The sequence below is a fragment of the Sarcophilus harrisii genome, chromosome 6, assembly GCF_902635505.1.
Source record: "Sarcophilus harrisii chromosome 6, mSarHar1.11, whole genome shotgun sequence".
NCBI lineage: Eukaryota > Metazoa > Chordata > Mammalia > Dasyuromorphia > Dasyuridae > Sarcophilus > Sarcophilus harrisii.
In genome coordinates, this window is record NC_045431.1 from 248,911,399 (window position 1) to 248,980,382 (window position 68,984).

At 48.3% G+C, this 68,984-nt stretch overlaps 3 protein-coding genes across 7 annotated transcripts; 2 read left to right on the forward strand and 1 right to left on the reverse strand.

Moving 5' to 3' along the window:
• The first annotated feature begins 7,775 nt into the window (after window positions 1-7,775).
• On the forward strand, window positions 7,776-11,568 carry TIMM10 (translocase of inner mitochondrial membrane 10). Of its 3 annotated transcripts, none has more exons than XM_012552698.3 (4): window positions 7,777-7,927; window positions 8,266-8,435; window positions 10,425-10,541; window positions 11,279-11,568. In XM_012552698.3, the coding sequence occupies exons 3-4, from the start codon at window positions 10,471-10,473 to the stop codon at window positions 11,478-11,480; spliced, it is 273 nt and encodes a 90-aa protein (XP_012408152.1). In that variant the 5' UTR covers window positions 7,777-7,927; window positions 8,266-8,435; window positions 10,425-10,470; the 3' UTR covers window positions 11,481-11,568. The 3 variants fall into 3 exon arrangements, with proteins under 3 accessions (XP_012408153.1, XP_012408152.1, XP_031799765.1); XM_031943905.1 differs by lacking the exon at window positions 7,777-7,927 and adding an exon at window positions 7,948-8,057; XM_012552699.3 differs by lacking the exon at window positions 8,266-8,435 and having other exon boundaries at window positions 7,776-7,927.
• A 1,543-nt stretch (window positions 11,569-13,111) lies between these two features.
• Window positions 13,112-39,940, forward strand: SLC43A1 (solute carrier family 43 member 1). Of its 3 annotated transcripts, none has more exons than XM_012552719.3 (15): window positions 13,112-13,326; window positions 14,688-14,953; window positions 20,977-21,163; window positions 23,989-24,044; window positions 24,281-24,357; window positions 28,638-28,730; window positions 29,153-29,286; window positions 30,945-31,123; window positions 31,871-32,017; window positions 32,152-32,187; window positions 32,810-32,948; window positions 33,468-33,609; window positions 35,294-35,367; window positions 36,479-36,602; window positions 37,087-39,940. In XM_012552719.3, exons 2-15 carry the CDS (start codon window positions 14,722-14,724, stop codon window positions 37,225-37,227), a joined length of 1,761 nt encoding a protein of 586 aa, XP_012408173.1. In that variant the 5' UTR covers window positions 13,112-13,326; window positions 14,688-14,721; the 3' UTR covers window positions 37,228-39,940. The 3 variants fall into 3 exon arrangements, with proteins under 3 accessions (XP_012408173.1, XP_012408174.1, XP_031799764.1); XM_012552720.3 differs by having other exon boundaries at window positions 14,787-14,953; XM_031943904.1 differs by lacking the exon at window positions 13,112-13,326 and adding an exon at window positions 13,755-13,987 and having other exon boundaries at window positions 14,787-14,953.
• Window positions 39,941-50,733: 10,793 nt separating this feature from the next.
• RTN4RL2 (reticulon 4 receptor like 2) lies at window positions 50,734-67,680 on the reverse strand. The gene is made up of 3 exons (XM_031941700.1): window positions 67,032-67,680; window positions 60,435-60,916; window positions 50,734-52,194 (listed from the first exon to the last, which is right to left on the reverse strand). The coding sequence occupies exons 1-3, from the start codon at window positions 67,060-67,062 to the stop codon at window positions 51,442-51,444; spliced, it is 1,266 nt and encodes a 421-aa protein (XP_031797560.1). The 5' UTR covers window positions 67,063-67,680; the 3' UTR covers window positions 50,734-51,441.
• Between the last annotated feature and the right edge of the window lie 1,304 nt (window positions 67,681-68,984).

A 68,984-nucleotide genomic window follows, 5' to 3' on the forward strand; every position in this document is an offset into this window, starting at 1 on the left:
AGTCCTTTAGATGGCTAGCCCCTCGGGAACACCATTGTCTCTGTCTAGACCACTGAATCTAGAATCTGTGTTTGCCACATTTCCCTATCCATCAAATGAGCTGGAGAAGGCAATGATAAAGCACTCCAGTTTCTTTGCCAAGAAAACCCCAGATTGGGTCACGAAGAGGCAGACAGGACTGAAATGACCCAACAACAATAAAAGCAACATTTAGAGAGGGAGGGACTCTGTAGGGATATTTATTGATAGTCCCAACCTTGTCAATGATTAGGCACTTGACTCTGGGACATTAACTTCCTCTCCCTAGACTTCCTCTACTGTAAAACGGAAAACTTAGACTAGATAATACTCTTCTTGACTGACCCACAGTTGAGTTCTACTCAAGGATTTTCAATGGGCAGTCAAGTGCGACTTAGGGGGCTCTCTGCTTAAGTGCTAAGTCATCTAAAGCCCAAGGGGCTATGGGAACACCATTGTCTGAAAGACCACTGAATCTAGAATCTGAAAGATGGGATATTGATAGTCCTAGCTTGTCACTGATTAGACACTTGGCTCTGGGACATTAACTTCCTCTTTATAGACTCAATTTTCCCTACTGTAAAATGGAAGGTTCCTTCCATGAATCTTCTCAGAGGTCCCTTCCATGAATATATGATCAAGCCTGTTCTGTTTGCATATTGAACCTCTGGTCCTTGGGAGGTGACAGGAGTTGGGGGAAGCAGGAAGAGAAGGATAAAGTTAGGGGGGGAAGGATGGGGCTGGTGTGTCTCCTACCTGCTGCTGCCCTAGTATGTGCCTCTGTCTGTGTCTTCCTTCCTCCAGCTGTACTGTCTCACTCCCTTCTCTTTAAGCCCATAATGTCTCTTGCCCTTAACTCTGGCAGAGGAGTCCACCTTCTGCCTCCTCTGTCATCCTCCCCCCAGGACTCTAGCCAGCCAGGGCTCATTGTTTATGGCCCCGGTTGGTACAACACCCGTCTGGACTTAGAGGCTCATATTTCCAACAAGAGACTGACAGGTGGCATCTCTCAATTTCCCCTCCCCCTCCTTTAGGCAGCCTCGTCTCCCCTCATTCCACTCTACCCCCTGGGATGCCAAGCCCGGAACCACCTCTCCAGGAGGTAAAGAACCAGAGGAGCAACTTCTTCTGATTCTGCAGGAAAGCCCCCCCTATTTTCCAATCAGTCTGTAGCCCTTCTATAGGATCCTGCCCATCCTGAAAGACTCTTGGCTTCTTTTTCCTTCTCAGACATTTCCCAAGTTTCCCCTTTCAATCCCTTTCTCCTCCCCAGAGAGAGGCAGCTGCACTAGGGTAGATTAGGGAAGGAAGTTAGAAGCAGAAAGATTGCTGCCAGCTTCAGGGGATCACATCCTGGGAAATGATGGACGATATTAATAATAGTAACTGACATTTACATAGTGCTTTGTGGTTTATGAAATTTTTTATATAGATATTCCCTCATTTAATCCTCACAACCATCCTGTCAGGTAGGTTTTACAAATGGAGAAACTAAGGCTCAGGAAGAGATAAATAACTTCATAGAACCGAAGAAACCCAGATTGAAAGGGTCATTAAGAGACTTTCTCATCCAATCCGTATCCCATAGTCCCATTATCACTGGGGCAAGGGTTCCTAATTTCTTAATAATTCTCTGTTTGGCCTCCAAAGTTCTTTACAAAATGGGTCCACAGTTCCAATGGTCTTGTGACGTAGCATTCTCACTCTTTTTGTTGTTTGCTTGCATTTTATTTTCTTCATCATTTTCTTTTCTGGTTTGATTTGATTTTTCTTGTACAGCAACATAATTATATAAATATGTATACATATGTTGAATTTAAGATATATTTCTACCATCTTTAACATATATTGGACTACTTGCCATTTAGGGGAGGGGATAGGAGAAGGGGGAAGAAACCGGAACATAAGTTTTTGCAAGGGCTAATGTTGCAGAATTATCTATGTATATGTTTTGAAAAATAAAAAGTTTTATTTAATTTAAAAAAGAGAAAAAAACCCAAAATGGGTCTAGTCCCTTCAGAATTATTACATATTATCTTCCTTCATATATTCTATACTCTAGCCAGAGCTTTAATGTCGATCTCTCACCTTTGTGCCTCTGTATTCCTGCCTGAAATGCTTCTTCCCTTCGTTTTCATCTCTTGGAACTCTAGCTCCCTTCAGGACTCAGATCAATGTTAATCTTTTTAAGGCTGAGGGATTATTTTCATTTGTGCCTCTCACAATGCCTGCCTGGCACATAGTAGGTGCGGAAGAAATTATCGATTGATTGACAGTATGAAAGTCCCTATCCCTAATAATTGCTCATCTGGTCTCTTCTTGACTATCTCCAGTAAGGAGGAACTCACTATTTCATAAGTCATACCAATCCATTTCTGGACAAATCTTTTATTAGAAAGTTTTTCTTTACTTTGAGCTAAAACTTTTTCACCTTCAACTCTTCTTCCTGGCACTACCCTCTGGGAGTTAATAAGAACAAATCTAATCTGTATGTAGTCATTCAATACACTTCAAAAACGCTGTTGTGGTTTTAGTTGTTTTTCAGTCATGCCCTATTCTTCATAACCTCATTTGGGGTTTTCTTGGTCAATACTGGAGTTGGTTTGCCATTTCCTTCTCCAGTTCATTTTCAGATGAGGAACGGAGGTTAACAAGGCTAAATGATTTGTCCAGAGTCACACAGCTAGTAATTGTCTGGATATATGGGTCTTCCTGACTTTAAATCCCACCTTCTATCACATCACCACCTAGTTGTTCTAACTAACCTAATTTCTTCAGGCTAAATATCCCAATTCTTCTTCTCCTCCTCCTCCTCATCATCTTCCTCCTCCTTCTCACCTAAACAGCATGCAATCCAATATAGGTTAAACAGGTGCAGTTCTTCTAAACATATTTCCATATCCATCATGCTGGGCAAGAAAAATGAGATCAAAAAGGAAAAAAACAAAACATGAGAAAGAAAAAAAAAAAAAAACAAGCGAACAAACAACAATTACAACAAAAAGGTGAAAAGAATATGCTTTGATCTACATTCAGTCTCCTTAGTTCTCTCTCTAGCTGCAGATGGATCTTTTCATCACAAGTTTATCCAGTTTTCTTGATGGACACATTTTATGCCTCTAGTAGTACTCTTCCAGAGTACAGTCGGCTTTTTGTTTATATTGCTGTATCTGCCTTGACTAGCACAGTGTCTTGCTCACAGTATGTTTTTCAAAATTTCTGAGAAATTTCAGTTGAATTGTTGAAAGCCATCTCATTATCCTAATCATATTCCCAACTAGGAAAAAAAATTCTTCCTAAAATGGAACCTTCCCAAGGCTACATAGTGAGGGAGTGATGGAGCCAAGATCTGAGTTCAGGTCTTTTTTATGAGGAAATGTGGACTCCCTCTACTGCATCAGAGAGGGCAAAAGGGAAGGTTTGGGAGGGTGAGGGGAGAGGAAAAGCAAGTTGTTGGCTTGTAAGTTGAGTTCTTGTGCGTCTTGCCAACTCTGCTGCTGGCCAGCTCCAACGAACAGAAGACCAGAATCCACTTCAAGAAGACTAAACATTTATCCCTGTCTTTGTCCCCGGTAGAAAGATTATCATTTGCATTTTATAGATGAGGAAGAGAAGAGTATGTGATGTGCTGAACTAGGAGTCAAAACCCTGGTTCAGGTCCTACTTTTGACATTTATTAGCTAGATGACCAGAGGGACGCCATTCCAGCTCTCAATCTCAAGTGAACTCTCTAAAATGATGAATTACAGATGTAATGATGAATTGTGATCTCACAGGTCTGAGGTGTATTGACAGTTGAAGAAACTGAGGCTTCAAGAGGTTGTGATTTGAGTAGAGACACACAATCGATAAGTACCTAAAGCCTCCTGCTCCCTAGTCCTGTTGTCTCCATGCTGCTGTGCTCCCAGACAGAAAACTCTTCCATCTGTCCCAAACTCGCCTGCTGTCATTTGATCACATCCCCTCTTGTTCTGCCCTCATTGGAGATGGAAAGCAGCTGGTCACCATCTTCCCTTCTAAAATCCAATGATATCCCCTTTTTAAACCTACCACCTGCTTTCTCATCTAAATACAATAGCTCCTTTTGAGTCTGATTCCTCAGTCTTTTCATCACCTTAGTAGGGACTTTTTCTAGGTCTTCTTCAATTCCTCCCTTTACTCTTTAAAATACAGGGAGCCCATGGAGGCTGGAGAAATGTCCAGGGGGAGGGAGCTTGACTGTGTTTCTTTGATTTTTGTTACTGTGTCAAGCTCCTTTTCTCATCTTGAGCCTGGTTTTTTCCATCTAGGAGAGAACAATACTGACCCCTGGTGAAATACAATGATAAAACTTCCTTCCATGAAAGGAGAGAAGATGGAAGCATCTTTGGTAATGTCAGGTTGGGAAAATGAATCTGGACAAAATACGGGAGCAAGTGACTTTTAGAGGGAGGGTCTGGGCTAGCAAATGATGGAGATTGAGGAGAGAAGAATATTGGGTTCATAACTGGAGGACATTAGTTTTTTGACTTCTGGCTGGTAAGTCTCCTACTCTTTTTGAGCATAAAATTAGGGAGTTGAGCTAAATCATTTCCTCTAGATCTATGTATTCCATAAGAAATAAGAGCTGAGGAGAAACAATATAGTCTATAGAAAAGAGGGGAGAGAGATGGAAGGAACGGGATTGGGGAAAACATATCAATTCCTCTCTGAACCTTTCAGAAGCAAGGTGGTAGGAGAAAGTCAGCTGGCCTAGCTCAACCCTGTGAATTCGTAGGCAGTCTTGTGAAACATCTAAACTATCAGCCCACTGGAACTTGAATTTTAAGCTTGAAGGAGCCTGAAGTGATTGGTCCAGTCTTTGATTTTACATATGAGGGAACTGAGACTTAAAGAGGTGAAATGATTTGTCCGTGATCACACTACAGATTGATGGCAGAATTAGAATGAGAACTCAAGTGTCGCCTTGTGGCTGAGACTCAAGAGAAAGCCATGATGGGGAGGAAGTAATAGTTTAAAAATCCTCCCTTTCCTTCCTTCCCCTTCATTTCCTTTCTCTTCTCTTCCTTCCATTCATCCCTCCACCAAGTATTTATAAAGGACCTACTATGTGCAAGAACTGTGCTAAGTCCTAGAATTATAAAGATTAAAAAGAAATAGTTCCTGTGCTCGAGGAACTTACACAGTATCAGGATAAACATTTGTCCCATGTACACATACAAGTATTCACACAAAAGTATATAAAGTAAAAACAAGGTGATTTTAGGTAGGAGTTTCCTAATTCTTTATGGTTTAGATAACTGTTTAACACAATGCCTGTTACATAGTAGGAGCTTAACAAATGTTTGTTGACTTCCTCTCAGTGAATCAAAGGCAGTCATTTCTTTAACTGTAACAAAGGAATCAGACTGTTACTTTTTAGCCCACATTGCTGCCCTCTCTATGTCTCCTTTTCCCCATCCATTAAATCCATCCATTAGTTAGTAAAAATCCATCCATTAGAATGCTAGATTTAGAGCTGGAAGTGACTTTAATCTGGTCAGGCCTCTTCATTTTATAGAGGAGGGAATTGAAGCCCAGAGAGTGACTTTGACAAATTCAAAAGCTGGTTAAAAAGTGGCAGAGGCGGGCTTCTAATAACCACATGCCTCAGTTTCCTCATTTGTAAAATGAGAGGGTTGAACTATATGATCTATAAATTTCCAGCTCTTTGGGTTCATGTCATAAAAGTTTCCTTCCAGGGCTAAAGTTCCATGGGTCTGAAAGCAGGGTATTAAGAGTCAAAGGAAGGAAGGAATGGCTGGGATCAAGTCTAGATTCGAACTCTAGCCAGAAATTAGGTAGTAAGTAAGAACGTACACTGCTATTACTATCAGCGCTTTGTGGCCAAGATCTCCCAATTGGTTCAGAGTCAGTAAACTATGTGGAGGCAGTAAAATGATGATAAAGTAGTATATTGTGGTCAGAGCAATGACTTTTGTCACAGGATCTGGGTTCGAATCCTAGCTGAGAAGTAACCCAATTACAGATACTCAAGAGGAGGAAGTGATAATCCAACGGGACCCAGAATCCTTTGGACAACCTCTCTGACAAGTGGTCATTCAGCCATTGTTTTTTGTTTGAAGGCCTGGTGAGGAGAATCCTGCCACTTCAATTGGTTGATAAGCACATATATTATGTTGTTATATTATATACATATATGTGCATATATAATTATATATTATAATATATATTATAATTGTATATATATGTGTGTATACATATACATATAAAAAAAAATAAAATAAAATTCTAAAAAAAAAACTGGCTGATACTCAATTAAATTTACTATTTATTTATAAGCACCTACTATACCAGGCTAAATGACTCAGAGGATGGAGTACTGGGACTGGAGTCAAGAAGCCCCGAGTTCAAACTCCACTTCAAATACTCACTAGCTCTGAGACCCTACACATATCATTTAATCCATTGAAGAAGGAAATAGCAAACCACTATCTTTGCCAAGGAAACCTCCTAGGAGTCAGGAAGGATCAGACGGGACTGAAGAAACAAACATAAAAAACGTGCCAGGTACCGCCATTTATTCCTCCGTTGGCTGGCTGGAATCCACGCTAAATGTTTATTTACAATTAAGTCTAGATTGGCTTCTGCAACTTGGGTTTTTGCCCCTTGTTTTATGTTCTGGGGACAAACAAGCCCAATTCCTTGGATCTCGGTTTCTTATGGGTAACATGAGGAGAAGATGCTCTTGGGCGCGTTCTTTCTCTTTTCCAAAGCTTCAAGGTACAAGGTGGCCAAGCGTCTGTTTTTCTCGTGGTCCAGTCCCTTCCGGCTGGATGGGATCTTCGCCTTAAAGCTGGGAGGGACCTAGAGAACATCCAGTCTGGGACCCCTCCCCATTTTAGAGATGGGGAAACTGGGATCCAGAGAGAAGTGACTGGTCCAAAGCGACCCAGGGGGGTAAACCACAGCGCTGGGATTTGACCCCTAATTCATCGGAATAAGCTGCCTTTTCAGTAAAGACAGTTGGGGTCACAAAGCTGCAAAATTATGCAAAAATGATGCCCAATGTGGACACGTGCCCCTTCTAGATGGTCTATTGGGCAATCTCACCGGGAAAGGGAACGTCTGGTGGGTGGGGGGCTGGCCTTTTCTTTGGGGAGTTATGTTAGGTCAGGTCGCTATGGAAGAAAAGCTAACAGGGTGGGGAGGAAGCAAGAGAGTTGGAACTCAGAATTTTACCCCCAAAATTACATTTTTGTAAATGTAACGGGGAAAATTAAACACTCCTGAGAATAAATAGTAAATTTAATTGAGTATCAGCCAGTTTTTTTTTTAGAATTTTATTTTATTTTTTTTAATAATTATTAATGAGAATTTTTAAGAATTATATTTTTGTGGGGCGGGAAAGAGGCAGAGAAGAAAGAGTCTCGCATTGGAGTCGGGAGATGGGCGTTCCAGGCTTTGCCCGTGATCCGTGGGAAGACTGCGCTCCCTCAACTTTCTGTATCTGTAAAATGGGTATTAGGAGGTGGGGCGGGGAAGAGGAGAGCAGCTCCCCTAGGACTACGCTTTGCATCCGCAGCGCTTCGCCCCGGACCCGGGAGAAAATGAATAAATGCTTGTGCGGCAGCCCGGGCCGGCAGCTTCTGGGCCCGCGCCCTCCAGCCCACGTGGAGTGCAGCAGCAGCCCGAAGCCCCGCCCCTGTCCGGCGTCTGTGACGTCACAAAGGCTCGGTCACTCGCATCTCGCGCCTCCAGCCCCCGGCTTCCTCTCCTTCCGCCCGCCGCCTTTCCCCTCTATGGTCGCGGCGCCCGTCTTCCTAGAGCGGACTCGGATCTCTCCCCCCATCCTACTCAGGGGCGGGACTTCCTGCTTCCCCGGAAGTGACCCAAGACTTTGGCTGCCAAGGTCCCACGCTTCACCTAGGTGAGTCCGAGTTGTTGCCGGGGGCGCCTGTTGGTCCTGGGCCGGTAGTAAGGGGATTCCGGACGTCTGGGTCTCCCGTGTGTCCTTCGTCACCCGCACGGGGGGAGAGAGCCGAGGACGGGAGGAGACAGTAATATCCCGCCTCTAGCCGTGACCCACGACCCAGACCCTTACCGTGACACTTTGACCCTCCCTCCTTCTCTACCTTGACCAGCTGACTGGCCCTCTCCCGGGGCGCCTCCACTCCCTAGCCAACCCCTGATCAGCACCCCTGACCTTCGCCCCCCACTGACCCCTGCCAGCTTTAGAAGTTGCTCGATTTCCCGGTCTGTCCTTAGGGTCGCGAGTCTTCGGCCGGAAGCGACCCAGAGGCTGTCGGGTACGGATGAGGAAGCTCGGGCCCGCCGCGGCCCAGTGACTTGTCCGAGAAGGCGCAGCATCGGAGCCCGGGTCATCGGTCTGCAGACGCGGCCCCTGGGGCCCGGACAGCCGCCGAGGGTCGGAGCGGGTAGGGCTTTCCGGGGGCCTCGCGGGCGGCCTTTCACAAAGGGGAAACTGAGGCCCGCGGCGCCCGCCTGTGCCGGCGCTGGTCCCCCGAGCGCCTCGGGACAGCCCAGGGCCCTGGATGCCTTGATGTTGATCTCCCTCGTGGGCCTGGGCTTATCTCACCGGCGTTGGCGCAGGGATCTATGGGATCCGGGTCGGAGGGCCTCACTTAAGCGCTCCGCGCTGCGACGGGCTCGGCAAGCCGCGGGTTAATGGCACTGCGCGCTGCTCTAGAAGGTTCTCTGAGTATAAATCGCGGGGAACACGCCCCTGGGCTGGGGCCGGGGGTGATGGGGGAGGTCCTGGCGCCGGATTTCCCCGTGGCGGTGAAATCTGATGGTATCAGCTCTCTGATCGCGCTCGGGAGGCTGGACCGGCCGAGCCTAGTGAGTGTTTCTTACGCTCCCGCTGTATGCTGGGCTCGGCAGTACCAAACGAAGTGGAGCACGGGGACCTGGCCCTTAAAGCTAAGCTTCGCCGCCGTGGGCGCCACTGTTGGTAAGGTCACGGAGTCGTGAATGTGAGAGACAGGTTGCAGTCAGTGATCCAGCACAGTGGGTGCTGCCCCTTCCATTTTATACGGGGAAAACCCACGGCTTGTAGAGGGGGAACGAGGCTGACCGCTCCATTCGGGAGCTCTGATCCTCCTACCATCTGCACTTGTGCTACTCCCGTCTTAGTCCTGCTGTTCCTTGTTCACAGCACGCCGGCCACCTCCCATTTCTGTGCCTCCTAGCTGGCTGCTCCCGATGTTTAAGGCCTCCTACCGCCATCCCCGCCTCCGTCTCCATTCTTTGGTTTCCCAGCTTTCTGTGGCAGGCCTGCCATGGTGCCCCTCGCGCTCCAGCCGCTGCCCTCTACGTTTATCTCATCTTCGTATAATTGTTTGCGTTAGATTGTACGGTCCTCAAGGAAATGGACCGGTCCCTTCTTTTTCTCTGAGCACTTAGCATGTAGGAGGTGCTTAATAAGTGTTTGGTGACTTAACCCGTTAGCACTTACAGAAACGTAAGGGAATAGAGCAGTAGAGTAGTAGAGCTTGTACTCTACTAACTCTCTGAAAATCTTGTTGCCCATTGGCATTGGAGAAAGACTCACCGTCTTCAAGAAATCATTCACCGAGTTGTAGTGGAAGCCCAGTGACAGACGGTCCACCAGAGGGTTCACACACAGACCAGTCTTGCTAAATGAGAATGGCTCATCCTTTTCTTGGCCATGGAATCATCGATGAGCTTTTCGTTCTCAGCTGAAGATCATCTCCTGTGACATAAAGGGTTACAGTAGAGTTGGTGGTGGGAATCCATCGATGAACTGTCAAAGCTCCCTTCTGCTGGTGTCAGTTATATTTTAATATGGTTCCTGGTTTGCCCCTCACTTCTCACAGATGGTGCTTGGGAATGGTCAGTGCTGGGTAGATCCTTCCAGTTTGGAAAGATAGGCTTATGACAAACTGTTTGTTGATTGATTAACTTGTTAGAAGGCCAGACTAATTAGGTCAATGGACAATCATCACAGGAGGTAGGCCATGTGGCAGCTTGTGAAGCCATCTCCTTAGGGCAAGAGGTCACTGAGATTTCGCTGGTTAGGGTAGTAGCCATAGGGATGAAATTATGACTCATTTACTAAGAGTAATAATTACACCATAGTTCTGTCTATTTGTAAAGACATTTTCTTCTTTGAGGCCTGTTGTCCCCCTTATATAAGCAAGACCTGAAAAAGTGTATACATGCCTGAAATGGCCCAGGATTGTGACTAGACCCCAGTGCCTCTGACTGAGTTCACTATACTTTTTATGTTACAGCAATTCCTAGTCGGCTTTAAACTGGGATAGAAGATGGAGGGAAATGGGTCACTAAAGATGGGGAACAAAGGAGGGCACTCTGATCTTGGGGTGAGAGCCTCTAAAGGGTGAATGGGTGCTGATAAGTTATGTCTGCCTTCCTTCCACCAGCCCAGGACCAAAGAAGCTGGGAACCACGGTGGCGTGAGAGACTGTGATGGATCCAGTTAGAGCCCAGCAGCTGGCAGCTGAGCTGGAGGTGGAGATGATGGCCGACATGTACAACAGGTACTGACGGAGATGCTTCTCTCTGATACACCAGGCTTGCCTGGCTCCCGCTAGTATTTGCTAGACAAACCATGAAATTCCCTTATGTTTCTGGAAGAAAGAAGAAACGTGTCTGATCAGATGCAAATTGTTCATTGTGTGTCGGTGACCTGGTCCGTAGAGAGGGGATCCTTCTCCCTTCCACTTCTATATCTGTTGACAGGCTTGTTTTAACTTAAATGCAAACAAAGCCAATTCTAGTTAGAATAAACTCACAAAACCTAAATTGAATCCTCCAAAATTCAACTGGAAATATATTCAGAATAACAACTTTGCAAATCACAAGTATACACATTTTGGTATCTATGCAGATGTTAATATTTTTTAAAAAGTCACAGTTGGCAAGATGACATCTTTGCTTGAAAACATTTTCTAGAGTATGAGGTAGTGAGACAGCATTGGGTTAGCGCAAAAGAGAAAGAAAGAAAGAATGGGATAGAATTCAGGGTGTGTGTGGCCATGGGTGAGAGGGACGGGGATGGGTAAGGAGGGAATGGCTGCTGTTTTTTGTTTGGGGAAAAGGGCAGAGAGGGAGTTCAGGGTTGAAACTTTGCACAACTGAATGGTATATGCTTACTGTGAGCTCAGTTCTGTGTCCCCGCCGGAGTCTATGAACAAGTTGTCGATGGGCCCTCCACCGAGTGGATAAGGGGCTCTTCAAGTATTGCAGATATTGAATGGCCTCTGGCTTTCCCCAGGATGACCAGTGCCTGCCACCGCAAGTGTGTCCCTCCCCATTATAAGGAAGCAGAACTTTCCAAGGGTGAATCTGTGTGTCTGGATCGATGTGTCTCCAAATACTTGGACATCCATGAGCGAATGGGCAAAAAACTGACAGAACTGTCCATGCAAGATGAAGAGCTGATGAAGAGGATGCAGCAAGGCTCGGGGCCAGTGTGAAGGCCCCCAGAGACAGCACCCACCCAGCCCTGGACTGCAGCCGGAACCTTTTTGCACTTATCAATAAAAATATTGGTGATTGTATGAATTGATTGTGAGGAATGGGTTATTTCTGCTGTCCTCAGAGAGCCTGGGCTCATTGGGAATGTGCAATCTATCAGACTGTAACAGTCCCTTAAAAATATTGGCCAGGAGATGCTGTTTGACAGCCTGGATGGGCCTCAGTGTCCATCTCTGTACTACTATCTTAAGGCATCTGGGAAGAGCAAAGTGGCTCTGGATTGTGACCACCAGGTAACTGGATTCCATTTCTTTTCCCTCTGTAATGGGTGAGATGAGCATTGTTCTGCCAAGTCCATCCAGACGCTGGGTGCAGGTTTCTGTCAGCAGATGGCGCTCTCAGCTCACTGAGAGCTTTGGCTTATTTACATCTGGGACAAGTGGCAGAACGGTTATATTTCTCCCAGATGGTTGGAGTTTTAAAACTCAAACTAGCTTCTCTTCCTAGTCTGCTGGTGACATGATGTGTCTCTTTGCCTGGTTGCTTTCTCATGTGATCTCTCTTGGGCAATTGATACATTGAAATGTACCAATTATCCATTTTGCCCCAAATTCTGGGCTGTGAATGCAAAAATTAATAAGGTTCATAGGCTTTTGTACTGCTAAGGGACTGCCAATCTATTCAAACTACAGTTCTGTATACACCAATGTACAGATACAGTACCTCTCCACAAAGGAGATGTGATCGTCCGAGTTACATAGGAAGTGAGTGGCCAAGAACCAGGATGAAAATCTATAAATCTTTTAACCCCAAATGGATTCCACCAGTTATCCCTGAAAGCCTTGTCCTCAGGGAGCTTACAGTCTGGTAGAGGAGAAAAAACTAAGAAACAGTTATTCTGAGATAGTCTGGGAACACTGACCTTTTGAATGACAAGCAAAATGTTACCAGGATGTAGAAAGTGAGCCATTTTCCATATATGTTTCTCCCTGATAGCAGCCCAAGTTGGCCCTCAACACTGTTTTTGATGGGGTGTTTTGGAATATGACCCACCTGAAAGAGCAGAAGAGTAATAATTATAGCTCAGGTCATTCATTCACGTGTTGAGATAAGAGAGAAGGGCTGTTTGCCTTATACAAGAAACCCTAAACCCTAAGCACCTAGCCAAGATCTTTCCAATATTAATTATATTGCAAAGTTTAAGGGATGATGGGAAGAGAAGAGATTCAGGAGCTGTAAATGATGTTTCCTTAGTTCATGGAAGTAGAAAAGTCTTAATCAGCTGAGTGCCTTCATGGTCTCGTCAACAGTTCCTGCAGGACCTTCCCCCATCTGAGGTCATTTTATTTTGCAAAGGAGTGGAACGGCCTGTTGACTTTTTTCTTGGGGGCCCAGATTGAGACTCCTTTCTGGGGTGTGCTCTGAATGGGTAACTGATTTGGAGCTCCAGAGATCACGTGTCGTTGAAAGTGAACTGAGGGCGGAGAAGCCTGTGAATAATGAGCTCCTGGCCTCTGGGGCAGGCTGGGAGGGGTGTGTGTGTACCCACTATCAATTCTCTGAGGTCCGATTGGTCAAATGGGGAGGATTGGGGCCGGGCCGGCTTCCTGACATCATTGTCAGAGGTGGGCTTAGCGCTCCCCGTCCGCGTGTTTGCCTACTTCCCAGCCCGGCGTGGACGGGATCTTGGGGTGCCTTTAAAGGTGGGAAGGGGAGCTGCTCGGCCGGACTCTCTGATTGAGGGAGGGACAGCCTGGCTGGGGAACTGAGGCAGAGCGCAGGCAGAGTGACAGGGGGCGTTGCAGGCGAGCCCCCAACCGTGAGACAGCCCGAGTGAAAGCCCAGGTGAGTGCGGGGAGTCGGGGTGGGCCACGGGCTGCCAGACGGGGCTGCCAGGGCCGGCTGTGCTGGCTCCGATCCCCACCCACCCGGCTCTCTGACCTCCTCTCTGTGCCCCGGTGATCGCTCCCCTCACAGCAGAAAGTCCGGAGATCTGGATTCAAATCCCATTTCGTCTGCTGGCTCAGCGCTGTGGAGGACTTGGGGCATCCCCCGGCCCTCTCTGGCTCTGGCTGCCCCCTGTGCCGGGAAAGCGGGGAGCTTGGGGTGGGGGTGGGGGCGCCAAGAAGGTCACTTCCAGCTTGAAGTGCCAGGACCCGCTGCTGCCTCCCTTCTCCCCTCTTTCCACCCTCCTGCTCTTTAGCTCTCGCTCGGCCGCCCTCCCCGGCCCATCCCGAGCCGGCCTCCGGCTGCCCCCCCCCGTCCCCGCCCCCGCCCGCCCCACACCGTCCCGGCCCTCCGCCCCGCACCGCTGACCCAAGCTCGGGGAGCCCCGCTCTGCTCGATTTCTCTGCCTTGCACACACACGCGCGCGCACACGCGCACACACTCACTTTATCTGCGCCTCTCACTAGTCCCGACACCCTTATAAAGTCAGCGGCTGACAGACTTCCTGCCCCAGCCCCAAACCCCCTCTCCGGCCCGGCCCAGGCGGCTAGCACACCAGGCAGGTCGGGGTGAGGGGGGTGGGGGAGGGGGAAGAGACCTGGAGGGGGGGAGGAGGAGAAGCCAACTCGGGTCTTCATCCACGTGGCAACTGCAGCCTTAGCCAGGGGAACCTTCACTGTGGGGACCCGGGTCTGAGGGGCAGCAGCCAGGAAGAGCCTCATGGGTGGAGTGGGGGCTGCTGGGGGCAGGAAGGCGCTGGGAGGAGGGGGAGGGGGGGCACTGGGTGGGGAGAGCCGACCTGGACAGGAGGGAACACACTTGGAGGAAGGTGCTGCAGCCTAGGGACAACAGGAAGAGGGGGCTGGGACCCTCCCAGACTTCCCTTTCCTTTTTGTATTTGCCTTTAGGGGTGCTTTAGGGGAGTCCAAAGGCAGGGACATGAATGGCCCAGCCTTCTCTCTGTCCCCTGTTGACCCTTCTGGACTGTTCACCCCCGAGGAGGGCCTGTGGTTTTCAAGAAGTTGGGGGGACAACCCCATTCTTACGGGGAGGAGGGTGGCACGTTTCCAGGGTCCTGGGAAGACCCCCATCGTTCCTGGGGGGAAGGGGATGGCAGAGTGCCAGAAACAGGCACACAGTGCTGCCTTTATCTCGGAAGGAGTCCCGGAGAGGTCCCTGTGCAGCCCTGTTCTGGCACTGGCCCTGTCTGGGAGTCCCAGGCTCCTGAGAGCGGAATAAAAGCTCGATTTCTCTATCAGAAAGAAGCAGGCAGGATTAGCCAGCCGGGCCGCTATGATCCGGGGACACTCCCAGGCTGCTCTTCGAGGCCCCGCACTCACTGCCCTGTTCCTTGGCAGCCTAGAAGCCAGCATGGCTCCGACGCTAGCCCAGGCCTACCGGCGGCGATGGTGGATGGCCTCCACGGCCTTGGTGGAGAACCTGTTCTTCTCCGCCGTCCTTTTTGGCTGGGGCTCCCTGCTCATCATGCTACAGAACGAAGGCTTCTACTCCCACCTTTGTCCAGGTGAGTGGTAAAATCACAACTGGTGGGTCTCGCTCTTACCACGGTGACTTCCTGTACCTGGAAGAGAAGGATGAAGGTACGGTGGAAGGATGGTTGGATTTGGAGTCAAGGGTCCTGGGTTCAAATTCCGACTCTCCGACTTATTTCCTGTGTGTAACTTGGACAAGTCATTTATCTAGATAGCTTCTAAAGTTCTTTTCCACTCACAAGCTCCTTTAATCTTCATAAGATGATGTTTCCTAGGAGCTGAGGGCAGAGAGGCTGAAGAAAGATGATAGAGAGAAGGAACACGATGGAGTGAGAAAGTACTGTCCTTGGAATCCTGATGAGCAATTGAGCAAATGTGTGACCCTGAGCAGGTCACTTAACCTCTCGGGATCCAGTTCCCTCTTGGGTAACCTTGAGGAGGTTGGACTTTATGAACTCTTAAAGTCCCTTTTGGTTCTAAATCCATGATCCAATGAGGGGATCAGGAAGGAGGGTGTTGCAGTGCTCAGGGGGCTGGGAGCTCTAGTGCTATTCTGGGCTTTGCTGGTGTTATTTATCCAATGAACAGTAAAGAAAGTAAAATGTCACAGTGGATAGAGTGGCCATCTGTGGAGTCGGAAGGACCGGAGTTCAAATCTGGCCTCAGACACTTAGTAACTGCTTAATCCTGGGCCGGTCACTTAATCCTGTGTGCCTCAGTTTCCTCATCTGTCAAGTTTACTGGAGAAAACGACAAATTGCTCTATTATCTTTGCCAAGAAAACCCCAGATGAGGGCGAAAAGACTAAGACATTAGTAGAATCGGCTAAACGATAACAATATCCTACCAGCATACCCTTATGAGATTGTTGTGAGTGCTTTTGAAAAGCTTGATTCCAATATTAAGCCACCAGAAATAATCCCTCTTAGAGAAATAGGTTTTCTGTTTCTGCGAGATATATTCAAAACAAAACAAGACAGCCTCATTCCTCTTCCCACCCCCGCCTTCCAACTACCACCTTCACTTTCTAGCTATGTGACCTTGTCCAAGTGACTTTTAGCTTTCTGAGATACCACGGCCTCATGAAAAATGCAGCTAATAATACCGTACTGGCTACCTCTTCCAATGCTGGAGTGGAGAATGCACTGCCTGGTTTAAGGATTTCATAAATATCAATTGTTATTCTCTGTGCTTTTGGATTTGGTGCCCAAATATAAGCTCCGAGGACCTCCCTGTAGCTTCAGAAGCCGGGCAAAGGCTCAGCATAAACACTGTATTTCAGTTGAGAAGCTCAGTTAGGGACTGTGAATTCCAACATTTGTTAACATAGGGAATTTTGGGACATCTGTGTTTTCAGATGGACTCAGAGGACAAGGACTGGGCTAGGCGCTAGCTGGGAGAGGGACCTGATACCTGATATTCTAATCCGGGGATCCTCAAACTTTTTAAATAGGGGGCCAGTTCATTGTCCCTCAGACTGTTGGAGGGCCGGACTATAGTAAAAACAAAGACTTTGTGTTGTGGGCCTTTAAATAAAGAAACTTCATAGCCCTGGGTGAGGGGGATAAACGTCCTCAGCTGCTGCATGTGGCCCACAGGCGTAGTTTGAAGACCCCTATGTAATTCTAGGAAGGAGAAGTGAATCTTCTGTGAAGGAGGAACTTTATATGGCAGCTGTGTTTTGGAAATCAAGATGGACCAGCTCGGCTTGTTGGGACTGGCCCAGCCATCTCCTTCTCCTTTGTTCCTTCCCAGGCTGGGACCACTCTCCGAGATACAGGAAAATGGGCTTGATATCAGAAAACCTTGGTTCCCTTTCTAACTCTAAAATTTACAAACTATGTGATCCAGAATAGGTTGCTTTCCCTCTCTGGATCTCAGTTGCATCTATCGGATGATAGTGTTATGCTAGGTGATCTCCAAAGTCCCATATTCTCTAATAGTCTTTGTTCTAAAGGCCCTTTAAATTCTAAATCCTATTTCATTTCCACACGCACCTTTTAGCCAGCTCTTCAGTGATGCAGCTCTAGGTTTAGAGCTGGAAGGAAAGAACCTCAGAGACCATCTAGTTCACTCCCTCTCATTTCACATATGAGGAAACAGATCTAGAGTCTTTAATGGGCTTGCCTTGGATCATGTAAGTAATAATCATCCGAGATGGGATTTTGTTATGGGCCAGAACTCTGAACTTGAAACAAAGGATTCTTACAAGGTATTAAATGGAATTGAGGAGACAGTGGTTATCTAGTTAGCATGGTTCAGTGGGATCGATCTGATCCTACAAGGAGATGTTATGGGCCAGAACTTGATACAGGGTACTAAGTGGAATTGAGGAGACAATGGTTAATTCTAGTTTAATCCTACAACAAATAATGATTTTCTAGTGATATAATGACTGGTTTATACTCGGTGTAGAGCATATAAACTGGTAGCCTTAGCCAAGATTAATTCAGGGGAGATTCGGAAGCTAGAGAAGAAAGGCGGGAGTTCAAGTTCACGGAACCAAGGAGAGAGAGAGGCCTTTAAGAAAGCTAACTGGGCCCCAGGGAAGGAGAGGAGACTTTGAAAGAGATAATAAGGGATTTGGACTTTAACCCCTGGCTACTCATGTAGTGATTACTCTGACCGAAAGGAAGGCTGCCCTCAAAGACCCCCAAGAAACCGAACCAGAGAACATTATAGGATTTGAATCCAGATCCTCTGAGATAAGTCACATTCAGTCCAGGTCCACTATTATAGGGACTCTGTCTCTTGTTCGTTGGGAAAAAAAAAATACCTCCCTCTTCTCCCCCTGTCTCAAAGCCTCTTGAGAGAGGTATGTGTGAGAGAGATAATCTTAACCTTCCTCTTCTAAAACCTCAACAGCTCCCATCCCACGCTGGGGGGTCTGATCTTGTTGCCCAACCACTTACTGGGGTTACACGAGGAAAGAGCAGGTGGAGAAGGGGTGGAGACTCTGACTCCTGGCACTAATTGCAGGGTGATAGGGGGAGAAGGAGGGATCGAGATTAACACTGGCTGCCTGCCTGCAGTGTTATTGCCAACTAAGGCCAGTGAAAGAGGGCAGTTTGGGCAGGGAGAGGTTAGGTCTGGATGGCAGAGATAGGAGCCTAGGGAAAAATTAGGGCGGCTCTGAGTCTCTGGGTGTTTGTGTTGTGTGTGTTTGTCTGTTAGGGAGAAGGTTAGTGGGAGAGTTTAGGAGAAGGAAGGGTCAGGGACCTGTTCCCACATGAAAGCGTATTCCCATGTCCTTGGTCCAAAGGGCTCTTCCCACCTGATGCCTGATGTTCCCTTGGGCTGTCCAGATTTCAGAGCTGGCCTCTGGACCAGCTCTCCTATTGCTTCTCTTCTTCATTCTTAAGACATCTGAGGATCCCCAGAAGTGGGAAGGAGGACAGAGCTACGCTGCTGTGAGGGGTGGCACATGGTGGTGATAGGAAAAGTAGCACGTCTTCTTGCCATGGCCTGCTACTAAGAGTATTCTTCCAAGTGCCAAGAGTTGTCACTTTCCAGCTTCCCTTGTGTGCCCTCAGGCAAATTCATTCTCCTCTCCAAATCCGCTTCTTTATGTGTAAAATAGAGGAGTACCATTTTATCCTAACTCACACCGAGGGAATAAAAGGAGATATGAAAATACTTTGGTTAAAAAGTGGAAAGTAGCACCTGAGAGTCACAGTCTCTCATTTTACAGATAAGGAAATGAAGGCCCCAATAAGGGAAGTGGCTTGTCCAAGATCACAAGACATTGAGGAGTGAGATTGAAACCCTGGTCCTCTGCCTTGGAACCTAGGATTTTTCATTACATCTTACTGTTTCCTCAAATATACCATATGATGTTAGGTATCATTATTATAATCCCTTTAGCTCTCTTTCTTTAAATATATATCTAGATATCTACATATAGATATCTAGATATAGATATAATGGCTAGCTGTATGACCCTAAGCAAGTCACTTAACCCCAATTGCCTCATTGTATATGTATAGACAGATAGACTGATTGACTGGAGGAAATCTAGTCTTATTGTCTATGACTGGAATATACCCCATGGAGTTTGCTTAGCAGGGTTCATGGGTGTTCTCTAATCTGAATTGATGGGGTGATTATATTAGATACATAAATATATATTTAAAAACCTTATTATTTTCCAATGATACCTTCCCCCCAGCTTCCCCAATTGTGTCCTTCTTTGTTACTATCCCTCCCTTTCTTGGCCATTTTCATTTTGGAGGGATGGATGTTTTCTTCCTGGTGCAATACCATCACTCCACAACTGGGGTCCAAGGCAGAAGGTGACTCTGTTCTCAGAGTTTGGGGAAGAATGGATATCATAAGGTTCAAAATATAATTCACCAGTCCTTTCTTAAGTTCATGTGTGCCCAGTACAGTATGAGGTGGCAGAACAACATAGAAAAGGTTAGACTAGTGTTCCTTAAGCACAGAGCAGCTAGGTGGCACTGTAGTGCATAGAGCATTGGACCAGGAGTTAGCAAGACTCATTTTCATGAGTTCAAATCCAGCCTCAGAATCTTAGCAACTGTGCGACCCTGGCCAAGTCACTTAATCTTCTTTTTCTCAGTTCCTCGTCTATAAAATAAACTGGAAGGGCAGCTAGATAGTGCACGAAGGGTCAGACCCAACTATAGTGACTCAGCAACAACAAAATGAGCTGGAGAAGGAAATGGCAAACCACTCCAGTATCTTTGCCAAGAAAACCCCAAATGGGGTCACGAAGAGTCAAACGTGACTAAAAATGACTAAACAACAAACTTGACCTCAGCAGGCAAAAGTTGAAGAACAGTGAGCGGAAGTCCAAAGCTACAGATTTCAGCTTGATGGATGAAAGGTAAAAACAGCCAAAAAATTAGAACTGGCCCAAAGTAGAATGGTTTCCCCCGGAAGTCTCCCTTCACTAGAGTTCTTTAGTCTCAGGCTTGTTGAAGCAGGGATCTCTTCTTCCGGTGGGGCTCGTGGAAATTGTGCTCCGTGTTCTGAAGTTCCTTTTCAGCTCAAGATTCTGAAGTTCTGAGTTTAGAGTCTAGGGGAGCGGGGAAGATAAGGCTGGTAGCCACTCAAAGGGAAAAATATACTTGAGGACATTTATAAAGCAATTTTTGTCAGTGTACCTGTATGTGTGTGTGTGTGTGTGTGTGTGTGTGTGTGTCTGAGTGAATGCTTACCAGGTACATGTGGTGCATAAATATGGAGGGAAGGAATAGTTGGCTCTGGCAGCAAGTTACCTGGCTGGGAGATAGGAGATTTAGGTCAAAATCCCTGCTCTTTCTGAACCTTACATGTAGTTTTTCAGTCATGTCTGTGATCCCCTTTGGTTTTTTTTTTTTTTTCGCTAAGATACTGCAGTGGTTTACTATTTCTTTCTCTAGCTCATTTTTACAGATGAGGAAACTGAGGCAAATAGAATTAAGTGACGTGTCCCGAGTCACACAGCTAGGAAGTGGCTGAAGGTAGATTTGAATTCAGAAAAATGAGTCTTCCTGACTCCAAGCCTGGCATTCTATCCACTTTGATACCTAGGGGTGGGTGGGGGCTGGGGGACCAGATCTGAATGTTCTCTTTGGTTGCATTGACCATGGGCAGAAAGTGGTTTCTAATCCTCTTGATTTGGTTGCAACTTGGTTTGCTTGGCAGCAGTTAAGTTCAGGAACCTTGCTCCTTAATCTGTGTCCCTTTGGGGTGGGGTAGCAGAGTGGAAGGGGGAGATATGGAATTGTCTAAAGTAGGTTCATAAGAATCTGACTAATAAACCAAAGGACAGACATTGAAGTTAATGCTGAAAAATCTATGTGTTGTTCGAATAGGAGAATACTCATATCTGCTGGTCAGAGCATCTTCTGTCCCGGAGCAATGGCAAGCCAAACTGACATTAGAGAAAAAGAAATCCGGTTGTCTTGTTCTTCCCTATTCTGTGTACACAGAGAATGTCGGCTATGGGGGTGCAGGGACTCTTTTCCTTTTTATCTTTGCTCCCTGGGTGCCAAACATTGCTTGTCAGTGTTTCTTGAAGTCTTTGAATGGTTCTTTTTGTCCTTCCCAGAGAGGAACAGCACCAACAGTAGTGAGCTCCAGCTTCTGACTGAGCTGGAGTGGCCCACCTGTGAAAAGCAGGAGGAAATGTTGAACTTGGGCTTCACCATCGGCTCCTTTGTTCTGAGCGCTACCACCCTGCCCCTGGGCATCCTCATGGACCGTTTCGGGCCCCGCCCCCTTCGCCTGGTTGGCAGGTAAAGAAAGGGAAAGGGAAGCACAGTTGGAGGGGGGAGGAAGGGGAGGCTGGGAACAGAAAAGACAATGAGCCTTGACTTGAGCTTTTGCTCCCAAGACTTGGATTTGAGCCTTTTCTCAGTTATAAGGTGTGTGATGGTGAACAAATCACTCACTCTAGGACCATTGTGTAGGCCATTTTTTCCTTTAGAATTCAGTTAACTTAGCTGCAAAATGAGGTTAGAAAAACCCATGTCTAACGTATGGATTTCAGATTTGGGTAGAGCGGTAGTGTGTGAGTTGAAGACCATGTATTTCAGGGAGCTATTAGTAGAAGGCTGGCTACCAGATGATTCCATTCAATCCAGTAAATCATTAGTCTGTTATTGTCCTTAAGGATGTTATCACTTCTTAGATAGGATGACGCTTATATATAGATAGTCCATAAGTTGGAAAATGCATAAAGGCAAAGGAAAAGTCGAAGAGAATTATCAGACTGACACAAACAGGGAGGGAGCAATGAATTTTTGGCTTCTGCACTTCTGAAGGCATGAAAGAGTTCTAGCTGCAACAGGGACACGATGAAATCGGTCATTTTAAAAATTTTTGTTTGAATTTTCTTAAATGAACAATTAAAGATTTACCAAACCCTACTCTGTGGAAGACCCTATTCTAGTTGCTAGAGATGTAAAGAAGCTGGGGAAGCTTCTTAGTCTCAAGTTACCTACATTTTAATAGGAGAAACACAAGCTATTCGTATTATAAATGCAATCTGAGGAAGGGAGTTAGGTGAAATGGATAGTGTTGGGCCTGGAGACAGGTTTGAATCCTCCCTCAGTTATTTACGAGCTGGGTAACTTTAGGCAAGTCACATAACCTTTCTATAAAATTGAGATAATAAAATCACAGGGTTATTGTGAGGATCAAATGAGATAATATTGTAAAATACATTGTAAAGCTTAAAGAGATACATAAATACTATCCAATGATATGATAAGGAGGAGGAGAATATTATATACATATGTGTATACATATATAATACATTGTAAAACTTAAAGAGATACATAAATGCTACCTAATGAGGAGGATGAGAATATTAGTGATATATAATATATATAAAATACATTGTAAAACTTAAAGAGATACATAAATGCTATCTAATGATGAGGAAGAGGATAATGAAAATGACTACAATGATTAAATGTTCCATTTGAAGAGGGAGAGAACCCTTCCAATCTCCTCCTCCTTAACCTCCAATTTCCTCATTTATAAAATGAGCTGGAGAAGGAAACAGCAAACCATTCCAGACTTTTGCTAGGAAAACTCCAAATGGGATCATGAAGAGGTGAACATGACTGGACAAAAACAACAGGCAGAAGACTAGAGTCCAAGTTCTGATTGTATCATTTACCACCTGCTAAATGACTAAATAAGTTAATTTAGCCTCCTGGGGTCTCAGTTTTCTCATCTGGTAACTGAAAGGGTTGGACCAGATCTATGATCTGATCTCTCTAGCCCTCAGTTTCTTCATTTGTAAAATGGGAGGAAAGTAGAAATCTGGATGATCTCTACTCTCCCTTACAACTCTAAAAAGTATGATCAAATCATTGATGAACAAGCATTTATTAAGCACCTATTGTAAGGCACCATGCTTGCTACTAGAGATACTAAGACAAAAAAGAAATGCTTCCTGCCTTCATAGAGCTTACGTTGTACTGATGGGAAGGAGAAAAAAAAAACCTCAACAACACAGATAAATCTATCCAAAGTGATTTCAGGGGAGAGCACTAGCAATTGGGTGAAGGGGAATCAGAGACAGCATCTGAGCTCAACCTTAAAGAGAACAGGGGATTCCTAAGAAAAAGAAATAAGGAGAGAAAGCATTTCAGACATTGGGGAGAGTTTCTACCAAGTCACAGAGTGGGATATGGAATGCCATGTATAGGGAAGAACAAACAGGTGAGCTGCAATGTAGAATTCCTGAGGGAAATGTACAGTAAGTGACCTGTAACAGATGGGCTTTAAATGCCAAATAGAGAAGGTTGTATTTTATCCTAGGAGTAAAAGGGAGACACTGGAGGTTCTTAAATGGGAGGAAGGAAATGACATGGTCAGACCTTTAGGAAAATCACTTTGGACAGATGAAGGATGCATCTGAATAAAGATGAGGCTTGATTTTGATAGATGGGAACAATTAGAAAACTAATTCTTTCTAATGTCACAGGGAGAAGTAACGAGAACTTTAGGGACTCAATTTCATATAAGTAACATGTGAGAGATATATATGAAGATAGACTCAACTAGACTTGGCGACTGATTGGCTGTGTGATGTGATGGAGGGCGGAAGAGGAGGCTATGAAGTGTCCAAGGTTTTTGAGGAATGTTATACTCAACAGAAATATACAAGTTAAAAAACTACTTGGGGGTGAAGAGTTCCTTGTAGTTGTGATTGTTTTTAACGGATGGGAATGAACTAGTGGGAGCTTTTCTTTGAAAAGAAGCCATTTTATTGATGGTATTTGTCTTTACATCATTTGCATTTCTAAATATTCTGTCCTATCTGCCTCCATCCAGAGAACCATCCCTTGTAAGGATAAAAAAGGAAGAGAAAATAGATAACTAACTGTTTTGGATAGCTAATGATGGGGATGACCAGTAAGTAGGTGGAAATTTGGAACTAGATGAGAAGAAGGACTATGGGTCTAGTTTGATCAGCTAAAGTGACAGAGTTGTATTGAGGAAAGTTTTTTTACAAACGGTAAAGCATAATAGAAGGATGAGGTTATCATCGGTCCAGCATTATTATCCTTCTCCATCATCTCTTATCATCCCGTGGTCTCCACAGCTCCAGTTTCGCAGCTTCCTGTGCCCTGATGGCTCTGGCTGCTCAGAATCGCTTAGGTGAGAGACAGCGCTCTGTGGTCTGTTCCCTCCATCTTCCCTCTCTGTTCCCCGGGTCACAGTCCCACTCTCTCCCTTGCTGCAGCCCCCCACCTGGGACCCCACTATTGCAGATTTCTGGAGGGAAAGAAGCCTAGGGCTGTCAGGGGTGGGATGGGAAGTGCCAGTTGTCCCTCCCCTTCCATATGCTGCTCAGACTTTGCTCTCACACCTGGCTCTCTATATCCGGCCTCTAGTTTTGTCCCCACTCATCTTTCTGGCCTTGTCTCTGAATGGCTTCGGTGGCATCTGTCTGACCTTCACTTCGCTCACTGTGAGTTCTGGGCCCTTGCCGGGAGCTGCCTGGTGGTGGTGGGGTATGGCCTAGAAGGGAAGCCCGGGGCAGAAGGTAGCTGCCTCCAGGAATGGTGGTGGCTGGGGGTTTCGTGTGTGTATGTGAGTGTGAGCATGTGTGCGTGGGGGGATGGGAGGAGTGGTGCTGGTAGTGGGCTGCAGGCGTGTGTGTGAGCATGTGTGTATCTCTGTGTATGAGTGTACATGGTAGGAGGAGTGGTGGTGGTTGTGGGCTACAGGTGTGTGTAAGCATGTGTGTATGTGTGTATATGGTGGAAGGAGTGGTGCTGCTTATGGGGCTGCATGTGTGTATGTGTGTATGTATGTACATGGTGGGAGGAGTGGTGCTACTTGTGGCGTGTATGAGCATATGTGTATATGTGTATGTGTGTACATGGTGGGATGAGTGTTACTGCTTGTGGCGTGTGTGAGCATGTGTGTATGTGTGTGTGCACAGTGAGGGACGGGAGGAGTGGTGGTGGTTGTGGCGTGTATGAGCATGTGTGTATGTGTGTGTATGTATGTGTGTACATGGTGGGAGGAGTGGTGCTGCTTGTGGGGCTGTATGTGTATATCTGTGTGTATGTGTGTACATGGAGGAGTGGTGCTGCTTGTGGGGCTGTATGTGTATATCTGTGTGTATGTGTGTACATGGTGGGAGGAGTGGTGCTGCTTGTGGCGTGTGTGAGCATGTGTGTATGTGTGTATGTGTGTACATGGTGGGATGAGTGTTACTGCTTGTGGCGTGTGTGAGCATGTGTGTATGTGTGTGTGCACAGTGAGGGACGGGAGGAGTGGTGGTGGTTGTGGCGTGTATGAGCATGTGTGTATGTGTGTGTATGTATGTGTGTACATGGTGGGAGGAGTGGTGCTGCTTGTGGGGCTGTATGTGTATATCTGTGTGTATGTGTGTACATGGTGGGAGGAGTGGTGCTGCTTGTGGCGTGTGTGTGAGCATGTGTGTATGTGTGTGTGCACAGTGAGGGACGGGAGGAGTGGTGGTGGTTGTGGGCGTAAGCATGTGTGTATGTGTGTGTGTGTATGTGTGTATATGGTGGAAGGAGTGGTGCTGCTTATGGGGCTGCATGTGTGTATGTGTGTATGTATGTACATGGTGGGAGGAGTGGTGCTACTTGTGGCGTGTATGAGCATATGTGTATATGTGTATGTGTGTACATGGTGGGATGAGTGTTACTGCTTGTGGCGTGTGTGAGCATGTGTGTATGTGTGTGTGCACAGTGAGGGACGGGAGGAGTGGTGGTGGTTGTGGCGTGTATGAGCATGTGTGTATGTGTGTGTATGTATGTGTGTACATGGTGGGAGGAGTGGTGCTGCTTGTGGGGCTGTATGTGTATATCTGTGTGTATGTGTGTACATGGAGGAGTGGTGCTGCTTGTGGGGCTGTATGTGTATATCTGTGTGTATGTGTGTACATGGTGGGAGGAGTGGTGCTGCTTGTGGCGTGTGTGAGCATGTGTGTATGTGTGTGTGCACAGTGAGGGACGGGAGGAGTGGTGGTGGTTGTGGGCTGCAGGCGCGTTGTATGTGCGTGGGTGGGCACGTGTGTGTGGGCACGGGTGCGTGTGTGCGCGGTGGGGGGCGGGAGGAGTGGTGGTGGTCCCGCGTGTGGGGTTGGGAGAGGTGTGCCTGCGCTCAGCCAAGGCCATGTTTATCTGTGGCTTTGACTCATCCGGGCGCTTTGGGCTGACTTTCCCCCGCCCCGAGGGGTAGCATTTCACTCCTGCCCGGGGACATTGCACAATTCTCGGGAATGAGGACTGCCGCCTGCCTCCAGCTCCCTCGTTGCGGGGGGGCATGAAGCCAAGGGCGCCGAGATTAGCCTTCGTGGGCCTGCGTCTTCGTCCCTTCTTAGCTCCAGGGCACAGGAGTGGGTGCTTTTCTTTTCCTTCTTCCCACTTTTCTTCCTTCCCTTTTTCTTTCCTTTTTCACCCTCCTCCCCTATTTCCTTTCTCTCCCCCTTTTCTCCCCCCTCCCCCCCCTTACTACTCTCTGGCTCCTTCCTCTCCCAATCCACATCCTTTCCCCTCCCCCTTTCTCTCTTCATTCCCGGCTCCTTCCCCCAGGTCTGGACTCTAGGGGTCGAGCGCAATCCCGGTATCCTCCCCTGGGGGCAGGAGGAGGAGGCCCCCTATCCCCGGCCAGGAAACTGCCTGATAACTGGCTCCAGCATCGGGCCCCCTCGGGCACACCCCCGCTTCCCACCCCCCGCGGGGAGTCGCTGACCAATGGAGGGCCTGAACCGCCCGCCCCACCCCTCCAAGGCCCCGCCCCCGTCTCCCCTCCCACCTCCAGCACTCCTCCCAGTCTCTCCCCTGCACCGGCAGCGGTTTCGGGCTGTGTTGGGACAGCTTGTGCCTCCCGACCCACTGTTTGCTAAAGCCCAGTTAGCCGACTGGAAGTCAGAGCTGGCTCTCCCTCCCCCTCCTGGGGAAACCGCGAGCTGGCCGTCCCCTCCTGCTGGGGGAGAGGAGTCCTGCCTGCAAAGAGCCTCCTTTTGGGGACCTTGGCACCCTTCTTTGATTCCCTTGGCAGCTGGCCTCTCAGACACAGGAAAGCAGGGAAACATCTGCCCCAGTGTGGGTGGCCAGCTTACCGCCATTTCCTTTCTCAAGACCCGGGAGCATTTAGGCTAGACCACCTTTTCCCCTTTTCTAGGAAAGGCCCTCGGGGCCTGAGATCTGGGGGTAGAAGGGGAGGGAGAACAGGTTGAAAGGACACCATGACTTTGCTCTCCCCTTCCTCCAGGGCCTGGCTGCACCGGGCTTGAGCAAAACATGCCATTAATTATTTCTCTGGTGGCCAACCTGCTCTGAGGTCCTTCTTCCATTCATTGCCTCTTGGTGGCTTGGAGGTAACCCTGAGTCCTTTTAGGTTGTACCCCTCTCTCTCCCACAGGGTGAGAGCTGACAGGGGAGAGGAAAGGTGGTGCGATCTGCACGAGTAGAGGGAGTATCATCACAAGTCCCTAAAACCTCTGGTTAAGTTTCCAACGGAGCGCCTCCATCACAGTCCTAGCCTCCTTTGCTGGCACTGTTAGGGGACCCAATCCCTAAGATCATACTTGGAGCCATGTGGCTAGAAGTGTGTAAGCAGCAGGTTTTAAACTCCATGTCAGGACAGGCTTCCTAATAAACAAAGCTATAAAAAAGTCGGGAATGCTCTCTGTGGAGCTCACACTAAATGCCCCCCAGTAGAGAAGACTGTCATTCAAATATGGGTTGTTCCCTGTGGTCTCCCACGCCCCTTCCGTCTTTGAGACTGAGATTCTGTGAGTTTTTCACCTTTTTTCCTAGACTTTATGAAGACCACCCCTTCCTTCTTCATTATAGAATAAACTTGTTTTTAATAATATCACCGATGCAACTTTATTTACATTTAGATTCATGGCTCCCTGATAAGGTTTGGGAAATGACCTAAACTCCTTAGCATTTGGGGGAGTTGGCCCATCTTTCTCGCCAAGCTATTGGGAAGAATCCCCGGTCCTGATCATGTGTGCATTCTTGTTAGTCTGGTCATCCTGACCCGGGCCGGGCTGGCAGAGTCCACCATCTGAGACCAGCAGCACTTCCCTCTTCTGCCCCCTCTGTCTCTTAGGGCTATGATTCTATAAATTCCCCTTCTTGCCATCCTGTCTCTCCTGGGCCCTTTCACTGTTCCTTCTGTCAAGTTTGTGCAGGTTTGGCAGGTGGGAGACTTCCCCTCCAGGTTGGGCTCCCGGTAGCAGCAGGTGGGATTGCTGGTGTGTGTGTGTGTGCGCGTGTGGGTACGTGTGCCATGGTGGGTAGGGATGGTAATGGTGGGCTAGAATCTTTAAATCTGAGTTGAGAAAGACCCTTAAGACTGCTTGGTTCAGCCCACCTTGGAGAGACTCAAGAATCCCCTCCAGAGGTCCTTGGAGGTCTTAGGGACAGAGGTGGCTAGAAACCAGATAGGGCATCCTTGAGGGGGGCCATGAGAGGCAGCACGCCGCCCTGAAAACCTCAGGGCTGGGAGTCGGGAGATACATCATTCCAGCTCTGTTATCCCTCTGCCCGGTGCCATTTAGCAAATGATTGTGTTTCTGGGAGCCTCGTTTGTCTAATGAAGGAGGCGGACTCGGGGACCTTTCAGGTCCCTTCCATCTTAGAATCCTAGAAGGGTCGGGATTGTCTGAGATTGCCTCCAGTTCTCCGGATCTGGGCTTCTCCAGGTGGAGAGAGCCTCCAACAAGCTGCTTCATCCCTGTATTTTCCCCTCCAGCTGCCCAACATGTTTGGAAACCTCCGATCCACCATCATGTCCCTGATGATCGGCTCTTACGCTTCATCTGCCATCACGTTCCCTGCAATCAAGGTAGAGGCGGCCACCTCCAGCAGCCCCGGCAGGGGTGGGGTGGGAGGAACTTGGCTCTGTACTTCCTGCCCTCTGGGAAGAGCTGGGATAGGGGGCCAGTATCTCTGTTTACAGAACTTCTGGAGTTCAAAGGTCGGAGGCCCCCTCCACACACCATTTGGAGAGACTTTGGTTGGATAGGGGGAAAGTATCGAACTGGAAAACAGGCAGTGTAGGCTAGTGGAGAGAACAGTCAGCTTGTCGACCTTGTCATATACTGGCCATGTCACAGCCATTAGAAGTATTTCCTCAGCCATAAAATCTGCACAGTGTGCTGCAGGGGCTGTGATACTTGGACTGGAGTGTTCCTCAGTGGAGAGGAAAACGTGTTCTAAATGTCCTAGGTCTCTAACTCCTTGGTTGTTCTTTCTTCCATGTTGCAGCTGATCTATGATGCTGGCGTGTCCTTCGTAGTCATCATGTTCACCTGGTCTGCCCTGGCCTGTCTCATTTTCATCAATTGTATCCTCAACTGGCCCAGTGAAACCTTCCCTGCTCCAGAGGAGGCCAGTTACATGTAAGTGTGTGTGTGTGTGTGTGTGTGTGTGTGTGTGTGTGTTTACAGATGGACAGAGAAGAAGGACTCTCTCCTCTCACTGTCCTAGACAGGGCCACTGGGTTGGGAAACTGATTGGGCATTGGATTCACACCAGGATGGAAGGACCGTTTCCTCCCCTTGTTGGCTAGGGGACTCTCGGCAAGTCATCTTCTCTTTCTGAACCCCAGCGTTGGACTAGATGACTTGAGGGTCCTGTCCAAATAGAAATTTTATGATCCCTCTGGAAGGGAAGAGAGCTCTCTTTCTGAAGGGCCCACCAAGGATAAACATAGAAAAACAACTTCAGTTCAATAATGTGCAGAATCCCTGAGGGCCAAGTAAAGAGGCACTAGTGGGCTTAATAGGTCTACAAGCTCCATAGGAGTTATAATGGTTGGCGTAAGCTCTTTGAGGACAAGGATCGTTTTCTTTTTGCCTCCATCTCCATAGTGTCTGTCACAGAACGAGGGTTTAATACATACTTGTTCAGTGAATGAATGAACATGGCAGCCTCCCAAAAGCTAATGTGATCTCTGGTTGCATTAGGAAGGGAGAAGTTTCTAGGAATTCGAAGGTGATGTATGGCTCCCAATGCCTCCCTGGTCAGACGCCATCAGCACTGTTATGTTTCGTTCTGGGGACTACGTCTTAGGAAGGATGGATCATTGATGAGATGGAAGGTGGCAGGTGGCGAAGGGGCTTAAGTCCATGCCATGTGATGGACAGTTGAAACAATGGGGGAAGGTAGTTAGATGCAAAAGAGAATACTTAGTCAAAAAATGATAGCTGTACTTAAGTATCTGAAGGGTGGTAGAAATGGAAAAGGGTAGGTGCAGGGGATACAGTGCCAGGTCTGGAGTCAGCAGGACATGAGTTCAAATCCAGCTTCAGAAAGCTGTGTAAACTTTGTAGTTGTGTAATCCTTGACAAGTCACTGAGAGAAAGAGAAAGAGAGAGGCAGAGACAGATGGAGAGACAGAAACAGAGAAAGGAGGGAGAGAGTGAGAGGAGAGAGAAAGAAAGAGAGAGAGGGAGAAAGAAGAAGAAGAAGAAATGGAAGAGGGATTGGAAATGTTTCCTTTGCCTTCTAACACCTCTCCTCTCCTCTTCATTTAGAGGTATAGAGCTAAATTTATTCTTGATTTAAAGACCAAAAACTTCCTAACCAGTAATACTGTCCCAAACTGAAAGAAGTGACTGTCCAGGGGTAGGGAGATCCAGATTCAAGTCCTGCCTCTTGACTGTGTGATCCTTCACCAATCACTTAAACCTTTTAGGGTACTAGACAATGCTCTAAGAAGGAGGATAATAAGTTTCAGGGAAGATGCTCACCTGCACTGGCATAAGGAGGTCAGTGAAATCTTAGGTCTAGTCTCTATCCCCCACTGCAGATTGGAGTTGGTGGGTTCCTCTTCACTGAAGTTCTTCAGGCAGAGGTTGGATGGCCACTTGTGGAAATGTGCTGCTGGTGGTGATTCTTTGTTAGGCTTGGATTTGACCAAAGGGCCTCATGGCTGCCCAGTTCCCTTGTAACTATGTGAATCTGTTCTAAGGGATCGTTTCTTTGAGGAGTGATGTTCCAGATGCCTCAAGCTCGAATCTCCCATGTTTTCTGTCTCCTCCCCTCCCCCCGATAGGAAAAAGATCAAGGTAAATGGACTGGCCTTGGACCACAAGGTAACTGGCGATCGCTCTTTTGTCCACGTCACTACCACAAGTCAGCAGCTGAACGAGAAGACCCCAAATGTAGAGGAAGAAAGGGAGTTTGATTCGCTATCTCAAGAGGTGGAAAACACCGTGGCTGCTGCTCCCGAGAGTGAGTATCAGATCCAATCTGGAGCTGCTGATTGAAGGGACCCACTGCTGGCCCAGGATTGTGTATGGATGCTGGGGAGGGGGTTGGGTGGCAGGGGTCTCCCAGACACCGAGACAAGGCCTTCGGGCGTCCTGGGTCTAGCTCTTGGCAGCTGCCACTTTCCCCAGCAGCTGCTTCGCTTCTCAGCCCCCTGCAATCCCAGAACTGCTTGCATCACCGTACTCTGGTCATGGGCTCTGGGAATGGACACTTTAGTCACTAGCTTGATGGGTCCCTCTGCTGGTAGGCACTAGGAGCTGCACTCATTCCATGGTCCTGGTTTCTGGGCTGGAAGGAGATGGGAAAAGGGAAAAATCCAAAATGCTGGAGGAATATTGGAGAGGGGAGAAAACACTTCCGCCCTGGGAGAGGGAAGAGCGAGGGAGGGAGACAGAGAGGGGAGAGACTTCATGGTGGAGTGGACTTGAGGGAAGAGCAGGGTTGGCATTTCAGGTAGAAATTGCCTCAAAACCAAGTTATCCAAGAACCGGACAAGCGATGGAAGCTTCTGTTCTACTTGTGTATGGGACTTGCTTGGGTTAAGGTAGGAGGCAGGGAGGGAAGAGATGGGAAGATCAGGACTCAAAGGCAGTGTGTGTGTATGTGTGTGTATGTGAGAGAGAGACAAGAGACAGAGAGATAGAGACAGACAGACAGAGAGATCCTGTTTTCTGGGTTCAGGGAGGGACTTCCCTCTTTTTGTTGCAGAATCTGTCCCCTTTCGGAAAAGCCTCTTTTCCCCCATATTCCTCTGGAGTCTTCTTACCATGGGGATGACCCAGCTTCGGGTGATTTTCTACATGGCTGCCATGAACAAGATGCTGGAGTTCTTAATAACTGGTGGCCAGAAGCTGGGTAAGGATTTCTTCTGGGAAGGAGAGAGGCTATGGAAGACATGATGGGGGAGGGGAAGAGTGTTCTTCAAATGGTCTTCCCTCTATGCAACCCCCTGTGTTTATATTTCTCTGTCTTCTTCCCAACTCTCACAGAAACAGAGAAGGAGATAAGTTATATGAAGGAGCAAGGTAGGTGGTCCCATGTGAGGTAAGAGGCCATGGGGGCATCATGAAGCCACAGACGTTTGAGCTGGAAGAGATCCTTAGACCCTAGAAAGTCAGAGCTAGAAGGGAATCTTCCGACATTCAATGTCAGAGCTGGGTGGGACTGTAAAAAGTAAAGGTCAAAAAAAAAAAAAAAAAAAAGAAAGAAAGTAAAGGTCAGACATAGAAGGGTCCTTCTCATTCATCTTGGGCAGTTGCTTCACTTTGCAGACGAGGATGCTGAGCTTGCTCCCTGTTTCAGCTGCATTGATTCTCCCACCCAATCCTGGGGATAATCTTCAAGTCTAAAAAGCCCCTTGACTGAGGGCAGCTAGGTGGTTCAGTGGATAGAGCGACAGCCCTGAAGTCAGGAGTTCAAATCTGGTCTCAGACACTTAACACTTTCCCGGCTGTGTGATTCTGGGCAAGTCACTTAACCCCAATTGCCTTTGGGGGAAAAAAAATCCCTAGATTAAAAAGTACCTTGAGATGTCCTGGAGGATTTTCTTGCCCCTTCCCCTGGGGAAGAGCAGACAGCAGCTGGGTGAGTGGGTGGGGGGCGCTTCCTGACCCTTACCCACTTCACTTTTCCTCTTGCTGGTACCAGTGGCGTTCTACTCCTCCGTCTTCGGGGCCATGCAGCTGCTTTGCCTCCTCACCTGCCCTTTAATTGGCTACATCATGGACTGGCGAATTAAGGAGTGTGTGGATGATCCCAGCGAGACCACCGCCCTGGAAGAGGCCAGGTGACCCCGAGAGTGCCAATCTTATCTGCAGCTGGGGCGGAATGCGCTTGACTGCAGAACTTCCATGTAGTTTCTTATTCTGCCAGCAAAGAGATTCTATCCTTTATCCCCGGACCACTCTTGCAAAGGACTGGTCAGGCAGAAGGCCCCAAAGGAAAAGCCCCCAGGGCGGAATGGAGCTGGATAGCCCAGCCTTCCTCAGGGCCGATGAAGTCTTTGCTGTCCTTGCTGGCGGCCTTCCATTTTGTGGAGGGCTTCTTGCTTTTACCCAGCTCCCACTGCTTTCTCTGTGTAGGATCCTCCCATCCGGGGCTCTGCCTTGACAAGGCCTAGGATGGAAGAGTGGGGAGCCAGCTCTGGGGAGCACATCTGCCCTTAGGCTGATCAGTGAGAGAGACCCTGATAATCCTTGGCTCAGTTATAGAAGCCCAGAGGAGAGGATGGGGCGGCCATTGTCATTACTCTCCAACCCCCAGGCAATGGATCTCCAGAGCCCAGAGTGACTCTTTGACTTGACAGGGATGGTATTGCTAAGAAGGGGACCAGAATTCGGTACAGAAAGATCCAGAAACTCACCAATGCTATCTACGCCTTTCTTTTGACCAACACTCTGCTGGTAGTCTTTGGGATCACCTGCCTCATTCACAACTTACACCTGCAGGTAACCTCGGCCACTACCCTTGTCTTGCCCACTCCACGGGCACGTTACCTTTGCTTTCCGCGTTCTACATGAATGCTCGGGGTGGACTCCTTATGGTTCCTTCTCTAGCAGGTGACCCGGGGGTAAGCAGGTATGGGGGATCCCGAGAAAACCCCCCAATCAGGGAATCCAGATTTCCTCCTGCTGTTGTGACACAGGGCAAGTCACTTAGGGGGTACAGACCTCCATTTCTTTATCTGCTGAATGACGGACATAAGCATGACAAAGGTGGAAACGTGTTCGGAAGAATTGCACGTGTTTAACCTATATTGGATTATTTGCTGTCTAGGAGAGAGGGGAGGTGGGAAGGGAAGGAGAAAAACTTGGAACACAAGGGCTGCAAGGGTGAATGTTGAGAACTCTCTTTGCATGGATTTTGAAAAATAAAAGGCTATTCTTAGAAAAGGAGGAGGGAAGAAAATAATTTAAAAGTCACTGGAAAATATGATAGACTAGATAAAGATAGCATTGATAGCAACAATAATAATAACTATAAACACAAACCTCAAAGAGGGGATCTAAATGCTATGGGGATCAGATGAAGTGCACAAAAAGGGTGTGTTAGTTCCTGGTTACCCAGGTTAAAAAAAAAAAAAAAAAAAAAACAACTTTCCAGGACACACTTTTTTTTTTAATATTTAATTTATATGATCAGTTTCTTAAGCTTGACATTCAACAAAACCAATAAATCAAATGCTGATTTGTAATGTTTGCCCATTTCCAAGGTGTAAATGCTCACTTTGAAATTTAACAGTTGGGTCTGAGATAGATCTCACCCTTGGATGCAAGTCGTCTTTATCATTTTGTCTGCTACTAAAGTGTGCCAAGGATGCTTTCAGCGAGCTTATAGAGAATGTTTCGGAAGGAAGGAAGGAAGGAAGGAAGGAAGGAAGGAAGGAAGGAAGGAAGGAAGGAAGGAAGGAAGGAAGGAAGGAAGGAAGGAAGCCAAGGAAGGAACGAAGGAAGGAAGGAAGGAAGGAAGGGAGGGAGGAAGAAAGAAAAAGATAACACCCATGCTCACTAAAATGCCCTCTGGAGTTTACAGACTAAGATGCCCTCCGGACCTTACAGATTGGCCCCTCTCCCATCAAAATCCCCTAGTATTTACTTCCTATAAACTTTGTATTTACTTTCACATGCATATATTGCTTCCCTTCAGGCCTCCAAACTCTCACTGGCCTTTAATCTACAGATTTTCCCCTCATCACTTGGGTAGCCACATGGATTGGACAGGGGGAAGGGAGGAGACTGTAGCACGAAGAACAGCAACAAGAATAAGAAGAGTTAGCCCTTATGTAGTGCAGCAAGATGTGCACAGCAATTTACATATAGTAACTCATTTAGTTTGCTTAGGAGATCATTTCAAGAGTTCAGGTGGGAGGTGTTGAAGACCGGAACTAGAGTGGTAGCTGTTTCAGTACCATGAGCTTTCAGTCAGTATTGAGTCATTCTAAGACTAGAGGTATCATTCACTTACCCTTCCCAGAGAGATTTCTTTCCATGTCACTTGTCAGTTCCAAGGGGGATGTCTCTGGACTTGTTTAGGCTAGGAGCACAAGGGCAGAGTCATTGTCCCACTCAAGTCGGGCTCCTGCGGATCTCAGTTTTAACAAACTCTCTCTTGTTCTCCATTTCTTGTTCACAGCTCTTAACCTTCATTCTACACACAGTGATTCGAGGCTTCTTCCACTCTGCCTGTGGGGGGCTCTATGCTGCTGTGTAAGTCACTGGGGATGAATCCCTGGGGTTGGGGGATCTGGATGTGGCTCTTTATCCTACTTATGTTACTAGGCTGCTATTTTCTACTTCCTGGGTTTCGATTTCCTTATCTGTAAAAAATGGGCTAGATGAGCTTTTTCAAAATCTACTGTGGATCATCCCATGAATTGAATTGAATTCCACTACTCCCTGTTTCCCCTGCAGACAGAATTTTAGCTTAGAACCTTGGAGTTTTGCTGGTAATTTAGACCTTTTAATTCAGGGTTCTTAACTTTCCGTGAGTGTCATACTCTGCTTAGACAAACAGTCTAGTGAATTCTAGGAACCCCTTCTCAGAATAATGTTTTTAAGTGGATAAAATAAGATATGTAAAATAAAATATATGGGATGATAAAGGAAACTAATTATACTCAAATATATACAGAAAAAACCATTAAAAACCAAGTTCATTGAGTCCCTAAGTTAAGGGCCTACCACCCAGGGCAGGAATGATTCTCCAGCATTCCTGACTGCTGGTCATTTACTCTCTGCTAGTCCTGGGAAGCTCACTACCTCTTTTCACAACTCTTGCTCAGTAGCTAGAGTTGATACTTAGATTCTGTGCTGAACCTAAATGCCTGTGTTGAGATAAATTCTGCATCCTGATTGTTCTGTCCTTATGGATCACAGATCTGCCTTCTGGAAGAACACGGAACAAAGTCTTCTTTACAAGTTTTTCAGATATCAGAAGACCATTACTCTACCTCTAGTTGCCTTCTCTTCTTCTACTGTTGTTCTATCATTTCAGATTCTTCTTGATTTCATTTAGGGTTTTCTTGAGAAAGATACTAGAGTGGTTTGCTTTTCAGATTATTTTACAAATAAGGAAACTGAGGCAAACAAAGCTGAAGTGTCAGATTCTAGGCCAGCACTCTATCCCCTAAGCCACCTAGCTGTCCTAACCATTTTTCCCTCTTTCAAATGATCATAATTTAGCTGTCACTATCTTGACATGCTCCTTAATATTGGAGTGTGGGGGGGTATGGAGGCATGGGAAGGGACAAAGAACTCTGTTGTACAGGAGGAGGGAAAACTTCATGAGTTTGGGGCTTTGGGCCCCTTTAATTGGCAGGTTTCCTTCTAATCACTTTGGGACCCTGACTGGCCTGCAGTCCACCATCAGTGCCATATTTGCTCTTTTGCAACAGCCTCTTTTCACAGTGGTGGTGGGACCTCTCCATGGAGATGCTTTCTGGGTAAGAGTGGGCATCAGGTCACTGAAGGGAGGTGGGCTGTTGATGGGAGAGAGGCTATTGTTGGGGGGTGGGATGGGGGACTGTTGAGGAAGGGGAAAGGCTGAAGATCTGAAGGAAGGGCTGTGGCTTTGCACCTCTCCTGGCCCTCCTCCCTTCAAGTATTGCTGAATTTGTTACTATAGTGAGAAGAGTTCTGGATATGGCGTTTAAAGACCTGAGTTCCATCCCTAATGCTTGCTTTATGTGAGGCATGGGGCAAATCATTTCAGAAGTAAGCCTTTAAGCCTTACCAATAGTCAACCGGTCCAATCACTATTTCACTGTATAAATAAGAAAACCGAAGCTCAGAAATGAACTGTCCAAGATGACTCAAAGGGAGAGTAGCAAAACTGGGTTTTGAACCCAGGACTTCTTCAGTCAAGTCTCATCTCTATCTTATCTTACCTCTGTGCCTGATCATTGCCACCTCTTTCCCTTTCCTCAGGTGAATCTGGGTCTGCTCTTCTTCTCCCTACTGGGATATCTGCTACCTTCCTACCTCTTCTTCTATCGAGCAAAGTTACAGAAAAAGTTGTCCTCCTCCAAAGCTCCAGAGATGTGCAATTTGCAAGAAACAGTTGCCTAGTTGGGGGGGGCGGGGAGGGGAAGGAGTGCCCCCACTCGGCATACCCAGGAAGAGCAGGAGAAATCGCCCCAGCTTGGAGTGTCTACCTGCAACATATGCACATAGCCACGGGACATGGATTTATAAATATATGAGTTCTATTTTTGTAGGAACTTGCAAAAAAGTCAAAACCAAAAAAACCCCACAAGAACCCAAACCCCCAAAACAAACCACCCCATAACAACCACCCAAAGAAAAAAGAACACAGAGAAACGCTCCATTGATGAAGACTGGGTATGGGCTCCATTGGCAAATCCAGAGTAGAAAGACTTGTCTTTTTCTCTTGAAAACACAAGACTGCCTAGGGCCAGGACTACCTATTGCTCTTTGTGGGTAGAGGTGCCAGCCCGCTGACAGACATTTCTGGAGAAGACACCCATGGGGAGCCCTCCCACCCCCTCACAGGGACTGTGGGATTGGACCCAGGATGGGTATCTGGGCCAGAGCTAGAAGGGAAGCCTGACTTTGAGGGTGGGAGGGCAGGTTCCCTCCTTGTTGCTATTGCTGTGGCTGCTGCCATGGTAGTTGCCACAGTGGAAATAAAAAGGGAAGCGAGAGATACTTGTGTCTGTGCCTCAGGGCAGAGCTGCTACCTGGGAGCCTCCCACGCACAGCCCTCCCCTCCTTTTCCCCACCACTCTCACTCCCCACCCCCCAAACTCCTTGGCATTAAATGGGACACAATCCCAGCTGAGCTCTGAATTCAGTGTACAAATGCCTCGGGTGCCAGCCTGGGTGCCCCCCCCAGGGCTCTGTCTGGCTCCTCCTCACCTTGTTCTCTCCCCATCACTCACTGTAATAGGGGCAGCTTGGAAAATTGCTCAGATACTAAGCCTTTCCCTCACAAGAAGGAAGAAATGCACTCCAGACATGGTTGTGCAAAGTCATGGAGTTGGGAATATCATAGGGATTAATCACACAGGGGCCAGGTTGAGAGTCATGACCGCAGAGTCATGAAAAGGAGTGAAGCATAATAAGAAAAGTGGGCTAGAAATGTCAAGACTTGAGGTTTGTGTTTTCTCCAGATCCAAGATGGAGCCACTGATGCTTTTTGGTTAGGAGGGAGACACGATCCGATCTGTGGTTTGGAAATGCTAATTTGGAAGCTATGTAGGAGATAGGTTTGGAAGGGGAGGGACTTGAAGTAGATAAATCACTTAGGAGGCCATTGGGAGAGTTCAAACTAGAGTTGATGAAGGCCTGAAATAGGGTCGTATCCAAGTGAGTGGAGATACAGGGAGAAATGGGAGAAGTAATGAGGGAGACTGGACAAGATTTGGCGATTAATTGGGGGAAGGAGAGGGATGATCCTCTGCCCTCATGGATTTTTAAATTCTCCTAAGGATGTGACATGATTGATAAAACATGGGGCTTGGAGTGAGGATGACCTGAATTTACATCTTACTACAGATACTAGCTTTTGTCCCCGGGACAAATTACTTGTTTCTTCTTTGCCTCCATTTCCTCATCTGTAAAATGAGGAAATTGGACTTTATGGTCTCTAAGGTTCCTTTCAGCTCTAAATCTTTGAGCCTATGGATGAATATATACATGATGAGGACATGTAAAATGGAACATGATACATAATTTTAATTATACACACACGCATATAATTTGAGGATGGAGAGACTACACCGAGATGATTTCCTGTTGGAGGTGGCACAGGAGCTGAGCCTTGAAGGTAACTATTCTAAGAGGATGAGGTGAGGAATCATGTTTTCCAGGCAAGGACCGTAGCCTGTGCCAAGGCTGAGAGATGGAGTATGGTTAAAAACCAACTAGCCTAGTTTAGCTGAAAGTACAGCATGGAAAGGGGGTGGAGTGAAGTGGGGGAGGGATGTGCAGTAAGCCTGGAAAAGTGGTCAGGAAGTTATGAAGGGACTCAAAGGTCAAGATTAGATAGATTTTTTTTAAATCTTAAAAGCAGTAGGGACCTCTTCTCCCCCTTCCCCCACAAGAGGTGACGTTAGATCTCTGGAAGGTAGAGATTTGAGACAGGGTTTGAAATTATATTCTCTGTGCATCTCTGCCCATTGGACAGCAAATACTACTACTACTAGCAATTAATATTAATAAAGCTCGTTGAGCTTTGCAAAATTCTTTACAAAACATCTCACTGGATCCTCACAATAACCCTAGGAGGTAAGTGCTATTATCTCCATTTTACAAATGAGGAAAGCTAAACAACTTAAGGCACTTGCCCAATGTGCAGGACTACTATAGGTCAGGCACTGTGCTAAGGATACAAAAAGAGGCAAAACACAGCCCCTACCCCCAAGGAGCTCACAGTCCCAGTATACAAAGATAAGTTCTATGCAGGATAAATTGGGGATAGAAAAAAATGGCACTAGAATTAGAAAGGGTTTCGAAAGGCTTCCTGTAGTTGATTTTTTGATTGGGATTTATTTGAAGGAAGCTAGGGAATGGTGGGTGAAGATGAGGAGGGAGAGCCTTCCAAACATGGGGAACAACAGAGAAAATCAAGAGTTGGAAAGTGGGTCGCAGAAAGTGTCTGACGCAGAATTTGAACACCAGCCTTCCGATCTCCAATCCCAGCACCCCTTCCACTACATTTAACTACTGAAAATGAAGAGATTGGATGCATCACAGCTTGGGATCTCATGGGCAGTAAAAATAAAATATCTTGTCATTAAAATACGCAAATTTACCCTTAGAGATTGTCCCCTAAGAAGTCTCCCTTCTTGAAAATTCCTTCTGGCTGCTCAGGTTGAAGGTTCTGTTACTTTTTATTTATTCATCCGGCTACTCCTTTGTTCTTTCGTTCACTTACTTATTGGCGAATATTTGCGTAGCGTTTTGAGTCTCATTCGATCCCCTCAACAACCCTATGAAGTGGGTGCTATTTATCTGCTTTTCACAAATAAGGAAACCGAAGAAATAGAAGAGATCGTGTTTTTGTCCCGTGTGACCGCTCGTCCTCCTGGGGGACACTGAGCGCCCAGCGGGTGGCGCTGCGGAACCAGGGAGGAGCGCACTCTCTAGCCTTTCCGCGACCCTGGGGACCCCCTCCTGGAGCCCCGCTCTGCGTAATTCTTGTTGAAGGAATAGCTCTTCCCCTTTCCCCACTCTTCCTCAGTCGGAGAGAAAGAAGGAGGGACTCAGTCTTTCCCTATTCATCAGCCCTGGGAGAGGAAGGGAATTTAGAGTGGAAACCCAAGGGAAAGGAGGCAACCCCTAGGGGGGGTGGGGGTGGTGGTGTGTGTGTGTCTCCCTCCCCACCCCCAAATCTTTTGGAGTTTGGGGAGGGGGCTGAGCAGGGGCGGGATGGAGCGAGAGCCGTGTTTGTCGCTGCGAAAAGGAACAGATGGCTGGGAAGGGGAAACTGTGCGTGGGGAGGGGGAGAGGGTGCGGGGGCCGGAAAATGAGGAACGCGGAATTTCGATGCTCAGAGTCTCCCAGGAGAAGCCCCCACCCCCCCTCCCCATCCTCCCTGAAAAGATGAGTGGGTCGGGCCGGCTAGCAGCCTCCTAGAAAAAGCCCCAAAGGCGCCACACATCCCGCTCCTGCCCCAAGCGTCTGGGATCCCCCTGCCCTACCCACACGCCCTGAGTCCTTGAGAAACAAACCTGTTCTCTGCGTAAAGGTTTTGCAGATCTTCGAAGTTTAGCTCCCTGTGATCTTGGGCGAGTCATTGTCCTTACTCTAAGTCTCAGTTTCCTCTTTAGTAAACGGGGAGGGTTGGATTAGATAATTTTCGAGGGCCTTTCTGGTTCTAAACCCCATGATCCCACTGCTATCGAGACGGGCACCAGGTCAGCGAAGCGAGTTTAAAGGCTCGGGACTCGAAGGGTTAATGGGGCCGGCCTGGGAGGTGGGGGTTGTGGGTGGGAAGCTGGCTTACTGAGACTGGGAACCAGCTCAGGGATCGCAAATAGCAAAAGCAAAACGTGTTAATTGGAACTTTATGCAGATGAATTGGAGGGGGGGGGGAGTAGAGAAAAGATGGGGATGGGGGGAGGTCAGATGGGTGCGGGAAGGGGCACGTGAAGGGGGCTTGGATCTCTCCCTGGAAGAAGTGAGTCGGAAAGTGGGCAGGAGTTTCAGTCCAAGGGGGGGTGGGGGGGAGAAGAGAGGAGAGAAAGGAAAGAGAGGAGAAAGAGAGAAAGAGAAAGAAAGAGAGACAGACACACAGAAAGAAAGACAGAAACAGAGAGAGAAAGAGAAGAGAAAGAGAGACAGAGAGACAGAGGCAGAGAAAGAGAGAGAGAGAAGAGAATGAGAGAGACAGAAACAGAGGGAGAGAGAGAGAAGAACGAGAGAGAGACAGAGAAAGAGACACACACAGAGAGAGAGAGAGAGAGAGAGAGAGAGAGAGAGAGAGAGCTTGTGTGTATATGAGTGTGTGTGTGTGAGAGAGAGAGAGAGCACGCGCGCCCCGTCTGTGAGTCTATAGACACATAAGCCTGTAGCTGGGGACGTGTGATACCATACATATACATAATAAATGAGATTATGGGAAAGCGGTTGTAAACTGCAAGGTGTTATCCCAATGCAAATTAGCGCTCTGTGTACATAGTGTGACCACGGATGATGTGTGAGAATATGGATCTGGGTACAGGGCTGATCCCACCAGCTCTTCCTTAATCTGAGTCCTCCACCTCTCCCGCCCAAGACCCAGCGACCGAATGAGAGGCTTGTGGCTCCCCAATCCCTCAATCAACTGGCAGCAGCCCACCCTTCCCCATCCCTCCTGGCTCTCGTTCTTCTCTCCGCCACCATGCCTCCCTTTGCCTCTTCTTCATTTCTCCCAAGCCTTCATTTCATAATCCTACCTTCCCCCCTCCCCAACGACTCCATTTCCTTTCACTTCCCTAGTAACGGTCCCTTTGTTCTTTAATGGCCCATTTGGGATTTTCTTGGCGAAGATACTGGAGTGCTTTGCCATTTTCTCCTCCGGATCATTTTACAGCTGGGGAAACTGAGACAAATGGGAGTAAATGACTTGCCCAGAGTCACACAGCTGGGATGTGTCTGAAGTCACCTTTGAACTCCCGAAGATGAACCTTCCTAACTTCAGAGCTGGCATTCTACCCACTGCAATAGGTGGCTGCCCTCCATGGTCCCTAAAATATTGTAAATAGGACACCAGGAATGTCTTGTACAATATATATATATATTTTTTTTTGTCTCCTATTCCCTATTAATCCCGGAGGCCATCCCACTTTTGGGAACATTAGGAATCAGCCTAACCTTTCCAGGAAAGAGTCCAAAAGGGCATCTAGTCCAACCCATACCTGATAGCACAACATCACGAATCGTACGTTAGAAGGAACTAAAAAGATCATATAGCTCAGCTCTCATTTTACAGATGAGAAAGCTGAGGTCCAAAAAGGGTTGTTACTTGCAAAAAGTCACACAGGTAGCAAGTGACAGCCCATTCTTACCTTTTCCCTCTTGGCCCTATGCTAGCCTTCTCCTATCCCTGTTTCCTTCTATCCTCTGCCTGCTGGTGGCTGTCTGTGTCTGCTTGTTGGTGTGTCTGTCTGTCCCTGGCTCTCCGTTCTTTGCCATCTGTCTCCACGGGCCTTCCCCTCCTCCCATTCTTGCTTTCTTTTTACTCTCCAAACTCCCCTCCCCTGCATCTCCTTTTCTTCCTCTCATTGCCAATCCTCCCTAGCTTTCCCTAGTGTCTCCTTTCTCTTCCTCTTTCCGAATCCCAGAACCAGGAGGGACCCTGAGCTGTCTGCTCGGCCCTGAGAGCATCTTTTGGGGGACACCCCCCCCACTTCTTCACTCTCCCAGAGGCCATCTTTAAAGGAGGGAGACCGTCAGGGCTTGAGCAGGATGTGACTGGAACAGCAGACATTAGAGGGTATTCCAGAACCGAGAGGGAGTGAGGGAGAAGGGAAGGAGGGGAGGAAATCTGAAAGACCACATCCCTTGTCATCTCCAAAGCAGGCCTCCTGAAAGTCCTTAATTTTGGGTCACTAGATTATCCTCAAGGTCAATTCTGTTTCCTCCTCCTTTCCCTGCCTGCTTTTCTTCTTTAAAAAATATACTTCCCACCTCAAAGTATAAGTTACCCAGAATACCCCTGGGCAGATGTCTTCTTGTCCTCAGAGGCTCCTCCCTAACCTCCCTTCCCCCTTCTCCCCATCCCAGATATCAAAGGTCATACCCATACAAAGGCACAGAGATGGACTCAGGTTTCTGGAACATCTGACAGATCTTCATGGAAGAATGAAACATTTATGTGGAAAGATAACCCCCGTCTAGCCCCAGAGTCACCACCTGTGCCTGTCCCCACTAGTGTCACCTTTCATAGCTGAAGCATGAGCTTCCTTCCATTGATAGTCTGGGAGCTTCAGCCCTTCCTGCTGTCTTTGGGTTTCTGAGTAGGCAAGGGACACTGTGTGTGTGTGTGTGTGTGTGTGTGTGTGTGTGTATGTGGTTCTTCATGATGTGTGACCCTCAGCATCTCTATTCTCTCAGAAATCTTTTTTTTTCATATCTGTACAATGGGTGGTGACATTATTTAAATTGTTGTGAGACTGGATCCATCTGAAGGCTTTGCAGAGTTGGGAAGGGATGGGCATTTTTCGGCTTTCTGGGACTCAGAGTCCCAGGAAAAAGACTAATGGAGGCCCTTCTCTCTGAGGATGTCTAATAGCCTTATAGGTTTAAAAGCTCAACCCAGTAAGCTGGTTTATCTCTCTCAGTCCTGACTTCTTTTGCCCTGGGTGCCTCTGCCAGATGTTCACCCTCAGCCCTAAGATGTCTGTGAAGGAAGAGGGGCTGGATTCTTTTCTTGAGGCTGCAGTGGGGAAGTTAGGAACAGTGCTCAAGGTTGTGTGTGTGTGTGTGTGTGTGTGAGAGAGAGAGAGAGAGAGAGAGAGAGAGACAGAGAGACAGAGAGAGAGACAGAGAGAGAAAACAGAGACAGAAAGACACATAAAGACAGTCAGAGACAGAAAAACAGAGAGACAGAAAGAGAAGAGAAACACACACAGAGATGGGGAAGGGAGAAAGAGAGACACAGAAAGAGTGACAGAGAGAGAAAAAGATACAGACCAATAGAAAAATAGAGAGACAGACAAAGAGAGGCGAGAGAGAGACAGAGACAGGGGCAGAGAGACAGAGGAAGACACAAATAGACAGAGAGAGAAAGAAAGAAGCAGACAGAGAGAAAGAGAAATACACATAGAGAGACAGAGGAGAGACAGAGAGGGAAGCGGGGGAGGAGAGACAGAAGGGGGAGTGGAAGAAGAGAGGCGGGGAAAGAGAGAGACAGGCAGACAGAGAGAGCTCAATTTGTGTGGTTTGAAGTATGGAGATTGTTTTTTTAAGAATTGCCTCAATTTTAGAGATCTGTTGTCAGAAAATAGGGAGAGAGAGAGTCCCCTAGCAACAGGGAGTGAGTGGGTAGTAGGGGAGCTTAGTAGGGCTTTTTGGGGAAGGGTGAAAGTTTGTGGTTTCTATGGGATATTTGGATCTATACCAAGCATGTCTGACTAGAACAAAGGAGAAAGGCAGATGGTATTATGTCCTTGAATGCCAAGGTAAGTTTGGGCTTTGAGATGCAAGTAAAAGGGAATCATCTCTGTATCTTGAATGACAATGAAAATGTCTCTTTCAAAAGTCTGTGCCTGGGGCAGCTAGTGGCACACTGGGTAGAGTTCTGGCCCTGGAATCAGTAGGATTTGAGTTCAAATTTGACCTTACACATCTGACACTTATACTAGCCATGTGAGCCTGGGTAAGTCACTGAACCGATTGTCTTGAAAAAAAAAAATTAGAAAGAAAAGAAAAGAAAAAAAGGAAATTTATGAGATGTAAAAACAAAAGATATAAATAAAATCTATTTTAAAACACGCAAAAAACTGTGACTGATGCTTCTAGAAGCTTAATCTGGTCGGAAGAGTTGGGGAAATATACTACCATCATTTCCCACATAGGCAGTTAGGTAATGCGTTCGATAGTGCAAGGATCTGGAATCAGGAAGACATGAATTCAAATCCAGCTAGCTATGTGACCCTAGACAAGTCACTTAACCTTTGCCTGTCACAGCTTCCTCAATTATAAAAGGGAGATAATAATAGGTCCAACCTCCTGGGGCTGTTGTAAGGACCAAATGAGATATTTGTAAAGTGTCTAGCACAGTGCTCCTAGCATAGAGTGGGAGCTTAATAAATAATCCATTAAAAAAAGTGAGGAATCATGAGTATGGAGTGTTGAGTATACTATCAAATTATATCATATATCCATTTCTGTGATTCCCACACACACACACACACACACACACCTTTTTACAAAAGGAAACTCATAGTTGGAGTAGGAGGAAATATAGGTGTGTGGCCAGAAATTATTTTGATGTGAAAATGAAAGGCATTACAGTTTTATTTTAATATAAAAAAAAGATTAATCTGGTTATTAGTTATTTATTTTTATGTCTCACCTCCCAGCTTGACCGGAGCTCCTTGAAATCAGGGACATTTTAGCTAAACATTGGCTATCCAATGGGTTAAGTGACTTACCCAGGCTCACGTGGCTACTAAGTGTCAGGTATCTAAGGCCATTGGCCCCCCAGTGCCTAGCACAGTGTCCTGAACACTCATGATGCCAGTGAATGAGTGAATTAATGATGAACAGGATGAACCAGAGATGGGAGCATCTGCAGGTGGACACAAGGAGACCAGTAAAGGTCCCGGATGAGGGTGGTGGAAGTCTTGGAGCAGAGGAGATGATTTTAATGTGCTGTAAGAGCCGATCTTGGAGTTGGAAGAGCTAATGTCCACACTCAGTGGCTCTATAATCTGGACAGTTCACTTTCCCTCTTTGCACCTCAGTTTCCTCAGCTGTAAATGAAGGGGGGGAGGGAAGATAAGAAGGCTGGGCTAATGAGCTCTGTATCAGATGCATGCTTCCCTGGTGGAGGTTATGGCTGTGACTCTTCCCCAGGGCTGGGGGTAGGGATGAGGATATGGGTGGGACTAGGAAGCCGGGAGCCTATGTGCTGTCAGGGAAGCTCTGCACACAGATATGGGTGCAGTATCTCTGGGTGTGGTTTCTACTTGAATATGAGAGCAGCCAGTGGGGTTGGGATGTGATTTGGGGGATGTGTGTCTGTTGTGTGACCCGTTGGAGGGTCTATGGGCTTGCACACATGCTATGGATCATCTTGGGGAGCTCGTCTTTGGTTGGGCGCACGATGGGGGTCCATGTGTCCGTCTGTGCTGGTCGTGTGGGGGTGGGCTGGGGAGCCGATGCCTACAGCCTCCTTCCTGAAACTGTCTTGCTCACTCATCTTGCTCGCTCGGCTGTTCTGAAATAGCATCTGGACTGAAGGCCCATGAATTTTTCACAAGGATAATTACACGGCCTGGGAAGGCTGGCTGTGATTTACCAGCACCTGCCCTCCCCTGGTCCATGGTGCAGCCCATCCACCTCATACCTATCTGTCTCCATTTTGAGTTCTCCTTCCCCCCAAAACCTCTTCTCCCCTCATCCAAAGCGTAACCCACCAACCTCATATTTAATTTTCTTCCCCTTGAGCCCTCCATCCCCCAAATACCTGCCCTGTCCATGGTCCTAGTTCAGGCTTCATTTCCATTCACAATGTAAGACCTGGGTTTTCTGCCTCCAACTCACTGTGTGACACTGTATATGTCATTTCCCTTCTCTGGCTTCAATTTTCCTATCATTTATAACAGAAAGGGATTAGAGCAGATGATCTCCGAGGTCCCTTGTAGCACTTTTTTTTTTTTTTTTTTTTTTTTGGTTTTCCACTAGAAAGTCTTTTCTACATCTCATATTTATGTTCTGAGTTTCCTTCCAGCTCTAACATTATAGATTCTTTGTTCAAAAGTCCTTTCTGGCCTTCATTTTAATTCCACACTTGATATTCAAAGGTTCCATCCAGACCTATCATGCAGGGTTCTGTGTTTGAAAGCCCCTTTCCTTTTCTAACATTCCAAGTTCTAACATCTCTTTCAGCCCCAACTTTCTGGGTTCTATGTTAGGAGAACTCTCCCATCTATAATATTTTGTATTCAAAGGCCCTTTCCAGCCTCAATATTTTGGGTTCTGTTAGGAGAACTCTCTCATCTCTAATATTTTGTGTTCTAAGACTCTTTCCAGCCTCAACATTTTGGGTTCTATGTTTGCCCTAGATAGCACTGTGTATTCCAGAAGCCCAATGAAGGTCTAGGACATGAAGATCTGAGCTAGTGACCCAACCTTGATCTATTCCCCAAGACTAAACTCTCCTAGGTATAAGCTTCTTCCATTTTTAGGTCTGTACTTTATCCCTAACCATTCTTTTTATCTTAACCTCAGTATACAAACCCATTAAAGTTGTATATTTAACCTCTGTTTAGCTAAATTCTAGTCTAGCTGCAACAATTAATCTAGGGCTACAACTCCCTTCTTTTTCTTCTTTCTTCTTCTTTCTTCTTCTTCTTTTTCTTCTTCTTCTTCTTCTTCTTCTTCTCCTTCTTCTTCTTCTTCTTCTTCTTCTTCTTCTTCTTCTTCTTCTTCTTCTTCTTCTTCTTCTTCTTCTTCTTCTTCTTCTTCTTCTTCTTCTTCTTCTTCTTCCATCATTCAGAATATCTGACTCCTATTCTCTTAAACACTAAAAGTCTCCTCTCCCTCTCTTCCATCCTTCAAATTCAAAACTTTCAGGACTAAGAATTTCCTCCATAAGAATATTCCAATCTCTTATTCACTGACACATAAATCACAAGTTTATGAAGGAGTCACAGGATATCTAGTATTGGCGAGTTGTTGGGGCCCCAAAATGCTTCATCCTCCCATAGCCGATCTTGTAATAAGTTCCTCTGAGTTTAGCCAGTCTAGTTCTGACCTGGAGGGCACAGAATCCTTAAGCAGAATTATTCTATTAACCTTTCCATCTTAGTATAACCTGCCATACCTGATACAGTGCTAGGAACCAATGGCCACTTCCATACTATCTAAAGGATACTTCCATGGAATTCCCCAAAACTAAGATCAATTCTTAAAGATAGACTAACTCTAACCCTAACCCTAACCCTCTATCTAGCCTTTCTAACCAAGGCAATTCTCGAACCTTATTTCCCACCTTTGACTTCCTTATCATAGGGCAAAAGGCTCTAATTTCCTTCCCAATGGATGTCCCTAATATCATACACATTGATACCCCCAAATCTCCTACACCGTAGGATCAAGGTTTGTTCTTGAACCTACACTGTACTATGAATTCCAGAAAGCCAAGAGGAGCCTGAGTCATTGTCCAAATGTGAACTGCTCCCCAATCCTTAGTCTGCAGGAGGAGAAGGATCTAGGGCTCTCTTTCTCTTTTTTCTACCAAGGAATTTTAACCTGGGGTCTAAACACTTTTGTTTTTAAATAGTTCAATACCATTACATTTCATTATAATCCTATATATTTTACTTAACAAGCATGATCCTGTGAAGAGATCCATAGGCTTTTCCAGATTGGTAGACAAAAGGATGTGATGAAAGTGAAAAGGTTTAAAGCCCCTAATGTAACCTGCCCTGCTAATAGGTCATCCAATCTGGTCTTTTAGGGCTATCCACCATCCAAGAAAGCTTAATTAACCATGACCTAATCAAGTAAACTTTGCCATCGCCTCAAAGCTGTCTCCCCCCTCTAGGCTTTCCCTTGTACAATGCTTCAGTATTACCAAATGGGCAGCCCCTAAAAACCACAGGATTCAGCATCTCAGTGCTCCAGACATTTCAGGGTCTTCTTGTCTTTAGGATAAAATATGGACTCCTCTTGCTGTTTGTCATTGGAAGGCCTCCATCACCTGACTCTAACCTAGCTTTCCAGATTGATTGTATTTTCCTCTTCCCTTCACCCTTGCACTCTTGTGTCTGAGCTAAAATGCTAGACTTGCTAATCCCTGAGCATGGCCTTCCATCTCCCAGTTATGTGCTTCCCTGTAGGCTGTCCCTTAGCCTGCTCTGTTGCCTTCCTTACTTTGGGTCCTTAGAACCTCTTGCTCTCTTTATGGGTCAACTGAAATGTCACCTCCTGCAAGAGGATTTGCCAGCTCCCTTCAGCGTATTGTCCATCTCTAAAATGCCTGTGTGTTTGTTTTCTACATGTATCAGATGTACTTACTCAAGTATCTGGGGTTTTTCCATAGTCAAATGTACTTTTCTTGGGGGAAGGAACTGTTAAATTTTAGCTTCATAATCCCATTACCTAGCATAGTGCTTGGCATACAGAAGGAGTTTAATAAATGCTTGGCTAATTGTTGAATGAGCGTTTCTGCCCATATTCTATTATAGAATAGTTCTCCTGTGTGTGTGTGAGAAAGAGAGAGGGAGACAGACAGACACACACACACACACACACACAGACAGAGAAACAAAAAGAGAAAGAGAGAGACAGAGACAGAGAGAAAGAGAGAGACAGAGACAGAGAGAAACAGAGAGAGATAGAGATACACAGATAAAGATAGAGAGAAAGAGACATAGAGACAGAGACAGACAGACAGAGATAGAGAGACCCAGAGAGAGACAGAGACAGAGAGATAGAGAGAAGGAGAGAGAGAAATAGAGACAGAGAGAGACACACAGAGAGACAGAGATAGAGAGATACACACAGAGAGATAGAGAGAAAGAGAGAAATAGAGAGACAGAGAAAGACAGAAAGAGAGACAGAGAGAAACAGAGAGACAGACAGAGAGAGAGAGAGAGAGAGAGAGAGAGAGAGAGAGAGTGAGAGAGAGAGACAGAAACAGAGACAGAATGAGATTTAGATTTAGTTGTTGCTTATAGCCAAAAGGTCAGGGTTTGGGATATGAGAGATTATTCTCAGCCTTATTTCCCAGATAAAATACAAGTTCCTTAAGGGCAGACATGACTTCTTTTTTTGTGTTGCCAGTGTCTAGTAAGGTGCTTGGCACACAGTAGGTACTTAATAAGGCTTCCTGATTATTGATTTGTGCCAGATATCAGGGTCTGATATAAGACTTTGCCTACATCAATCAACAAAGAAGGAATCATATTTTAAGGAGTAAGACTGCCACGTTTGGGAATGGTATTCTAACTTTCTCCCTCCACTGGGCAATACATTGGTCTCTTACAGCTTCAGTTCCTACCATTTTGTGGACACTATTTCCTCAGTCACCAACCAAGTTTAATATCTAAGGTTTTCTTCCCATTCTCTAAGTCTTCCTGACCTTAGCACAGGCTTCTTTCTTTGCTTGGAAGGATTCTAGGCTTTGGATAGAGCATGTGGGTGGCCACTTATGTGACCCTAGATCTCAGGTGGTCTTTCTAATCGCTCTAGATTCTTAGAGATCCCCAGATTCAGGTCCTGACTCTCCTCATTACCAGTTGTGAGGACATAAATAAATCCCTTTGCCTCTTTTCGCCCCTTTCTTTGTCTATAAGATGAAGGGGTGAGAGTAGGCGATGTAGAAATGTCTTTGGAGCCCACAATCCTACGATTCAAGGTTCTATGACCACTTGGGGACTAAAAGTGAAGGAGTCCCATAGACATATCTAAAATAATATATATTTTTTAATAAATTTGTTTTCAAACAATTTTTTTGTCCTTTGCCGCATGGGGGCACGGTGGAGAAGAAAGGTCTCCGGGGGGCCCCTCACCCCCAAAAAACGTCCAGAAGAGATGGAAGAGGAAAATTTTCCCTCCTTCTCAGGGGTTTGGGGAGGGCCGGGAGAAGCTGGGGCCTTAGAGCTCATCACTTGCCAGGATTCGAGTGGCCTTCTTTGGGGTCCTACCCCATGGCGTACTTTGATGGGTGTCTGTCTAGCCTGTGGTTACTAAGAACTCTAACCCGCCCGACAGAGACAGCTCAGAAAATGGAATATTCCCTCTGTCGAGTAGCATTGTGGCCCCTGAAGGGCACGAAGGCGGATCTGGGAGCAGCCTCAGCCCAGCCCTGGGAAGAGGAGGGAGGAGCTCGTGGCTGAGCTTGGGAGCAGAGACAGAAGAGGAATGCCCATCCTAAGCATTCTGGGGATGAGAGTAGGGAACGGAAGAATGAAGATGTCCCTTGGAAGAGCGTCCTAGGAGGGGTGGGGACAGGAAAGGAGTCAGAGCCAAAGTAGCAGCGGAAAGCAGGGTAGTAATCTCAGAAGGGATGGAGGCCGGAGGCCGTCAAGACCAACATCACCTCTCGGTCTCCATCCTCAGCGCTGCTCCCACTCGCTACCATCTCAAGTACCAACCTGCCCATCAGGGGCCATAGGGGACCAGCAACAAGAGGCAAAACAAGGGGCCGGGTAGCCCATGGTACTGGGAAGGGCCTCCGGAATCCAGCGAGGTGGGGCAGGCTGGGCCAGGGCAGACCTCCCCCCTCCTCCGGTCCTCACCCCCGTAGCCGCCCCAATAGTCTTCTTCTGTGGGTGCGTCGCCCCCTTGGGGACCCCTGGGATCTTCAGCCGGCAAGTCCCGGTATAAGGTCGAGGGATCCACGGGGGGAGCCCCTCCAGCTTCTCCCACCCCATACAGGTGGTTGGAGGAGCTGTTGCCGCGGGCACGGCCACCCGGTCGGGTTGGAGCAGCGGGGGGACAGGCCTCAAAGTCAGACTCCCGCAGGGCCCGCAGGTCGCGGCCCTGGCGCTCGGGAGGGGTGGCACAGGTGACATCCGAGCTGGAGACCCGGGCCCTCTGAAACCAAGCCCAGAGAGGGCGGGCACGGCAGTCGCACGCCCAGGGGTTGTCATTGAGCCTCAGGAACTCCAGGGAAGGTAGGTCGGCCAGGGCCTCTCCCGGTAGGGACGCCAAGCTGTTGTTGAACAGGTAAAGGATGGTGAGACGGGCCAGGCCCCGGAAGGCCGCTCGGTGCACTCCCTGCAGTCGGTTCCCATGGAGCAGTAGCCGATCCAGCCCGGCCAGACCCCTAAAGACGTGCTCGGTGAGCAATCGGAGGCGATTCCCATGGAGGAAGAGGTGACTCAGGTTGGCCAAGTCGGCAAACAGATCATCCTGGAGTGGGAGGAGATGGGAAAGAAAAAAAGTGGGTGCAGGACCTATAACGGAGGGGGGCCCTTTTCAGATGGGCCAAAGGGTAGTAGGGTGCTGACCGAATCCTAGCACTGCAGGCCATCACTAGAGGGAAGAAGCTGCTGTTTAGTTGTTCAGAAGTAATATTGGTTCAACGCAGGGACTGATGGATTGGGAGTGGGAGGTCCTGGGCTGAGGTCCAGTTACAATTCTGCCATTTACTGTATGTGACCAAGGGCAAAAGTCACTTTATCTCTTTGGACTTCGGGCCCCCAGTGAAAAATGAGGGGGCAGGATGAGGTGACCAGTCCCCTTGCTTCATCATCTAAACTCCCTTGTTAATGCAAACCCCAACTCCTCCTTTGTGACTTTGGCCAAGCTATTTAGCCTCAGTTTCCTCATCTGAAAAATGGCTGAAAAATCTTGGTACATTGCCAAGGATTTGGGATTAGAAGTTCTGGGCTTGAATGGCTGCTTTAGCACTTCCTACCTGTTTGTCCTTCTGTCCTTGAAGAGGAAGGGGACGTCTCCCTGCTTACGGTCCAAGGCCAGTTATTCTATCGCTCTGGACCTTAATTTTCTCATTTGTAAGGGAAATGAGGTCAGGCGAGATAATCTCTAAGGTTCCTTGTGCCCTAAATCCTATGATCCTCTGATGCTCTTGGCTTCTCACCTTCTAGCCATGTGATAGCTTTTCTCCTAGAGAAAAGAGGTGGGAAGAGCCCCAAGCCAGCTCCTTGATATCTCATGAGGATTCTTCCTCCTCGAGGTAGGACCCTGGAGCAAGATCAAGTCCCCTGGCGGGGGAAGGGACTCAATCCAACAACAGCCCACGTGCCCATTGTCATGGGTGCCTAACTTTAGATATCGGGGGCTCTCAGAAGCTGTTGAGACTCCTCATTTTCTAGATGAGGGCATAGAGGCAAAGGGAGATTCAGTAAGTAAGCAAGTAAATGAATGAGTATGTAGGTAAGCAAGCAAATAAATAAGCAATTAAGCAAGCTACTAAGTAGGTAAGTAGTTAAGTAAGTAAGCAAGCAAGTAGGTAAGTGAGTGGGTAAGCAAGCAAGTAGGTAAGTGAGTAAGTGAAGTAAATGAGTAAGTAAAGAGGCAAGTAGGTAAGTAAGCAAGCAAGTAGGTGAATGAGTAAGCAAGTAGGCGAGTAAGTAGGCAAGCAAGTAGGTAAGTAGGCAAGTGAGTAAGTAAGTAGGCAAGCAAGTAGGTAAGTAAGTAAAAAGGCAAGTAAGTAAGTAAGCAAGCAATTAGGTAAGTAAGTAGGCAAGTGAGTAAATAAGTAAGCAGGCAAGTAGGTAAGTAAGCAAGCAAGTAGATAAGTAGGCAAGTGAGTGAGTAAGTAGGTAAATGAGCAAGTAAGCAAGTAGGTAAATGAGCAAGTAAGCAAGTAGGTAAGTGAATAAGCAAGGAAATACATAAATGAGCAAGTAAGCAAGTAGGTAAGTAAGGTAAATGAGCAAGTAAGCAAGTAGGTAAATGAGCAAGTAGGTAAGTGAGTAAGGAAGCAAGCAAGTAGGTAAGTAAGCAAGCAAGCAAGCAAGTAGGTAAGTGACACTTAGTAAGTATCTGAGATGGGATCTGAAAGTAGCTTCTACCTGACTCTAGCTTCCCATTTTACAATTGAAAAAACTGAGGCGGAGATGACTTTTCCAAGTTGGTAATATTCTGTAGTCAAATTTGAACTCAAGTTTTCCTGACTCGGACCCAATGCTCTAATCCACTAGATGACCTTTGGCAAGACATTTCATCTCTCTGCCTCAGTTTCTTTATGTGTAAAATGAAGATCAGAATAACACTTGCTTTGATTAGGATGAACTGAGATCATAAACGTAAAGAGCTTTGCAAATCTTGAAGAGCTATATAAATACTAGCTAATATATGTATATATATGCATACATATATATCGTATGTATGTCATTATGTATATATGTATATCTGGAATTCATATTTTTATTAGACTGTAAGCTAGACGAGGCAATTTCCTCCCAGCAACCCTTCAAGCTAGATGGAGCAAGGATGATGGCCCCCATTTTAGAGGTGGGGAAACTGAGGGGTCACTTAGGATAAATGACTTGCCCAGAGTGATATAGTCAGTTAATGTCAACCCAGCTTTCTCTTGACTTGCGGTTCTATGTTTGACAAGGGACTACTAAGGAGAGAAAAGGAAATTGGTTCCCCCCCCCCCCCAGCATCCAAGATAAGACAAGTCCAAGGATCCGAGTTCAAATTCTACAACTAATGTTTATTACATGCATGACGTAGCACTGATTCCTTAGCTTCCTCGTCTGCAAAACGGAAGGGAGGGGGCCTTTTCCAGCTGGAATATTATGATCTGGGGGGGCTTGGAATATTCTTTGGGCTGTTAATAGACACACCTCTGGAGGGGCCAGTGGGATACTCTGGGTCTTTAAGAACTAGATTGGAGGGGCCAGTGGGATACTCTGGGTCTTTAAGAACCAGATTGGAGGCTCCAATGAGCCTCAATCTCCGGGCTTAAATCCAACCCCAGCCTAGCTAGGAGAGATGGTTCCTGGTGAGGGGCAGGAATTCAAAGCCCGCAGCCCTAACTTTGCTTTTAGGGAAGACAATCTTTCCCCCCAAGAAATCCCAGCTCCCTGAAGTCTGGTCTGAGAAGTTTGGGTGGGGAGAACCTCAATTCCCAGCCTCCACTTCCTGTCCTCCTGCTTTCTCCTCGCCTCCCTCCCATCTGGCTGCCTCCCTCTCTCTCTACAGGAACCAAGCTTGCCAAGATCTCCTCCTCTTAGCCACATCCAACCCCCTCCCCTTCCCCCTCCCTTGCCTCTGACACTACAGAGCTTTCTGCTCTTCACCCTTGGAGTTTTCCATGGCTCCATCCCCTTCTCCCCTTACACCTGTGACCTCTCCGTTGTTGCCATTCGGTTTTTTCTGACTCTTCCTGATCCCATTTGGATTTTTCTTGGTCAGAAATACAGGAGCGGCTTCCCATTTTCTCCTCCAGCTCATTTTAGGATGAGGAAACTAAGGCCCACAGGGTTAAATGACCCAGCTAGGATCACACAGCTGGGAAGAGTTCAGAGGCCAGATTTGAAATTAAGATGAATCTTCCTGACTTCTCTGCATCTAACTTATTCTCTACTGACTTTTTCCCTGACTCTTCTCTTCATCCACTTTTTCTTCCCTCTCTCCCTGCCCATTAAGCTCACTGGTTACTGGATCTCTTTTTCCATGCTTCCATTCTATTAAATTAGATGGTTGTATTATCTCAGATCACGCTGAGAGGCCGGGTGATGTTTTTAGCAAAGGACGCTGGGTATGGAGCCAAGTCTAGTTTAGAATTCTGGCTCTAGAACGTAGTAATGTGGCCTTGCGCTCAGCCTCAGTTTCCCCAGCTGTAAAATGGGATAATAATACCGCTAGCTGCTTCCACACAGGGCAGTCACCCTAGAGAAATTGCTTTGGAAACCATAGAAAAATAGGAGACAGGATTGATCAGGTAGGGGATGGGTAGAGGGATGGAAGAACTGTGGCCTGAGCCCCTAGAAAGTCTTCCAAGTCAGCTTGGAAGGACTCCATAGAAGGGTTTTTTTTTGGGGGGGGGGTAGTTTCCCCTTGGGGGGGGTCAGACCAAATGGAAAAGGAGTGCAATATTATCTGATTCTTCCCTGCCTTATTTGTGTGTCTGCAGGGGACCGGCCTCTATCCAACACATAATCTTGGGGTCTGAAGTGGGAACACCTCCCCGCCCCCCATTCAAGCTGTTGCCCAAATCCTGCATCTTCTTCTACGGCGCCTCTAAAATCCGCTCCTTCCTCTCCCCGCTGCTAAAACCTCTCTCTGTGCATTAATCAGCTCTTGACTTTCACAGCCCTCTCTTCCCCATTCCTCCCCCCTTCCCCCTTCCCCCTCCCGGCTTGAAAGCTTTCAATCATCTTCCATTTCTCCGACCACATTTTCCTGCTCTCCCTCCCTCCCCTCCCCCCGCCGGTTCATTGTTCCCCACATCCATTTAAAACTCTCCATCCTGCCTCTCTTCCTCCCCGACTAACGGTTCCTTCCCCCACCTCCAACTGCCGCTTCCCAGCTCGTCCTTTCTACCCCCTTTCAGCTCCTTCCACACCTGAAACACCCTCCCCACCCCCATCTTTGCCTTCCTCAAATAGCTCCTTCCAACCCACTGCTGTGGGGAGGGAGGTGTCCGTCCCAAGCCACACCTGCCCCCAGTGGGTGTCACCCCGGCTCTCCGGCTTCCTCACCTGCCACTGGCTTGTGTTGCCCTAATTCAGACACAGTTCCCAGGAAGAAGCCGCCTTTCCTTTCTTCCCCATAAAGCCAAGTGGCAAGGTTTGTGTCCCTGAGGTCAGAGATCATCGTCTGAGGTCCCAGGAGCACCCTTGCTCAGCCTCAAGGATGGAAGCCTGGCCTGGTGTTTATACAGGAATAAGGAGGAAGACTAGGCCTGGGATTGTAATGGCACAGGGGGTCCACAAGAGGGTCTCCCAATCTCCAACCAGTTCAGACTGGTATTTTCCCTGTAACTCTACTCTTAGAGCCTTGCCTAGCAGATTGGAAAGTTAAGTGACTCATCCAAGGTCACACAGACCATGTATCAGAGAGAGAAAAACACAATACTATATAGAACTTACAATACTACTCCATGGGCTTCTTACAATACCCCTGGGATATAGACGCTATGCTTTCGATCCCCATTTTATAGATGTGGAAACAAAATGAGGCAGAGATTCCCATAGCTACCAGATCTCCTGATGCCCTATCCACTACACCACCCAGCTGCTTCTGAACTCAGAGCTCTAACTGCATCTGCCTTCCCAGCCATGCTGCCTCTCAAGACACCATATCATCCCAAGCTCATTCTTCTTCTCTTTTCTGGTGGCTCGAAGACAGAATAGTTCCGAGAACGAGCCATGGAGCTGCCATGATTCTTTTGTATTTAACGTTCACCCGGTATTCTGCAAGTGTGTAAAATGCCATTTTTGTAACTGAATAAAGCTATTAAGCTCCTGTAGCCTTACTGGAAGCGGATCAGTTTTACTATTAGTAGAATAGCTTGAGAGTTGGCCTTGGAGCAGAAAGACCTGGCTGGGAGTCCCGTCTCCGATACCTCTTGGCTCCGTGGGTATCTCGGGGCTTCGAGTGAAGCTGTTAATTTCTCAGTCTAACTCTAAAATAGTCAATCGCTCGGCGGGTGCCAATCTGTACTGATGGAGGGAATTTCGGCACCTGGAAGTTCCTTGGGCCGCCAACCACCACCGATCTTGGGAAGAGAAGCATTTTGGGGGACTGTGATTTTGTCCCTTTCCCAATAGAGAGCAGCCAAGCTGGCAGTGAGCCTCCGTGAACTTGGCCGGGGTGCCAGCCGGAGGACAGACACGCCGTTTGTCACCAGGCCCGTGCTGGAAGCCTTTCCAAGTTGGGAGAAAGGGCCACCACGCTTTGCCCTACACCGACCTCCCCTTTGAGAACCTAAGGGCGAGTCCGGCTTCCAGTGGGGCATCAGGGAAGGCCTTCAGTGGAGGGGGCTCCTCTTGCTGACCTCTGGTTCTCATCTCGTATAATGTGTTTCCTAGAGAAACGGTCTGAAGATCAAGCCTTGTGTATTTAATATTCTTGGTGCTGTTGCCCAGTTTGATAAAATTAATCACTATTGGTAAATTTAAAGCGTTGGGATCGTTGTCACTCTCATTATTGGTTTTTGGTTACAAAGGAAACCCTGGTAAGGGGAGCTCCCTCCACCAATTCAGAGCAGCCACTCATAGGCCCAGTGGATAGAGCACCAGCCCTGAAGTCAGGAGGACCTGAGTTCAAATCTGGGCTCAGGCACTTAACATTTCCTAGCTGTGTGACTCTGGGTAAGTCACTTAACCCCAATTCCCTCAAAAAATAAAAAGAAAGACATGGAAGTGGAAAGTAGCTAGGAGTGTTGGGAGATTAAGGCATTATGGGGAGGCTACACAGCAGGTGATTAGAGAGGTTGGACTAGAACCCAGGTTTTAGGATCATAGATTTAGAGCTAGATAGATCCAGAGAGGGGTGTTAGGATATTAGTGTGACATTTATCCAAGGTCACACAAGCATCAAAGGTGGGATTTCACTTTGCATTCTCTCACACTGCCTTCCCGACTTGGAGCACAGCTCTCTCTCATTATGCTAGTCTGCCTTAGTGATTATTATAACAATAATTATTCTAATTAATAATTTAGTTGGATATGAAAAATAATTATGTGAGATAGCACAACTATTAAAGTAATTACATATGGAGAGATCACAGCAGGACCCGTATGGCATAGTGAATACAGAGCTGGCTTCAGAGTCAGGGACACATGGGTTCAGGGCCCAATCTTACCCAGAGGGCTTTGAGACACTAGGCAAGACATTGAGCTTTTCAACGATCCGGGCAGCAATCCGAGGCTGCCAGCGATAGATAAGTGGAGGGGTAAAGGGACTTTCCCCTTTGGGGTGCTTCCAATATTGATGAAATCCCAGGTCTGAGCCAAAAAAGAATCCCAATGATCTGAGGGAGCGGGGAGGCGGCGTGTGTCAGTGGTTCCATTTTGGACCCGAGTAGAGAATTCTGCCTTGGGTTTTCATGGTCTGGGAAGGAGGTCGGAGCCTTCAGGTCACTCAATCCCCTTTTGGGAGAGCGCCTGTAAGGATATCTCTAGAGAGCTGCTAATCCAAGCCCCTCGTTTTTGAGATGAAGAAACGAATGGAGGGAGATTGTGTGACCTGCCTCAGATTCGCACAGAGCATAAGAGGCAGAGCTGCCGTGTAGACTTGAGATCCAGAAGCCTGATTTACTCTCATCACAGCAAACCTGCCTGACAGAGGAGGCCCCTTCATATATCAGAACCAACTTCCCTTGGAAAGAGTTCAGGGCAGGCCCCGCGTTCTACTAAGTGATGCTCTGCGGCAGCCTCCATTATGTCAAGATGGCCAGTGTGGTCACTGATGGCACCGCCCCTTCGATGCCCCAAAGATGGGAGGACAGGCCGAACCCTTTGTGGAAAAGCCCTTCGTGGATTCGTTCAGTCCTGGAATGATTCAGTGCTTCCCTCCTCCAATTCCCCCGCTGCCAATACACCCTCAAAAGCAGCAACCTTTCTGAGTTTGGTTTCCCTGGGCGTTGTTTTAGAGGGTGTGTTTTGACTTTGGGGGGAGAGATGGGGGTGGACAGAATGGGGGGGAAGATCAGCTTGAAAAGAAACATTAATCATTCTCGATAATAACATTAATGAAACTAAGAATAATTGTCATTGCTTTTCCTTCAATTTCCATAGCACTGTTTTCTGAAAGAAAACTCGGCATCGTTCTACCTTTAATTCTTAATTCTATCGCGGAGACGGATTGGATGCGATCTGGGATGATTCCCTGCCCATTTCACAGGAGTAAAAACGGAAGTGCAGGAAGGGTAAAGATTTTTGTATCCACCCCACTCCCCTTCCAAGCTACCCAGCAAATCTAGGGTGGGAAGAGGCCTTGGGTGAGATCATTTTTTCCATTTGCACTGCCCACCTCCCCACCCTACCCCCATACTCCATGTGTCGGTCCCCAGAGGAGAGAAAACGTGAAAGGGTTTTTGTGATGCGATCAGAGGAGAAAGAGAGAATGAAGGGAAGAAAGGGACAGTAAAGCAGAGAGAGATCCAGAAAGAAATGGGAAAGGCAAGAAAGAGTGAAGGCAAGAAGAAAGAGGAGGAAATGGAAAGATGGAGGAAATGAGGGAGGGGGAGAAAGGGGAGAGAGAAAAGAAAAAGGGAAGGTGAGGAAGGGAAGGGAAGACAGAATAGAAAAGGGAAGAGAGAGAAGGGAAGGGGAGGTAGAAAGAGAGAAGGAAAGAAGAAAGGCAAAAGAGGGAACAGGAAGAAGGAGAAAAAGAAAGGCAATCTAAAGGAAAAAAATGTGAAAAGGAACAGAGAGAAAAAGGTGTAAAAAGAAATAAAAAGGAGGAAAAGGAAAGGAAAGGATGGAAGCAAAGAAAAGAAGTGGGAAGTGGATGGAGATATTAGAAGAACAGGCAGGGAAAGGCAGAAGAGCTAATAAATAGCAGAGACAGATGAAGAAAGAGCCAGAAAGGGAAGGTCAAGGAGAAAAATACTCAAGTTCATAGAAACAGAGACCAGGAGATAGCAAGAACAGGGAAGAGGATCAACAGGACAAAAAGAGGGGATGGTGGGGATGCGGGGGTGGGGGTGGGCACAGGGGGCTTACCTGGAGGTGGAGCAGCTGGTTTTCCTGAAGGTAGAGGTACTGGAGGCTGACCAGCCCCCTAAAGATGTTGCTGGGCAGACTGCTGAGCTGGCAGCGGTACAGGTGGAGGGACTGCAGCCGTTCGAGGCCCTGGAAGGTGTCGGGGTCTAGGGAGCGCAAGTGCCGGTTGTCCCCCAGGTCCAGCTCCTCCAAGGCCTGCAGGTGTCGGAAGGTGCCAGGGTAGATGGTCGAGAGGTTATTGGAGAAGAGCCAGAGCGTGAGCAGGCTGCTGCCAAAGGTGCCAGGCCGCAGGGAGCGGATGAGGTTGTTCTGGAGGAAGAGGCGCTGGGTGTGGGGAGGCAGTACCAGGGGCACGGCCGAGAAGTTGTTGGCCTGGCAGCTGACAGTTGGCGGGGAGAGGTAGCAGGTGCACAGCATGGGACAGGTAGGGGCCACCAGAGGCAGGGCCAGCAGCAGGAGCAGCAGGCAGGCTGAGGCAGGACCTGTAAGGAGAGAAAGGCAAGGGCTGGCAGGACTACAGAGAGATCACCTCCCCGGCCCTGCAGATGAGTTCAAATCCCACCCTTTCATTAACCTCAATCAGCTCTCCCGGCTTCAGTTTCCTCATCTGGAAGGCCCTTTCCATCTTTAGGTCCATGATCCCATTTTCCAGGGCTTCCTGGACTGAGGTGTGTCCCACCCACCATCATTCATTCAACAATAGAGACTATTCCATCAGTCTTTCATTCACCAAGGGTTAGTGGGTGTCCTTACCCATGGACCTAGAAATGCTACAGAGCCCTTCCCCCGCAAGAGCAAAACGAGGAAGGGGAGCACACCGGGCTTGTATTTAGGACCTGTCGTCAGGACAACTTCGTGTTTGACTCTCTGTCTCTCTGTCTGTATTTGTCTGTCTCTGTCTCTGTCTCTCTCTCTCTCCATTTCTCTTCCCAAATCTTTAAAGTTGGAATGATGGAGATAAAAAATAATAATAATAGGGGTCTCTGGGTGGTATCAAGGAGATAGAGCCCTGGATTTGGAGTCAGGAAAAAGTCATGACCTGCTTATTAACTATATGTTAAGTCACTTAAGTTCCCCCAGCCTTCCCATCTATGAAATGGGAATAAAAATACTACTTACTTTTTAGACTTGTGAAGATTAAGTAAAATAGCATGTATTCAATTTTTCAATAGGTAAATAAAGTAGCTAGTAGACCTGCTTATTAGCTATGTGTCAAGTCACTTAAGTTCCCTCAGCCTTCCCATCTGTGAAATGGAGATAAAAATACCACCTACTTTTTAGACTTGTTGTCAAGATTAAGTAAAATAACATGTATTGAATTTTTCAATAGGTAAATAAAGTAGCTAGGAGTAGGAGTAGGAGTAGTAAAAACAAGTAATCACTTTGAGGCTCTCAAAGTGTTTTTCATCTACCATCTCATTGGAGTTTACCTTCTGAGGTAGTGCTGCAGGGAGTGAATCCCCATTTCTATATTTCCTACTAGGATGAGCTCATGTGTGTAAAACTTTTTTACAAATCTTGAAGTTCTCTCGCTGTTCTCTTGCTTTCTCTCTCTTAATTCTATGAAGGCACTGAGTCATCAGAAAATGAAGTGACTTGCCTAAGTCACCCAGGATGCAAATCCCCCTCAATGCCCCGGGAGCTCCGTGATGTGTCGCTATGGATGTGTAAATGTCTCCATCCCGAAGGAGGAAAGACGTTCCCCTCATCAGCACGTTCAGCAGCACCCCCACCCCAGTGCAGACCCGCGGGCGGGGGACAGATCCGAAGGGCTCGGGTTGCCACTTTGTACGCACAGACGTGGGAGCTCTCCTGGCTTACGTGTGCTCGACGTGCTTTTTCGCCATTTCTGATGCTGCCCGTCTCGCCAGGTCTCTATCTATGGCCTTGCCCACCCCCCAGTGTCACATCACAGGGAGTCGCCCAGGCTGCTCTGCGGTGGTGGAGCACTATGGGACAAGGCGTGCTTGGGACATCTCTGCTCCAGGCCCGCGTGCCAGAGAATAGGGGTCTCTGACCGTTGGCCGGGCCCCTCTCGACAGAGTCCCGGCACTCGTCTTGGAGCTCCGGAGGGTCCGAGGCCATACATGCGTGTGCATGTTCTGGATGTCCCCCGTCGTCCCCCCTCGTGTGAGCGAGCGCTGGGCCCCGTGCGTGTGTAGGCAGGGGTGTGATGTAATACTCAGTGACACAGGCGGCGGCTGTTCCATTCGTTCACACCACCTCCGCGCTTCTCGGCCCTTCTCACCCCTCCCCCGAGCAGCGCTTCACGATCACTTTCTCCTCCCCAGTTCTCCTGAGCCGCTTGGGGTGACTTGGGGGGGCAAGTCTCTCACCCCCTCTCCATTACTCCTACAGTGGGGAGGCTAACCCTCCCAGTCCAACATGGGACGGGGGCCTTTGTCTTTTCTCATTGACCCAGTGGAGACAACCCGTTTTCTTTTCTGCACCCCCCTCCAGTGCTGCTTCCCCTTGGGGTTGACACTCTAGGAAGCCAAATTCCTTTCCTGATCCCTTAATCCCATCCAGATCGAGAGGCTTGCCAAGGCTCCCCCGGATTAGAAGGCATCTCTCTCTCCTCTCTCTCTCTCTCTCTCTCTCTCTCTCTCCTTCAGCCTCAAAAGCTGTCAATCGTCACAGGAAGGAAGAAATAAAGGGCATGTTCTTGTCAGCTCTAGTCCTGCCTGCATCCAGGATCTAAGGGCAGAATTGTTAGGGGAGAGAAATCATGCTCAAGTCTTTCCTTTTCTCCCTCATCTCCTAATTCTTTCTCATATATCCCAAAGACAGCTCTCTCCCCCTCTTCCCTATCTCTTCTCCCTCAAGGAAAAAAAGGCAAAAGAGGAATTTCCTATCACCCCAGTCTCATAGAAATCAGTTGGATTTTGAGTGGAAAGAGACTTCAGAAGCCATCTAGTTCAATACACTCATTTGACAGCTGAGGAAACTGAGACCCCGAGAGGGACAGATCATAGAGCAGCGGGACTGGGATACTCCATAACCAAGATTCCTTGCTTATATCATGGGGCTTCTTGGCCACGACTTCCCCAATGAGTAGCCACACCCTCTGCCCTTCCCAAAGTATCACTTCTCATCCAGCCTGAAAAGGGACTGGGTTCAGGGAGCCAGGGCTAGGCTGGGAGAGGGAATGGAAGGGGGGAAGGATGGGTTAGAAGCTGGGGGAGGGGGGCCTTGGCTGCCGCTGCAGAGCTGTGGCTGATGCCATTTCTAGTCCTTGCCCGTGTACAGTGGCTGTAACCCAAGGAGCTTCATCCATAATTCAGTTTGCGGGCTCTCACTGGAGGCTGGGTGGAGGGAAAGGTGGGGGCTTAGAGCGCTTCTGCCCCCAGGCCCATCTCAACCCAGCTCCTGGTTAGAGACAGCTGATGCTTGGGAAGTGCCCCCTTCTCCCCACTTTGGTCTGGCTCCCTCCTTTTCTTAGCTTCCCCTCGCCCCAGAGTTTCCCCCCCCCCTTTCCCATTATCCTTCTATGCTGACATTTTCTCTCCTCTCCTCTTTCCTCCTTCTTTCTCTTTTTTCTCCTCTCCCCTCCTGCTCCCTCCAACTCCCTCACCCCTTTTCCTTCCGCTCTCAGCTCCTCTCTCAAAGGACCACTAAGATAATTCTGTCACTGCCTTAGTGTCATGGAGAATCCTGAACACGAGACTGCAGGAAGCATGGTGTGTGATAGGTTAGTCTCTTCATCTTTTCACGGCCAGGAAAAGCCCTTCTACTATCCCTCAGATGCCTCATCCCTCCTTTTCATGTCCCCATTCTGGGGGGAGGGAGAGGGGTTAGGGATTAAGGAGATGGTTATTAGATAGAGAAGAGAATAAGGATGAGAACCAAGAGGAAGCTTGAATGGGGGAGTAAAAACCTAAGGCTCCAAGTCAGGATGCCTTGACTCATGTCTGAATTCAATAATTGTGGGATCATTGGACCAATTAGAACCTACTCCACAGGCCTCAGCTTCCTCATCTGTAAAATGAAGAGACTGAAGTGGTTGCTCAGTCAGGTTTCTTCCTGCATTAAGTACTATGATCTATTTCTGGTCCTTTCAATGGAGACAGACCAGCCCTGAACTGGGATGAACGATGCCCATGGAGACAAGGGGGTGCAGAACTTGGGCTCTACCATGGATGGGGGGGAAAGGGGGCGACGCAAGCTACCACACTGAGCTGAGCTGACAGAGCCGAGGCAGAAAGAAGGGGCCAAGATTCTGGGCATTTCTTTGATTTTGTATCTCTCTGGACTCCAACAGCCAGACAGGAGCCTCCGGTCTGGTACGGGATGGCCAGTTTGGGAATCCATAGTCTCCCCTCTGGGAGACTATGAGAATGGCAGGGGTGCCCTTGGTGGAAGAGAGACTTTGTGACCATGGGCAGTACAACAGAATTGGAGTCAAGAAGACAGGCTCAAGTTATCACAGACTCTTACTAGCTGTGTGATCTTGGGAGTTCATTGTGCCTTAGTTTCTTCATCTGTAAAGTGAGACAGTTTAACTCAATGGCTTCTAAGGACCCTTTCAGCTTTAAATCTGTGAGCCAAGGGAAACCTAGATCACAAACGCTCAGTAGCTCGTGGAGGGGGCTGGAAGATCCCAGGAAGTAGAGGTATAAGGAATATGGCCATCCAAGGAGCACACATATCTCAGATGGAGCTCAAATACTAAGACTTGGAGGCAGGGAAGAGACTGAGAAAATCCTACAATTCAGATCCCACCTTGAGCTTTCCAGATTCCAGAACCAATGGATGTGGGATCATGGAGGTGAGGAAAGGACCTTGGCTAGAAGAAGAGCTAAATTTCAAATATGGTAGAAGGAAAGTCAGAGATGTTGAGGGGAAAAAAGGAGAGAAGTAAGTTAACTAGTGACTCCAGAAAAGGGGCTGGAGGAAAAATGCTGAAGACCCTAAATCTAAAAGTGAAGAGCATGGGGTCCTGATGGAGTAGCTCAGTGTTGGTTGTTGAAGATGCACCAAAGGCCCAATTTCCAGGGAGAGGCAGGGGGTTAAGGGCACGGGCTGCTGGCAGGCAGATGCTGAGGGGGCAAAGGAGGTGGGAGAGGAGTGGGGACGGAGGTGGAGGTGGTGGCGCTGACGCATCGACCCAGGAAGGCAGTGACGCTGGTGCGGGTGGTGAGGTTCAGAGTCACCGCAAACAGTTTCTCACTCTGCCAGAATAGAATACCCCCAAATAAGCAGCCACCCCAAGTCCCAGATAGCGCCTAATCTGATGAGGGGCTGGGGATAAAAATGGCAGCGCTTCATCCACCAGGGCTCCATCCACCAGTGCTCCTGCCCAGCTCTGGGCTCCACTGCTCTATCCTGCTGTCCAGGTCCAGCCTGCCCGCTCCCAGGACCCTGGGCCTAGCTACTTCCTGGGCTCCCCAGATCCTGGGATGAGGAAGATGCAGAAGTGGATAGTAACAGGATAGCTTTTAGGGTGCACCAGAGTTTGCCTCACCTGTGAAGCGGGGAAGGGGAAACCTTCCAAAACCTGCCATGAAATTGCACTCACCTGCTTTAAAGGCTGACTCCTTTATTTATTTATCTGGTTATTTATTTATTTTCTCTCAGACTCTCTCCTTTGACTTCCCGGTCCCTGCCTCCCATTCCCTCCCGCCCATTGTCCCTGCACTCGTCCCAGCCTCCGGACATCACTGATCCCTCTGCTCCAAGCCTAATGCCTACGTCCCAGCCCCCTTACCTAAGCTCCCTGCTCTCTGGCTCTGTCCCCTTGCCCCAGGGGCTCTACGTGATGCCCCCCCCCCCCCGTCTGTGCTCTCCAATACTGTCCAGTCTCGTGAGTCCGTGACCCCTGTCTTCTCTCTCGGTCCCTACGACTCCTTCTTCGTCCCTGTCCCCCGATCCCCCGGCCCGCTGCCCCCCCCCCCCCAATCACCTTCCCAGTAGCTCTCTTTCGGGTCTAGCTGCCCCGTTGCTTCTTGCCAGTTCTCATCCGCTCCTCGGAAGCCCGGCCCTCCAGCCCATCCCTCCCAGGTGACCGAAGGTGCGGAGCCGGGAGCACGGCTCCACGCCCGCCGCCCTGAAGTTGCTGAGTCGGCGTTTTCCCGGCCGGAGGAGTGCTCGGAGCCCCCCCACTCTGCACCGCCCCCACCCCGCAGCAGGCGAAGCCGGGACGGCAGAGTCCGCTCTTGCCTCCCTCAGCCGGGCCAGGCTGTGGACCCAGCGGTCCCCGCCCGCCTGCCCCGGCTCCCCGGTCACGAGCTAGCTCCCCGCCCGCTCGCCTCTGCGGGCTCGGCTCCCCCGCCGCGGGGCGGCCGGCCGGCCCAGCCCCCAGCCCCGGCGGGGCGGCCCTCGGAGCCGAGGCGGCGCCGGCTCGTGCCTCGCTCACATCTCCGTGCCCTCTCGGCTCCTGGAGCGAGCTCGGGGGCCACCTGCCACGCGGGAGCTCACCCCCCCCCTTCCCTCGGGCTTCACCGGCCCCTCCTCCGTTTGTTCCCCCTCGGCTTTCCCCATCCCTCCGTCCTCCGCTGACCCCCTTACCCTTCTGCCCTTCCTCTTCTTCCCTCCCCCACAGCCCGGTGTCTTGGGGTGTCCTCTCCCCCCGGCCCCGTCCGAGCAGGGGATCCTTACCTTGCAGCAGGCGCCGGAGCCAGGCGAGCATCTTGTCTCGGAGCTGGGGGAGGGGGACGGGGCGGGGCAGGGTGGGGAGCAGTGGGGGGGGGGGCTCCCACGCGCTCCCTCGTCCCCTTCGGAGTCTACGGCTTGGGGCGAAGGGTGGGACTGGACTCGGAACCCGTCGCCTGGGGGGGGGGTTCCTGAGCTGTCCGCGGGGCTCTACCCTGCGCCCCCCGGACTCCGCGGCTCAGGGGGAGCCATCAGCCCCGACGTACGGATACAGGAGCGGACGGGATGAAACGGGACGGGCCGCGGCGGCCCGCTGCTCGGGTCCCCACCCCCACCCCAAGCAGGGCAGCCGGGTCCTGGGCTCCGTCCGTCCCGGCCGCTAGCCCTGGGAGAGTGAGGACAGCAGGGAAGCTCTTCCCTACCCCGCACCCCACCCCCCGCTTCCCCTTCCTCTGGCTCCTCCCTCTCTCGGCTACTTAACCCTTTAATGGCAAATGGGGGGGCGGGAGCAGGACCCCCCTCCCCACTCTACCATCCCATCCCATGCTGCCACCAAGCCTAACCTCTCCCTACCGTTGCCGGGGCCCGCGGGAACGCTCTTTCTAAGCAGCCTCTGCTCTTATTGGGAAAAGTCTCCGAGGGAGGGGGAAAGGGAGGAAACCCTTTTTTCGGGCTCACCCCGTCAGATTCCAATCCTCCCCCGCCCCAACCCCCTTTGCACGCATTTTGGACCCCCGAGGGCCTGGGGGAGGGAGGACGGAGTCCTGATTTTTCTGTCTCTCAGCTTTCTCCCCCTTCCCCATCCTAGATGTCCCCTCCCTCCTCCTCTCCCCACCCTTTCCCCGGGAAAGAGCTGCCTGGGAGCAGAAAGATAGACGGACGAGACCTTCTTTTCGGGGACCCCCGCCCATCTCGCCGACCCTCTCTTTTAAGAGAAGGGTTCCAGGGTATGTGCCCGCCTGCCTCCTCTTAAAATAATAAAAAAGATAAGATTCAGAGCTGGGAGAAGCCTTAGAGGTCGTTAGGGCACATTTCCTCAGCTTTGCTTTTGATAGAACTGCGACTTAAAGTGGTGACGTGACTCGGACAAGGTCACTAGGAGTAAGGAACGGAAGACAGGGTTCGAATCCCAGTCTCTGGCTCCAGAATTCTTGACTCTGCAGCGTCCGTCGTCTTGTCAATCAGGCCCCATTCGATTCCCTGCTCGTTTTTGTTATGGGAGAATAATGATTATTAATTAGGATTAATTCAGCCGTGTTGTCTCCGGAGTCTGTCTCCGGTTCCTGGCGGTCAGTTTACCAGAGAGTTCTCTCTGCTCCAATAGGGACTGATACCTGAGGGGAGGGGTTGGGGTGAGGGCCGGGCAGGCCGACCGCGACCCCGAGGCTCTGCAGCCACTAGGACCAGGAGCACAGAGAAAGGGGGCGAGCCACCCTCAGGCCCCCCAGGCCCAGGCTGGCCAGCTAGCAGCGCCCGGGAAAAGGCGGCCGTTCACGCGGGATGGGGAGCCAGGAGGGGGGAGGACCGGGAAGAGGAACGGTGCCAAGCGGCGCCAGGTCTGGGCACGGGCTGGGCCCGCCAGGAGCCATCTGGTGCGCAGCCCCGGGCCCCCTCGGCTCAGGGAGCCGCCCAGCCTGGCTAGCCAAGGTGCCGACGGGAAACTCCCCCCTCCTCCCTCTCCTCACGTCTACTTTTCTTCTCTCGCTCCTCTTCCCTCTGTTTCTGTTCTTTTTTCTGTCTGCCCACTTCCTGTCCTCTCTTTATCTATTCTCTTTCTCGTCTTTTTTTCATTTTGTAATTCGCCCTTCTTTTATTCTCTCGGTCTCTGTATCTCTCTTTGTCTATTTCTCTATCTCTGTGTGTGTCTCTGTCTTATCTCTGGCTGTTCTCTGTGTGTCTCTCTGTTTCTGTGCCTCTATCCCTGCCTTTCTCCGTCTCTCTTTCTCTCTGTGTCTCTCT

Excerpts from the sequence above, each read along its gene's own strand:
- SLC43A1 (XM_012552719.3), top strand. The coding sequence starts at position 14,722 with ATGATCCGGGGACACTCCCAGGCTGCTCTTCGAGGCCCCGCACTCACT. Across the intron at positions 32,188-32,809 it reads AAGTTATATGAAGGAGCAAG|TGGCGTTCTACTCCTCCGTC; the intron begins GTAGGTGGTCCC and ends TGCTGGTACCAG. Across the intron at positions 32,949-33,467 it reads ACCGCCCTGGAAGAGGCCAG|GGATGGTATTGCTAAGAAGG; the intron begins GTGACCCCGAGA and ends TTGACTTGACAG.
- RTN4RL2 (XM_031941700.1), bottom strand. The coding sequence starts at position 67,062 with ATGCTCGCCTGGCTCCGGCGCCTGCTGCAAG. Across the intron at positions 60,917-67,031 it reads GCTCCGGCGCCTGCTGCAAG|GTCCTGCCTCAGCCTGCCTG; the intron begins GTAAGGATCCCC and ends CTCTCCTTACAG. Across the intron at positions 52,195-60,434 it reads ACCAGCTGCTCCACCTCCAG|GATGATCTGTTTGCCGACTT; the intron begins GTAAGCCCCCTG and ends CTCCCACTCCAG.
- TIMM10 (XM_012552699.3), top strand. The coding sequence starts at position 10,471 with ATGGATCCAGTTAGAGCCCAGCAGCTGGCAGCTGAGCTGGAGGTGGAG. Across the intron at positions 10,542-11,278 it reads ATGGCCGACATGTACAACAG|GATGACCAGTGCCTGCCACC; the intron begins GTACTGACGGAG and ends GGCTTTCCCCAG.